Here is a 72,089-nt window from a genome sequence, read left to right on the forward strand (position 1 = left end):
TGGATTCTTTGTCTATAATGCTTTATAAATATACTTATAATACTGTATAATTATAAGAACCCATAAATACTAATGCTTAATAACAATAATCGTAACACATTATAAAGCCTTCAGACCACAAGGTCATGGGTTCGATCCCGGGCACCGCCAACTCAGCGCATGAGTAGCACGGCTTGGGTGCGGTAAGTCGTGCGGTAAGTACTGGGAGCTGAGGATAGGTGTGGCGCTCCACCTCAGCAATCCATCTCCCAGGGGTCTAGCTCATTGAAACAGGGACAGACTCCCGCGTGTTACTCGGCTGATACCGACAATAAGCCACCTCCCGACCTACTTATTTATAATTTATAAGGTCAAGTATCACACAGCTTCATAATTAAAGATCACTCACAGACTTTTAATTTAGGCCAAGATCTAGATTCATAATAATTGTCATAGTTGTAATACATTATAATAATTATACAATGCATTATCACTGCTCATTAATCCTAAATAATCAAGGCAAAAGCTATAAATAATGGTGATAGATCATACGTTTGTTTGGTGTCATTTATCAACTCAGATTGATCCTTTGAAAAAAACAATTGTTTCCGTTTAACTAACAGCTTCTCTGCGTATGAATCTATGTGCATTTGGACCAAAGCGTTTGTCACAAACTGCAGCTAAAGGTTTTTCCCCCCTGTATGAGTCCTCATGTGTGTTTTTAGATTACCGTTGTGACTAAAGCCTTTGTTACAAAGTGTACAAATGAATGGCTTTTCCCCTGTATGGATCATCATGTGTCTTTTTAGGTTAGCCTTTTGAATACAGCCGTGGCCACAAACTGTACAAGTGAATGTCTTTTCCCCTGTATGGCTCATCATGTGTCTTTTTAGATCACTGTTGAGACGAAAGCCTTTGTTACAAACATTACAAGTAAAGCGCTTTTCCCCTGTATGAGTACCGTACTCATGTGTCTTTTTAGATCACGGTTGTTACGAAAACCTTTGCTACAAACTTCACAAGCAAAGGGTATTTCCCCTGTATGAGTCCTCATGTGCGTCTTTAGATACTTATGATTAAACATTTTGCAACACACTGTACAACTAAATCTTTTCTTCCCTGTGTGACTCTGCATGGAGTGAGTTTCTTTCGATGATTTCAGGTCCTGGGACATCTTGTTGCTCAAAGATAATCTCTGTCCTTCCACATGTTGTGTCTTGTGTGACTTCAGTGTGTTTAAAGGTGACTGATCTACACTGGGCTGAGTGGGCTCCCACTCATCACTGTCTTCAGTGATGTCAGATTCAGAACAGTGTGAAGAGAGGAGCTGGTCATCACTAGTTGGATGTGATGTTCCACAGTCCTCTACATCAGCCTGTGTTTTCATGTGTTCAGTTGAGGTGCTGGCTACAGGCTCTGTGTCTCTGTCTTCACCATCATCACCTTCACTTTTCACTGCTAGTAATGTCAGCATTGGCCTATTAACCTCTTCTGGTCTTTGAAGTAGCTCCTCCTGCTCCTCTTTAATGTGTGGAGGCTGTGGCTGCTCCTGTACCAGACTGGGGATCCTCTCCTCATCAGGGGAAACCTCCTCTTTACACACAGGGAGGTGCAGGACGTCTGGAGAAAAGATACAATGAATATTTTTAACACATTTTTTCTTTTATTCTTTCATTAAGTGTTACCTCTTTTTCATAGGTATGATAGTTGTAACATAGTAGAGTAACTTCTACTGTAAATAAATGCTCCTAAATCATAGATCTATCCTCATTTATCTAAGATATTTGTACAATATATCGGCGGCAACCATTCCATTCCACCAATACACTTTGTGGTGGAAATTGAACAGTCTTGTACTGTAACCAAATGTTTGAATCTTTGTGTACACTACAGTTGTCTATCATAATAGATGATCAGTAGGATCTGGCCGATATAATCATGCGATTGACGGCCACCTATCCATATCTATCTTAGCAAAAATCACCATTTATTAATGTTTTTCTTGTTTTTGTCTGTTTGTGTGTTAAGTGATTCCCACCACAGTTCAGCTAAAAATTCTCCCAAGCTCACGTTTTGGTTCACTCAACACCCTGCTATGTACAAGGTTTAATAAATGCATGGCTTATTAAATAACTCCACAACAAGAACGGCACAGTCTGAGCTTGTACTTTGGCTATTTTCTGTGAACGTTCCCTGACAGTGGCTGAATGGTTTGCGAGCCGCTACGGGGAGCCAGTGTAGAGAACGGAGAACGATAGTTGTGTGGGAGAACTTGGGGCGGTTGAACACCAGACGAGCCGCAGCTTTCTGAACGGGTGCAATACGTTAGTCCGACAGCGCATTCCTCCGACAGCGCAGCGCTCCGACGTTTTCAATACTAACCCTATACCAAACCCGCACCCTAACCCTAACCGCACGCGGATGCCACATAGTCGGAGAAAAGGGATGTCGGATTATCGTATGCCTCCCTTCTGAACAAGCTCCAGTCTGCTGGCAGACGCCGGGGCACCATCAAGGAGGAGTTGCAGTAGTCCAGGCGGGAGATGACAAGAGCCTGGATGAGCACCTGCGCTGCCTTCTCAGTGAGGAAGGGGCGAATCCTCCTGATGTTGTATAGGAGGAATCTGCAGGACCGTGTCACCGATGCGATGTTTGCCGAGAACGACAGTTGATCGTCCAGGGTCACACCCAGATTCCTCGCAGTCTGAGTTGACGTCACCACAGCATTATCAATGGTGATGGCCAGGTGTCGGTGCGGCCCTTCCCCGGAAGGAACATCAGCTCGGTCTTGTGTCGAAGTGTCCCTAATCAAGACACTTAACCCCTAACTGCTCCCCTCTGCCCTCCTCTGTGGGCAGCACTCAGCTGGGTAAAGCTGAAACTGAATTCCCCCATGGGATGAAAAAGGTCTCAAAAAAAGAAAAAGAATATGGATGCTAGGGTTCTAGTGGTTAAACATGTGTTGTGTTTACACACATATTTAGATTTTGCCAGATGTATCAGTAGGCAGTAGGGCTGGGCCATATGACTTTTAATCAATATCATGCATTATTTCAAACTTAAATTACGATTAATAATTCCCCAAAAACATTTATAGTGAAAATTAGCAGATCTATAAACTGAGATTGTAGATCAGCTATTTTCACTATTAGGTATTACTACTGGGATTGTAGCTTTGTAGATTTTGTATCAGCTACAAACATCAGGTGTAGCTTTGTAACTTCATGACACTGGCTTCCATTGAAATGAATGGTGGACTGTAGCTTTGTATTTGACAGAGTGAACACAGCATAAATGTTGGTTTTGATATATTTTTGGTTAATTGTCCAGTCCTAGTAGGCAGAGATCTCTGATCATATGTGAGACCAGCCACCACCTGTCTGTCTGTCTGTCTGTCTGACTGAATGAACAGAGCGCCACCAGGTGGCTGAACTTGGCTCGGTAACATAAGAAAATATGAGCACAACTCAAGTGTCAACAAGCAGTTTCTTTAAATGCACGGTTCAGAAGAGTTCATACAGACATTCATTAAAATGTCCTTAAATTAGGTACCTGTTATTTAAGTAGGCACAGGCATACGTATGCGTCCAATAACCATCTTGAAATTTTAACTGAATCTACACCCATCCGATCTAGCAGCCTCTATGGGCTGATTTTAGGGCTCTTAGCCTTATTAGATTAGCACTTATAACGCTTATTTTTTTTATATACCTGAGAGAGTGTTGCACCTGGTCTTCCTATGTAGTAATGTCCATGTTGACACCTCTGGACCAGACTGGGGCTCCTCTTCTCCTCATGTTCAGATGAAACCTCTTTACACACAGACAGAAGGAAGACAGAAGAGGTAGAATCAGCACCACAACTCAATGTGGGTTACCTGGGTTCCATTTTAGAGGCAAATCTTTCCAGTGATAAAATGGCAACTAACAACTGGTCAGTAAGAATACATTGAGGACTCTTGAACAGGAGCACTCATCCAAAGTCACTTCGACTATGCATGCACCTCATGGTACCATAGCTCCACAAAGGCCTTTAAAACAAGGCTCCAGACATCCCAAAACAAACTAGTAAGGCTACTTCTTGGCCTCACATCTACAACTCATTTAACCCCTGCTCATTTTGCTATGATGGAATGGCTTAGGGTAGAGGACAGAGTACAGCAACTTGCAATGGTCCTGGTCTGTTTATATGATATATGAAGTTTTTCATAGTACTGTATATTTGTCTGCCATTTTATGCTTTGATTATTTGAGTACAAAAGACCCTAATGGAAACAAGCAATAGGCTTTCTTGGGTTTAAAATCCTCTTAGCAGACCTTGTATTGAACTGTACTTTCCTTTGCTTTTATTGTTGGTTTAAACTGCTAATAAAGTATTCAATCAATCAATCAATCAAGTGGTTGAGCTAGCAGCTTAGCTAAAGCTCGTGTCGAACGTATGTATTTAGAAAGACATGGTAAAAGAACATGGAAGTACAATGCACGATACAAGGTCCTCTAAACTGGATCGCTCATAAAAGCACTTGGCTTATTTAAAATGAGATCCCCACGCACTCAAATCATGATGACATTTAAGAAGACATACAAATATAAACTACTATGCAGAACGCCATACAATCAGCTTACAGGTTACTGGTATGAAAAACAAGAAATATGTACAATAGACAGTTTTAGGAGGAGGTGAGGGGGGGGGGGGGGTTAAGACTTTGACAGGGGCCAATTTGGAATTGCAGCCTCCTGAAAGTGAATCTTTAGGGCAGTTTTGAAAGTGAGTAGGGTTTTACACTCCTTTGGGTAGGGCATTCCACATTTTTGTTGAATAGCATGAGAAAGAGTTCATTCCCTTGTTTTTGGCAAATCTGGGTTGAACATGTTAACATGTGTTTGACATGAATCATGAACCAACCTGCTCTGTGTAGTTTGATGTGTGGCTGTAGCATCACGTCCAGCAGTTTGTTTTGTGTCTCCAGCAGAGTTTCTAGTGTCTCTATCTCTCTCTGGAAGAGGTTGCACATGAACTCTGCAGCCACACTGAGGCGCTCGTTGACAACACCCGATATCTCCTCTCCCACCGACGTCATGTGTTCCTTTATCTTCAGCCGTACAGACTCCATTTGACTCATTTTACCTCCTTTATCTTTATGAGACATTTTATCCACGCTCTTCTTCCTACTGTAATATACGTATATAATGTGCAAAGCTCTCTGTTCCTACGACGAGGATCCTATTTTGGTTTGTAGAAGTGATTCTACAAACGGGAAGTTCAATAATTTCGCCATTACGCTGAAAATAAACAACACGCATTTACTTCCGGGTTTCAACCATGCGCCTCAAATAATCCATGCACTGTTGTCTTTCGCCTCCTGGTGGAGGAGATGTGTAACTGAATAAAGGATGGATAGATAGAAACTTTCTTTTGAATCAGAACAACACATGAATGTTTACAACAATTAAATACATTTTGTCTCTGTAGAAACCTTGTATCCCCTACAAGCTCACAACGGATGGCATCACGACGCATTTTGAGATTGATATTATAAAATATTGATTGATTGAATACTTATTGATTAACAGTTTGCAAAAAAACAAACAAAAAAAACATAAAGTACAGTTTAATACAAATACAATGCTAAAAGGGTTGAACCCAAGAAAGCACTATGGCTGTTTCCATTGTGGTCATTTGTATTCAATTCATAGAAACATTTAGTGATGGCTTTGACTTTTTACAGGGGGCAGTTCACCTGTAAGTGATTCACACTTTGTTATGACTGGTTAAAGGGTATTCCACATTTTGGTGGCATAGCAGTAGAACAAATTTAACCCCTTATTAACAAGAGCTTGTGCTAAATAATAACTATAATATAATATATAGCTACATTGGAACACAGGTTTCCATTTTCTGAAAAGTAACAGTTTGGGACATACAAGGTTTACACCCAACAGTCATGAGATATTAAACAATACCTTTCATAAAGTATTTTTTTTTACATTATTCTGTCATTTAGTTTTTTTAAGCTTGAGTGCATTAGATAGACTTTGTGTGGGATGTGTTTCCAAACAGTTTCCTTCCTGGGCTGATTAGAATTGAAGAATTCCTGGACTCTGAGCTGACTCCTTGAAGATACCATGATCGTTTATAGAGTTGTTATTATTGTTATTATTAATAGTATTGTATAAATATTGGACTGTTATGGATACCAGAGTGAGTGATGTAGTTTCACCTTGAGACCACAAGAGGGCAGCTGAAGTCTGACTCAACCATGACTGTAGAATGGGAACAAGTGATGTGAAGAAACAGATGTTGATGTTTCCTGTTCACTTTTAGACAGTTTGACAAAAATATATAATAATAAGTGATATAAGTGTTAAATTGTGATATTATCAAACATAACTATAAAACATATCTACCCGTCTACATATTTGGCACCTTTAGTTGCTAGTTACTTTGCAGATTTATATTATTATTATTATTATTATCATTATTATTATTATTATTATCATTACAAAACATATATAGTTAAGCCCCATTTCATAAGTCAGCTATAAAAAAAATAGAGAAAAAAAACAGTAAAAAAATAAAACTATATTTTTGTATTGAAATGCTTTTTGCTATATTTCTTTTCAAATAAAGTATTTAAAAAGCAAGGAACCATAGAACCATCTAACGTGAGCTTTCTACAACATCACTTCCTTCAATGTAATGAAGCTGTTCTGTTTTCTCCATCCTTGGTCTCTCTGCTCACTAAAAGGCCCTGTTCAGACTGGCAGCCCAAATCACATTGTTGTCCTATCCAGATTGGAACTATATTTATTTGATCAGGTCTGAACAGCATAAAACCACATGGAAATTGATTCTTGTTTGAAAAGTGATTCAAATCTGATTTCTAAAGATGTGTCTCAGTCTGGACATTCTGACACTGAAGCAGGATTTATACTTTGTTGTACAACGGTGTCCCTTGCTGATAATAGCCGATCTACAAGTTCACAATGCGAAACATTGTGAACTTGTAGATCGGCTATTTTTTAATACACAAATCTGATCTGATTCACTTGCAAATAACAGTGTGAACAGTCAGTCCTAAAGATCAGATTTGAGAAACAAATCAACAAAGGCCTTACTTTGTCAGGCCTGCCTCCATTCCCCCTGAGCTGCCACAACAAATAGCATTTTTAACCCTTAACACACAGCCTGTTAAACACTTACTGATTTAACCACTTGAACCCCAGCATCCATATAAACATTAGCCAAAATAGCAGATCTACAAGTTAACAATGCCTCACGTTTGTGACACATTGTGAGCTTTTAGATCTGCTATTAGTGGCGAAGCGATTTGGAGTAGACGCTAACTCAATCGAGGTCTCTAATACTACAGGTGTTTAAGTGGTTAACAACAACAAACCTTTTATTGGCCCATCATCACCTTTGAGTGTAATTGATCATAGTATGTTGTATAGCCTACATGTAGGTAGTGATCATAGTATGTTGTATAGCCTACATGTAGGTAGTGATCATAGTATGTTGTATAGCCTACATGTAGGTAGTGATCATAGTATGTTGTATAGCCTACATGTAGGTAGCAATGTGGTGTTGTTTCTGAAAAGATGAAGTGCTTAGAGAATTTGTTATGAATGCAGAATGTTATTTAATTATCATAACTGAACATGTGCATTACAACATAGATGTTGGTGCTTCATAATAACGGTGCCAGACCAGTGAATGTCTGCGCTGACAGCGGCTGCACTCAGCTGAAATGTTAGGCATGGTTGTCCCCACACTGTATAATTATAAGAACCCATAAATACTAATGCTTAATAACAATAATCATAACACATTTTAAAGCCATTTATAATTGATAAGGTCAAGTATCACAGAGCTTCATAATTACAGGTCACTCACAGACTTTTTATTTTGTCCAGGATATTGTTTCATAATAATTATCATAGTTGTAATACATTACAATTACAATAATTATACAATGCATTATCACTGTTCATTAAACGTCCTGGATCATAGATCATACGTTTGTCTGATGTCATTTATCAACTCAGATTGATCCCTTGAAAAAAAAAACATTTGTTTCTGTTTAACTAACAGCTTCTCTTTGTATGAATCTATGTGTATTTGGACCAAAGCGTTTGTCACAAACTGCAGCTAAAGGTTTTTCCCCCCTGTATGAGTCCTCATGTGTCTTTTTAGATTACCGTTGACACAAAAGCCTTTGCTACAAACTGAACAAGTAAATGGCTTTTCTCCTGTATGAGTCCTCATGTGTATTTTTAGATTATCGTTGTTACGAAAGCCTTTGTTACAAACTGTACAAGTTTCTGGCTTTTCCCCTGTATGAGTTCTCATGTGTGTTTTTAGATTACTCAATCTTATAAATCCTTTGCTACAAACATTACAAGTGAATGGCTTTTCTCCTGTATGAGTCCTCATGTGTATGTTTAGATCACCCTTATGAATACAGCCTTGGCCACAAACTGTACAAGTAAATGGCATTTCTCCTGTATGAGTCCTCATGTGTCTTTTTAGATCACTGTTGAGACGAAAGCCTTTGTTACAAACTGTACAAGTGAATGGCTTTTCCCCTGTATGGGTCCTCGTGTGTGTTTGTAGATTACTCAATTGTACAAATCCTTTGCTACAAACATTACAAGTAAAGGGCTTTTCTCCTGTATGAGTCCTCATGTGTCTTTTTAGATCACTGTTGAGACGAAAGCCTTTGTTACAAATTGTACAAGTGAATGTCTTTTCCCCTGTATGGGTCCTCATGTGACTTTTTAGGTGAGCCTTTTGAATACAGCCGTGGCCACAAACTGTACACGTAAATGGCTTTTCCCCTGTATGAGTCCTCATGTGTGTCTTTAGAGTTCCCTTACGATTAAACATTTTGCAACACACTGTACAACTTTTCTTCCCTGTGTGACTCTGCATGGAGTGAGTTTCTTTCGATGATTTCAGGTCCTGGGACATCTTGTTGCTCAAAGACAATCTCTGTCCTTCCACATGTGTCTTGTGTGACTTCAGTGTGTTTAAAGGTGACTGATCTACACTGGGCTCCCACTCATCACTGTCTTCAGTGATGTCAGATTCAGAACAGTGTGAAGAGAGGAGCTGGTCATCACTAGTTGGATGTGATGTTCCACAGTCCTCTACATCAGCTTGTGTTTTCATGTGTTCAGTTGAGGTGCTGGCTACAGGCTCTGTGTCTCTGTTTTCACCATCATCACCTTCACTTTTCACTGCTAGTAATGTCAGCATTGGCCTATCAACCTCTTCTGGTCTTTGAAGAAGCTCCTCCTGCTCCTCTTTAATGTGTGGAGGCTCTGGTTCCTCCTGGACCAGACTGGGGCTCCTCTCCTCTTCATGGGAAACCTCCTCTTTACACATAGGGAGGTGCAGGACGTCTAGGAAATAGATACAAAGAGAGACCGGTAAAGGTTTGAACATTATTTTCATGCAGTACTTCCTCTGTTGAATGAAAAGCTAGTGCACACACATCCCCAGGTTGCAGTTCTCAACAAAGGAAAATAAAGTAAACACATCGGTCGAAAAAGCTCCGCTGTTTTTATTGCGCTCTCAATTTCCTGATGAAGATCTGACACGGATTGATGTAATCACATTGTTAACAGGGAACAGAAGTATGACCTATCCGATTCTACCTCCTTATACTGGCTCCCTGTTCATTACAGGATTCAGTGGAAGACTTTAATGGTTGTTTTTAAGTCTTTAAATGGGTTGGCACCATTGCACATATCGGCGCTTCTACCTCCCAATAACTCTACAAGGGCCTTGAGGTCTACTGACCAGTCACTTCTTAAGGTCCCACCAACAAAACTGAAGACCCGGGGATATAGAACATTTTCCGCCGTAGCGTCCAAACTGTGGAACGAGCTTCCACCCCATGTTAGAGCGCCTCAAACCCTGACTGTGTTTAAATCACATTTGAAAACTCACTTGTACTCCTTGGCGTTCGAAAATTCTGACAGAGTTGCTGTTTCCACTAGGCATTGTCTATTGTTTTGCTATTGTATATTTTAGTTTTTTTTTGTTACCGAGTGTACAGCACTTTGGTTCAACACTGTTGTAAAGGGCTTGAAACTTACTGAGATCTATGTGGTCTTCAGGTTCCTGTTTAAGGTGGTCTTCAGGTTCCTGTTTGATAGAAACAGTCCTGGCTGGAGAACTCATCTTCACCTGCAGACTGGACTCCACACACTGGTCTGGAATGAAGGAATAGAAGAAAGGACTTTGATGTGACATGAATAAGGACTTTATATGATGTGACATGACTAATGACTTAAATAATAAGGACTTTGATGTGACATGAATAAGGACTTTAAAAGGTAGGGTAAGTGATTTTCTTTGGTTAAAATAAATCTCAAGTTAAATAGCTCTATGACTAGGAATGTCAGCTGGACTTAACTGAGAGAAGCAGCTGCTGTATACTTCTCCATTCAACAGTGTTTTAACAATCGGATTGTGCTGTTTGTGTATTTCTTCTAAAGATTATGTAATATTTATTCGTCCTGAAAATCCTTTCAGCCGAAAACCGAATATGCATTTTGTTGCCTTATTCGGCCAAATATATTCTGTGGATTCCTGGTTTAAACCACAGTAAATAAAACACTGTCCTGTACAACTTTATTACAGGTTTAACCACAGTAAATAAAACACCACATACCTATCCTGTACAACTTTATTACAGGTTTAACCACAGTAAATAAAACACTACATACCTATCCTGTACAACTTCACTACAGGTTGCATCCTTGCATCAAACAGTCCACGTCCCTCGTCCATCTCTCGCTGTTCCTCTGACAACGTTGAATATCTTTTGGAGGCCATCTCTCTAGATACTGTAGACCTCTCCCTGTGGCCTGTGGAAATCACCAGTAGAAACAACTTAGCAACCTTACATACAGAAAACATCATTCCTGTTTTATTTGATTTTTACATACAGTAAAATTCTTCTGTTGTCTGCTTGATATTCTGCCTGTGTGTGTGTGTGTGTGTGTGTGTGTGTGTGTGTGTGTGTGTGTGTGTGTGTGTGTGTGTGTGTGTGTGTGTTCGTGTTTGTGCAGATGTGTCTGCGTTCGGAGCATACAATGTGCGTTCCACTCACAACTAATCAAACAGGTAAATTCAAGCTTTCTCACCAGGAGAGAGTCTTAAACGAGTGAGTGACTAGTGACTAAACCTAACTAGTGCATCCAGAAACCAAATCATGGAAAAGAAGCAGAGGTTAAAATGTAATTTAGATAGCATGTTATTTAGATAGATGGCAGCTTCATTTGTTGACCTGGAATCCTATAGGTTGTATAGTTTCAACATACAGATTATTTATTTTGTGATATTATACTGTTTAGACTGATGCTAGGTTCTTGGTTTACCTATGACCCTAGATTACTGAGGCACTACACTGTCTCTATACATTTGATGAATGTGTTTACCGTGATTACTTTAAGTTGCTCTGGATAAAGAGCGTCTGCTAAATGCCTAAATAGAAAATTGCAAAGAGCTTGAAACCTACTGAGATCCATGTGGTCTTCAGGTTCCTGTTTAAGGTGGTCTTCAGGTTCCTGTTTAAGGTGATCTTCAGGTTCCTGTTCAAGGTGGTCTTCAGGTTCCTGTTTAAGGTGGTCTTCAGGTTCCTGTTTAATAGAAACAGTCCTGGCTGGAGAACTCATTTTCACCTGCAGACTGGACTCCACACGCTGGTCTGGAATGAATAATAACTTAAATAAATATAGCTGCAATATATATATACGGGTAACGGATAACACGGGTAACGGATAATACGGGGCCAGGTAATGAAGAGAGAAAAAAAGAAAGAAGCAATGATAAGTAATATGCACAATAAGCCATTGAAACATAGAATACTGAACTTGAGAGAAAGAGGACCATGCAATTAACATGAGGATTTTAAACCCTCACTAACCCTAACCTCAGTAAAACAACGCCTAAGCCTATCCTCAAGACACACTATGTGTTATCCGAATAATACCAAATCATGATCACCTCAATACATTGTCGTGGACAGGGATCGAACCAGCAACCTACGGACTCCAAGACTGCCTTTCTTCTCATTGAGCTAGATATATGGCCTCCCTGATAGTGTCTTTTGTGTCTCCTCAGAACGAAAACTAGTGAAAGTAGCCGATCTACAAGTTCACAAAACGTTGCTATCTGAAAAGCTGTGAGGTTGTAGATCGGCTATTTTCAAAATGAAGTATATCATACATTAAAAGAGAGACACAACTATAAGTAATATGCACAATAAGCCATAGAAGACTGAGCTTAAGGTCATGTTTTTTGCAATGCCACCTCTCACCGAGAGAGAGAGAGAGAGAGAGAGAGGGGGAATAGATTGAAGAGAGATGGAAGTAGATTGGATTGATTGGACATCTCAACCTATTGCCATTAACAGGAATCGAATCCTCAACCTTCGGATTGACAGGCTGCAACACTACCTATAGTGCTATAGCTTTGTCCAGGCTGAGGTTGTCTGTTGAAGATAAAAGTGAACTAGTGAAAGCAGACGATCTACAAGCTCAGAAACACGTTGCTATCTGAAAAGTTTTGAGATTGTAGATCGGCTATTTTCAGAATTAAGTATGTCATACATTGCAAAAACATACCCTCTCAAATAAGCATTTCATGTTATCTTTATCAATTGCACATGTGTTCATTGATACAGTCTTGTTGTTTGCAATGCACTTTAAATGAAGTCTGCACCAAGTGAGGCTTGAACCGGCCACCTTGATGTTGTGAGACATTCACTTAAGCGGGAAGCCATTGGACCAACAGACCTGATCTAGTGAAAACGGAGGTCAGACAGATGATACCATTTGACGCAAATAGCTGAAAAATCCTGGGTTTAAGTGTTTTTCAAACTGCTCAAAATTGCGGACAATCTAAGAGCGGAGCTTACTGGTAAAAGTGATACATGTGTTCCTCATGAGTCAAGGCACATGTGTAAGCAGGTTTAATGGCTGTTGGCCAAACGAGGCATGACTTTTGCCTGTTTAAAGTTTGCATTTTCAAAAAATTGCTATAGCGCCCCCCTTTGACCAATTGGAGTAAGATTGGTTTCAGTGATATTTGGAATGACCCTGTACATTACTGCAAATTTTCAAAGAAATGTGAGTCTGCATGTATGTGTTAGGGGCAGATGAATAATTGTCATAAAACTGCAATATTCATTGGCTCATTAAAGCTTCATTTTTTCACTTAGAAAAAATCCGCTTGCACCGTTTGGTCGACATAGGTCCAAAGTTCATGTGTAAAACGTTTCGTGCAGATTGCTCAAAAATCCCAGGAGGAGATCGATTTTAACAGCTTTTCATGTAATTCAAAATGGTGGGAGATCTAAAGGTCAGAGGTCAAAAGTCAGAGTGTGAAAGTTGTTCATCATGAGGAGACGCATACTGTATGTGTATTGAAGTTTCATGGCTGTAAGTCAAACAGGGCATGAGTTGTACCTGTTCAAAGTTGGCATTTTCAACTGAGTGCTATAGCGCCACCTTTTGACGAAAATTGTGAGATTTATTTTTTGAAAGTTTTTCATGACCATCTATCATATGGCCGAGTTTCATAAAAAGCGTATGCACGGTTCAGCCAGAACTGGCAAAAACGGCAGAAGAAGAAATGGAATAATGCCAATAACAAAACGGGTCCATGCTGGAAGCCTGGCCCCGTAATAATGCCAATAACAAAACGGGTCCATGCTGGAAGCCTGGCTTCATTGCTATAGAGTGTTTGTTCAGTAACAGGAGTCTCCATGTCTCTCCAGCTCATTATTAAACAGCAGGTGCATATTCAGGTCGGGATACCAACTTTATCCAATCAGGATAGAGAAGTCAGTCACATGAAATTGCAAGTGATGACACAAATAAATGAGCAGACACAAAATCGTAACTGGAACAAACTATGAAAATGAAACTGATAAATGGGTACTCTCTCCTGATTGGATAGAAATGTGTTTTGTGTTTATTAAAGTCGCTTTGGATAAAAGTGTCTGCTAAGTGACTGTAATGTAATGTAACTAAAGAGCTGGAGAGACAGGGAGACCTAGCAACATCACTGATGAAGTGATTTTTCTTTTTGAGCAGTGCAACCGCTCCTATAAGAGGGTTTAGGACCCATCCGTGGTGAAAGCTTTTCTTTCCGTCGTGAAAATGTGTCTTTCGCTGTGACGTCATGCTGTGGAAAACACGCCCATAGGCTAAGCTTTGCAGGACGTGCTGTGATTGGCTAGCGAGACACATGATGAAATCAAACCTGGTCTGCCCATGTAGTAATCTCCATGTTGACACATCAGCCTCTTCCTGTTCCTGTTTAATCTGTGGAGGTTGTGGTTCCTCCTAGTGTTTAACACCGGGATTCCTGGGATGCGGGAATGCCGGGAATTCGTTTTTTTTACCATCCCGGGAATTCACTTCGGTTCCCGGGCTTCCCGTTTTTTTTTTTTTTTTTTTTAAATGAGTACTAATTAGTAGAAAGCCCTATCTACAGCGTGGAGGAATTATTACTATTATAATTAGGCAAGTTACTTGCCGCATTGCCGACCAGGGCAGGGTCCCATCGTCCCGTTGTGAACCAATATGGGACGCACTGAATGAATGTAACAGTAATGAACAAAATAAAACACAAGTGGCCGTGATGCCCCATGCCTGCCCTGCGCAGTACGCACGCTGATTTCACTGTTTCCTCTGCTGTCAATATGGTAGACACCAGTTGACTAGTTCAGATTCAACATCATCAAGTGAAACGCTGCATAAACAGTAGGTAGGTTTGATCGAGCCTATATTCCAGCTTAAAATGCGCACAAGCCAAGCAATGCTTTTGATAGAGAGAGAGAGAGACAGACCGGAGAGCTGGAGAGAGAGAGAGCAAGAGAGAGCGTGTGCGCGAGAGAGAGAGAGAGAGAGAGAGAGAGAGAGAGAGAGAGAGAGAGAGAGAGAGAGAGAGAGAGAGAGAGAGAGAGAGAGAGAGAGAGGGAGGGAGGGAGAGAGAGAGAGAGAGAGAGAGAGAGAGAGAGAGAGAGAGAGTATTAGACCGATGTGGTCCGATTTTTTAAATCATCATTAATGTAGCCTACCCTACCTACACTTGCATTTTAGAACGTTCAAACTACCATTTTACTAGAATTACCCATTAGAACAAGTGAACTGCACAACAGCTGTCTGTCTCATTGATTGTCAGTGCTGGCAGCGCATGCATGTGCACATCAAAATCACACTACAAAACCCCACATTTGATCAACAACAAAATATAGATTAATAGACAACATACAGCCAACATCCCAAAATGGAGTCTTATAATATCCAGCAAGTAGCCTAATATAAATGAATAACTGCAAACAAATGACAAGTTTAGGATATCAAATCAATATCCTACAAAAGTAGAGAAAAGCTGTGACCTCACCGGCGCTCTGATGGACAATAAATACATATTCCTTTTGCAAATTCTCTTGTCAATAATGATACAAATGGAACGTTTATTTCAGCAGCTAGAGTTTGACATTGTTTGAGTGCGTTTTGAGCGCAGCTCCTCGTTAAGTTAATTGTCTTCACCCGCTGCGCAACAGGGCAGATCTCCGCCAGGGCAGGGCACTATAGGCTATTATATTTATATATTATATTTATCTGATTTAAAAAAATCAAATTAAGTCATTATTAGTGCAAGTTCATAGGTGGACACAATAGGGACATTTGGGCACCTCGGTGTAAAATTGGCTATTTAAGTATCTACATATAAATGCATTTTAGTGGGCACTTTTTTTTTTTTTTACCCTTTAACGGGAATTCCCGGGAAGCCCGGGAAAAGGTCTGAAAATTCCCGGGAATTAAAATTAGCTATTTCCCGGAAAATGTTAAACGCTAGTTCCTCCTGGACCAGACTGGGGCTCCTCTTCTCCTCATGTTCAGATGAAACCTCTTTACACACAGACAGAAGGAGGACAGAAGAGTTAGCATCAGCACAGCAACTCGTCGGTCATGTGCACCAGTACAGGAGCACCGATATGTAATCAAACTTTTAATTAATGAATTAAAAGCCAACAACAACAATATAACAGCACAGTTTAACATACATTGTGAAAGTAGCCTTACAAACGCATGGTAGCCTACCACTGGGGCTTTATACGATAATCTGGGGCCAGGATTTAACATGTAGCGTCCTGGCTGTCTGTCCCTCATCCATTCAGTTGCAAATTGTACCCCCTCAGTTTATGTTCTATAAAGTTTATGAAAATAACAAAAATAATGGCTGAATATTATAACTATCATAGAGATTACAATAACAGTATTGAAACACAGAATTTCCCCCTATAGGGCCTCTATAATATAATTATCTGAAGCTTGCTCCAGTGAGTCTAATTTACAATCACCTGCCGACCCAACGCAGAACGCACCGAGCGCAGTAGCGCTGTTATTTCAGCACCATGGACAGAGCAGCTGTTTAGTGATTTGACCCTAAACTCTTCCTGTTCCCGCGAGGGAAGTGGAAAAGGGCACAAAACAAATCAAAACAAAACAAAGTTTGCTCCGTTCCTAGCGTTATCATGTGCCATAGCTTGTAGAATGGACATCAGAAAGTGGTTTGGTAGTGAAAATAAAGAACACACTGTGACTACCCGTGCGGAGGCACGTAGCCCCAGTAGCGATGACTATAACACAGACCCTGACTAAGAGACCGAAGATCTGCCGTCTCCGCGGAAGAGCCCTGGACCTCGGCCGCGGTGAGGCCACCACACCCATGTCCTGATGGGTCTCCGCCGGTTGATCTAGGGACAGAGTAAGCCAGCCCAGGTGCGGCTACAATCCCACCCAACTCGGATCATATACAAAAAAACACGCTCGTTTAGCAGAAGCTGGTTTAATGAACGTGAGTGGCTGGAATATTCAGTTGTTGCTGCATCAAAACTAATCAACAAACTATACTATAATAAATACGGGCAAAATTGTGAAATAATATAAGAAAGAAGCGATCTACAAGCAAGGTGTTGTGAGCTTGTAGATCGGATTTACAAAAAAAAAACTAAAAAACTTGTAGATCTGCTATTCTCACAATATGTATCTGTGAAACTGAGTCAAACTAAATTAAATGCTAAAATGAACTCCTAATTCCAAGTGCTTCCTCGGGGGGTCCCCAGTTCAAATATGATTATTTTGAGGGGTCGCTGCCTGGTTGAGAAGGTTGAGATCCACTGCATTAGGATATAATGTACACAGTCACACACACATAGACGATATGGAGATTGGAGATCAAAGAAAACGATAGAGGGGGGCGTGTAATTGGGGACCCATAAAATGTTTCTGGGACCCATTTGAATGACCACCTGTGGGTCCCGGGACCCATTACATTGAAAACCTAGCAACATCACTGGACATACCAGCAACCACTGAGGGGAACCTTAGACGCTTTGGAGTGAGGAAGGGGGGTGAAGTGGACTATTTTTGTCTATGATGGATTACACGATAAGGAAAGACACAGAACTAGCGAAGGTATTTACCACCATCACCCTAAATGACACCTACACTTCACACAAAATTCAGAACTAAATAATAGCTCTCATGAGTAACAATGTGGCCAGTGAAATAGTGGAAGAAATAGGGAATAGCTGGTACACGTCTATTGTTTTCTAAACGTGAATAATGAGGTGCATGAGAGGCTGTTGGTAATGGCCACCACAAAGCACCGTGATGCGTTAAAGACGCACTGAAGTGACATTTTCGGTCATTTTATTTTGAAGGTTCAGCCCGAAACGTTGGCTCAACGACTCTAAACCAATCAGAAGGTCCCATCCCTTCAGGCTATGGGACGTTGGATCTCAATCACTTCAGCCGTGCTGGCACACAGCTAGTGTTTGTTTACAAGTGAGAGAGAGACGGCCAGTGAAGCACGTTTGCTACTACCTGGCTTATTTCGAACCTATAATGTTTTCAGATACATATTTTAGTGTGCAGATGAAGTTTAAAATGAGTAATACACTCATCTTCAATGAGATTCAAAACGGAGTATCTCTGTAATTAAAATCAGCTGTGTTTGAAGAACGTGCAGCTATGGGAATCAAACAGGTGCATGTAATCAAGATTCATTTATATTCGTGAAGGCTGTATTATGTCATCACGCAGCACGTTTTCGTTTACAGGAAGTAATTAAGATTGGCTTTTTAGGGACTTTAGATGTAAAAATTCACAAAAAATGTTTTTTTTTTCATTTTTTTTGGCATCTATTGTTAGGTATGCCCATATGATGACCACGGATATGCTCTAAAAGTGTGAAAAACATATTTTTCATTTCACTACACCTTTAAGTGTGATAAACCTGGTCCTTTCGGAGCTGAATAAAGCAGGCCTGGGCACAGGTAAGATCCTCAGTCAATGCTATGAGGGTGCAAGCGTAATGTCTGGGAAAAGAGGGGACGTGCAGTCCCCTCCCCTGTGAGGCAATGTGTGCCCTTGACCCAGCCAGTGACCAGACTGACCACTTTTTGGATGTTATATACAGAAGGTAAAACCACTGTTGGAGCTCACCAACACAGCTTTGGTGGAGTCTAAATTTAATGTAGCTCGAGTTTTTAAAATCTAAAATGGCCTCCTCTGCCTCTACCAAAGACAAATTGACCCCCAGCGGTGTCATCCTACAGCGCTATTCTGAGCCTCTCGCCGCCATGCCAAGCGTGCTTACTGCACTGAAACATGGGAGTACGTTTGGAGCATCCTCAGCCACCGTGAGAACACGCTCTCAATGTTAACCAACGTCTTCAGTCAGCACAGAAGAAGCATGCTTCACCCAAGAGATGCCAACTTGATCGAATTGGCGTTTGAAGGGGATCTTACAAAACGATTTCGGAACGTCGATTGGAAGGATCGCTTACTCAGGAAGTTCAACAATGATACGAAGAGGCTGCAGCTCTACTGACTGGGTCAGTCGGAATTTAGCTGGCTTGTTTTTGTCTCCGCCGGGCCGAAAGGCATGGCCTAGACTATGTTTTGTTTCTGCTGGTTTTGTTGGGAGAGAGAGACAGACCTGCGTGACCCACAAGAGACTGAAGTATTTACTGTGTGGACACACCGTGGACGTGGAAGAGCGCTAGCCCTCAGATTTAATTTGGTAAATGGTAAATGGTGCATTTATATAGCGCTTCTATCCGAAGTGCTTTACATTGATTGTGCCATTAACCCATTCACACACACATTCATACACCGATGGCGGAGGAAACCATGCAAGGCACCAACCTGCTCATCGGGAGCAATTAGGGGTTCAGCGTCTTGCTCAAGGACACTTTGACACTAACTCTAGGGGAGCGCCCCAGCCCGGGATCAAACTGGGAACCTTGCGGTTTACCAGTTCACTCTACCCGGCCACTCTACCCCTGAGCCACTGCCACCCCCAATTTAATTTAAATTTTTATCCCACTATTTTGTAACCCTGTTTTTTACACACAGTGCCAATTGTCTATGTAATCCTGGGCGTTACCTTCCCTCTGCCAACCTAGGGAGGCCAGGGCCGAGCTCATGCCTCCTTCAATGCATGAGAGCCAACTGACCTTCTTATCACCTGACAGGGGAGAGTTTCCCTGGTTGGACGTAGCGCGTGGAAGGAAAACGTTATTCCAACCAGTTCCTTTCCCCTCCATCAGGCGCCCCGGCTGGCCAGGGAGAGGCGGTATAGTGACCAGGATTACTGCATGTTTTTGTGAGGGTATCTACCCTAGTAGTCCTTGGGCCAAACCCCAAAATCTCACATATCGCTACCACCTGGGATGGCAAATTCTAGTTGGGATTTTTTTATTCCTATACATCCCTAGATATTATTTTTGTATGATAGACCTTCCTGAGGCCCAGCTAAATTGGGGTTATCAGCTGCTAAAGTTACCACCCCCCATTGAAAAATGGCATTTTAGACACATGTGCATATCTTGGTATTGGCTCACGTTCAGGGCATATTACAATGTTTTATATTTTATGTTTGGTATCGTTTTTAAGGGGACACTTTGAGCTTTCATTCGAGCCCTTTGGTGACTATGTATGATAAGTACAGTGGTCACTGGAGCTCTTCAAACCTTTAATAACCTTTTTTTTCTCACAATTTCCGCCTAAACCATATATTTTCTTTTAGTTCTGTGGCATCAAGAAACATCAGAGACACAAAACACAACAACTGGAATACTGACATGACCCTAAGGATTCAGGAAATGTATAATTTACCCATAGTATTTCATTCTGGGGTGGTAATTTTCAGCCTTATCTTAAACAAGCACTTTTTATGAGAAATAGACCGGTCAATAGGCATATAAGAAAGAGTACCACTAAACCTCCCTAAACATTGATAGAAAAGGGTTTTCAATAGATTCTGGTACCTTTAGGCATGCTTGAGAACATCCCAAATATCCAGGAAAATATACTTAGCAGAAAGGCATAATTTTCAAGATGCCATCCAAGATGGTCATGCAGTTCTGGGAAAGAACCATGCAGTGTTTTGCATTCAGTACAAATAAGTAATTTCTGCCTATTGTAAAAAGGAGACCACTTCTAGGAGAGGAGACTGCATCTATAGCTGTATGAGACCACTGTACTGTATCTAGAAACCACTGTACTGTACTGAATATATTGGAAGTGGTCTGTAGACCACTCTACTGCATCTGTAGACCACTGTAGTGCATCTGTAGACCACTCTACTGCATCTGTAGACCACTCTGGTGCATCTGTAGACCACTGTAGTGCATCTGTAGACCACTCTACTGCATCTGTAGACCACTCTAGTGCATCTGTTAGACCACTGTAGTGCATCTGTAGACCCCTCTACTGCATCTGTAGACCACTCTACTGCATCTGTAGACCACTGTAGTGCATCTGTAGACCCCTCTACTGCATCTGTAGATCACTCTAGTGCAGACCACCACACTGTATCTATTGCTATCTGAGACCACTTTACTGTATCTAGAGACCACTGTATTGTGTGTATATATACCACTGTACTGCATCTATAGCTATATGAGACCACTGTATTGCATCTAGACCACTGTGCTGCATCTATATCCCACTGTACTGAATCTATAAACCACTGTACTGCATGTATAGACCATTGTACTGCATCTAAAGACCACTGTACTGCATCTATAGACTAGCTACTGTATCTATAGACTGCTGTACTGTATCGATAGACCACTGTAGTGCATCTGTGTAGACCATGTAGTGCATCTGTAGACCCCTGTGATCTGTAGACCCCTCTAGTGTGTCTGTAGACCCCTCTAGTATGTCTGTAGACTACTGTCTTGATCTGTAGACATCTCTGGACACTGATACTGCATCTGTAGACCCCTCTACTGCATCTGTAGACCACTCTAGTGCATCTGTAGACCACTCTAGTGCATCTGTAGACCACTCTACTGCATCTGTAGACCACTCTAGTGCATCTGTAGACCACTCTAGTGCATCTGTAGACCACTCTACTGCATCTGTAGACCACTATACTGCATCTGTAGACCCCTATACTGCATCTGTAGACCCCTCTACTGCATCTGTAGACCCCTATACTGCATCTGTAGACCCCTATACTGCATCTGTAGACCACTGTAGTGCATCTGTAGACCACTCTACTGCATCTGTAGACCCCTCTACTGCATCTGTAGACCACTCTACTGCATCTGTAGACCCCTCTACTGCATCTGTAGACCACTCTACTGCATCTGTAGACCACTGTAGTGCATCTGTAGACCACTCTACTGCATCTGTAGACCCCTCTACTGCATCTGTAGACCACTCTAGTGCATCTGTAGACCCCTCTACTGCATCTGTAGACCACTCTACTGCATCTGTAGACCACTGTAGTGCATCTGTAGACCCCTCTACTGCATCTGTAGACCACTCTACTGCATCTGTAGACCACTGTAGTGCATCTGTAGACCCCTCTACTGCATCTGTAGACCACTCTACTGCATCTGTAGACCCCTCTACTGCATCTGTAGACCACTCTACTGCATCTGTAGACCACTGTAGTGCATCTGTAGACCACTCTACTGCATCTGTAGACCCCTCTACTGCATCTGTAGACCACTGTAGTGCATCTGTAGACCACTGTAGTGCATCTGTAGACCTCTCTACTGCATCTGTAGACCACTCTAGTGCATCTGTAGACCACTCTAGTGCATCTGTAGACCCCTCTACTGCATCTGTAGACCACTCTACTGCATCTGTAGACCACTGTAGTGCATCTTTAGACCACTCTACTGCATCTGTAGATCACTCTAGTGCATCTGTAGATCACTGTACTGCATCTACCGAGCCTTTGTGGCGACATAGTCATGTTAAATGTGCTTTATATATACATGTTTAAAGCTGTGTTGAGTTGAGATGCAGTACAGTGGTCTATAGATACAGTACAGTGGTCAATGTATGTGGTCTATAAATGCAGTACAATGGTCTATACATGCAGTACAGTAGTTTATAGATTCAGTACAGTGGGATTGGATGCAGCACAGTGGTTTATAGATTCAGTACAGTGGGATATAGATGCAGCACAGTGGTCTAGATGCAATACAGTGGTCTCATATATGCAGTACAGTGGTCTCATGTAGAAATAGATGCAGTACAGTGGTATATATACAATACAGTGGTCTCTAGATACAGTAAAGTGGTCTCATATAGCAATAGATACGGTGCGGTGGTATATATACAATACAGTGGTCTCTAGATACATTAAAGTGGTCTCATATAGCAATAGATACAGTGGGGTGGTCTAGATACAGTACAGTGGTTTCTAGATACAGTACAGTGGTCTCATACAGCTATAGATGCAGTCTCCTCTCCTAGAAGTGGTCTCCTTTTTACAATAGGCAGAAATTACATATTTGTACTGCATGCAAAACACTGCATGGTTCTTGCCCAGAACTGCATGAGATAGGCATACATTTGGCATGTCTGTACAGGAGAGGCTTGTAGGTATCCATGTAACCCATTTTCATTCACATATATTGAGGTGACAGCTCAAGGGACCATTTGGAAAATGGTGATGGTCGTTTTTCCCTCGCCAAAATGTTGTCTTAACTTTGAATCATTAGGTATTTAGCCCCCTTCCCGACAAGGTAGCATGACAAGGTTGGTCCCATTGGAAACCTGAGGTTGTCTGGAATCAAATGGTATCTCTATCTTTGGGCTACGTCTAAATTTGAGTGTTCCACAGTCTCCGAAAGACAGTCTCGCCGGCGTTCCAGCCAGCCATCCCGCAGGTCTCATAGGGTTAATAAAACATTGAAAAAAACACACTTGGGACCACTTTTTTTCTTGGGATCATCAAAATCCCAATATTAGAGGTCCTATGGATGCCAAAAATCAAAACTAGAAAAAAAAATAAGCAGTCGCGCGTGGACCCCTCCTAGGGCCTCTACTACTTCAGCTTTGATTCCTGAAAAAACTGCTCCACCACCAAATAGGCCACACCCACTTCATCAACTACTTTAATTGGACACAGGTTTGTTTAATTTATAAAAAAAAGGAGCAGTGTGATGTCCAAAAAGTGTGTTATATAACTTTTAATATGTCGTTGGCTATGAATGAAAATCCGCCTATAGAGAAAAATAACAACATGTCAAAAAATATAAAAAGCTGCTCCTATGGAAAGTCTATCATATTTTTATTTACTTATATTGGCCCAAAAAACAATTTAGTATAGGTAAGGTTTTGCCAACTTTGTGGTAGCGATATCTCGTCTGGCCCAAGGACTATAGGAGACACGGGGAGAACATGCAAACTCCACACAGAGAGGCCGTTTCGCCAACCCCACCTAGGGTATGGGCACTGATGACACGCCCCCAGCGCCCACAGCGTCCCCTGCGGGAATCGAACCCAGGACCTTCTAGCTGTGAGGCGACAGCGCTACCGACTGCTCCACCGTGCTAGCTGAGGGCTAGCGCTCTCACTAAGCGCTAGCCCTTAGTGAGAGTGCAGAACATAGAGAGAGAATCCGAGGGTGATAAGGTTTCTCCTGAGTCTTTTATTTGTAGACCAGGAACATCAAAAATGGTAACGGCAAAGGGTCCAGGAAATAGCAGCACCCAGCATCTCACATAAGTACACACATGTACAGGGGAGACTCAAAAAGCACTCCAAGTTTAAAAGCTCCTCCTACTCCTAATTTCAACCAATCAAGAGCTGATCCATCGTGGCCCGAGTGTACAGCGTGTCCTGTTCCATTTAGAACACACATTTGCATGGGAATAACTCTGACAATAACATCTGCTTTCAGGACCAAACCATGTTTCACAACGAAGTTTCGATGTGAGATTATTACTTTGCTCATTATACACTGTTATCAATTATTGATTACATACATGATCTATAGGGATCAATATGTACCAATATGGACTAAAATATACATTAATGAGAATACGGGGTCAGTAAAGCTGACCCCTCACCCACTCTACCACTCGGCCCAATTACAAGTAATAGCACACCTGGAGCTATTTAAAGACTCATTGCATCATGCCATTGACCACTACAGTAATAAGAGAAAAAACTGACCACACGAGTTGAAGTGCATGACTTGTGACACAGCACAAAATAGAATTGGACATAGGACATCCCAGCAAAGCCTAGACAACAACTAAAGGCAACAAAACTACTTTTAGAAGAGAACTGGCAAGATGAGACAGGGTTTCCCTGCTTGACCATTGATTGTGACATAGACTTGGAGAGGTCAAAACTCTCAAATGGGTAACCCATTCTGCTAATAACGTTAATGAATGTACTTGGATTACACTGTGACGACATTCATCTCATGTATAAAGACACCCTGAATCCTGTAAAATCCTTAGCAGACCTGCTTGCGTTATTGGCTTATGCATGGCTGACTATTGGAATAAACTGACATAACACATCGTTGTTCTGTCGTAACTTGATTAATAAGTTAACAACACTTTAGAATGATACTAAAAATCATTCATCTGTAAACAATAGTTAATCCAATGAGGCTTTCAATGACACCGAAATCAGTTCAGAGTGAATACTTTTTCCTCACATGGCTTTTACTTTAGTTATCAAGACTTTGTTCATTTTAACGTTTTTACCAAAAGATAATACCATCTTTAAAAGTAACTTTGTGTTGTAACCCAATGATTTAAATAAGCTTGTATCTTGTGGGAAGTTTACACAACTACAGTCAAACCTGTTTTGCAGCTGTCTTAGAGAGGGGGTTGTGGAGTCAATGTCTGACACTCTGTTCCCCATGGGGCCAAGCTTCAAACAGACTGAATACAATAGGACAGGGGTCTTCAACGTTTTCAGGCCAAGGACCCCCTAGCTGAGAGAGATGAAGCAGGGACCCCCTCTATATTGTATAAAATTGTGTTTCAGATAAACTTTTGCTGCTCTTTTTTCCCTCTACACCTATAACTCTTTGCCAAAAATAGCAGATCTACAAGCTCACAACGTCTTTGTGAGAAAAGGGATACTAGGGTTCAAGTGGTTAATGTAAAAACAAATAATCATATCACACAAAGATTTGGCGGACCCCCTGTAATAACTATGAGGACCCCCTAGGGGTCCCGGACCCCTGTTGAAGACCCCTGCAATAGACTTCTTTGGTTAATCAAATCAAGGTGTTTTACCTGTGCTTTCCCATACCCCCACTATGTAGCTGTTGCCAACCTTCCAGACCAAAAGGCCCCGCTTTTCCTAGCAGGCCTGTATGGCCTATGTTTTATATCTTAGTTTTCATATATGACTGTCTGGGAGATACTTCAAGACAATAGTGATCTAAAAAATATTTTTGTTTTGCCTGGCTTCAGCCAAATGAACCCAGATACAGGATGTTATAATGTTGAATGATTTATGTTGGTTTAGAACATATTGTGTCCTGCAGTTCAGACACTCAGGTTTTTTGATTGAATGTTTACTTTAAAGGAGGAGTTCACCCAAAAATGACTTATTATCAATTGCACACCCTATGAAGCCTTGAATCCATGGATTCTTTTTTGTTTTGTGGCATTCCTAAGCTAATAATTTGATTCCCGTCTCCTACCGGCCAATGTATCCGGTAGGAGACACAAAGTAGATTATTTGTGTCTCCTACTGGAAATACACATGGTCATCAAATTATTGTCTTAGGAATGCCACAAAAACAAAAATAAATCCATGAAATCAAGGCTTCATGGGGTGTGTAATTGATAGAAAATAAGTCATTTTTTGGGTGAACTCCTCCTTTAAGTTTGCAGATTGTACACTTTAAGCTCCTATTTCATGGAATACCTTACAACTCAAGCTAAAAATTATTAACACCCCAATTTCCTACAGACAATTTAATAACTCACTCTTAAATCTACCTACCTCAATGTGTGATTGTTTTTAAATTACACATTTACTATTAGATCTTCTGTTGTTGTTTCTGTGTTTTTTATATGTTGTATTGTTGAATAGTAGAATGTACTGTTGATTTCTCTTGGGTGTGTGATCTTAATCTTGTTCTGTAATCTCGACAGCCTTGCATATGAGGGTGAACCTCAATGCTCATTTCGAGAATAAATAAAAGTTACAATTCAATCAAAAATAAATGCTGCGCAGAGTGGGTGCAGTTCAGACACTCAGGTTTATGATTTATTGATTGAATTATTCATTAAGAGATTGCATATTATACACTTAAATTAAATAAATGCTATTTAGCGGCAGTGTTATTTTATATCAGCTATTGCGAATTGTTGTTAAATCAATCAACATAATATGGCATAACAGGATAATAACCTACTGTTCACTTTTACTATATACATTTTTTTGCACCCTCGTAATTTTCAACGACACCGTTAGTCATTTCATCCTGGAGTCAACCTGACACACACACACACACACACACACACACACACACACACACACACACACACACACACACACACACACACACACACACACACACACACACACACACACAGCTCGTGTTGAATAGAATGTGTTTACCAACCTGCAGTGTAAGGATGGATGTCCATATCAAAGTCAACGTCCAGCAGTTTGTTTTGTGTCTCCAGCAGAGTTTCTAGTGTCTCTATCTCTCTCTGGAAGAGGTTGCACATGAACTCTGCAGCCGCACTGAGGCGCTCCAACACAAACACTCTGACATTAAGCTTCACACTACAAACATCAACACCACGCTGTTTTTCCAAAACACACAATATCTCCTCTCCCACCACTGACGTCATGTGTTCATTTATCTTCAGCCGTACAGACTCCATTTGACTCATTTTACCTCCTTTATCTTTATGAGACATTTTCACCAAGCTCTCTATAAGTCTATTCCTACGCTGAGGATCCCAAACAAATGAAACGATAACAATAGCCGGGCTCCTGAAAAATAAACAACACGCATTTACTTCCGGGTCAACGTTCAACAAGGATGAGCAGCAAAGGATCCAGGCACTCTTGCCTTTCGCCACCTGGTGGAGGAGGTGTGTAACTGAGTAAAGGACAGCTGGATGGATGGAAGGATGGATGGAGGGACTGCCTTCCACTTTCTTTTGAATAACATGAATGTTATACAAAAATGAAATTAATATATAATCTACATTAAACGCAAAGTGTGGTTATTATACTCTTAATCAAAATGTTGATATTATCAAAAACAAGTCTACATATTTGGACAGCTTCAGTTGCTAGTTATTATTGTGGAAATGTAACATTTCCTCTGTGAGAGAATATCCTCTGTGAGGGAAATATTACAATGAGAAAAGGAAAATAGAAAGGGAAAAGGAAAAGTGATGGAAGAAAATGGAAGAAGAAAAGGTGGACAGGGTCCTCCTGTTGCCTAGGAAGGCAACAGGAGTCTGACATCGATCTGGATGTTGGGGTTGGGGCAGCTTAAATACAGATTATACAAGGATACATACACATTGTTATGATATTTATGATAATCTGGATGTTGGGGCAGCTTAAATACAGATTCTACACATTGTTATATTTCTGAGGACTGACATTCCTCTGTCTGACTAAAAGATGTGTCCTCAGCACTTCTCTTCTGCCTGAATATTGACATAAATAGTTGTGTAATGTTACACCCTGTACAGGTGTCACCAATGATACTAATTAAATAAACATTCACAATACCAGCACCCACCCTGTTTACTTTGACTTGAATGAAACACAGCCTTAATTTGTTTAATTGAAAAGGTCTATTCCAGTCTAAGATTAAACTATTATTACATTATTATGTCCAGTAATCTATCTTGAGGAAAAGAGATGTTTTTTAAAAGTAAAAAAGAGAGAGGGGTCTTAGTTTTTGTTTAGTTGATGTTTAGTTTTCTATTTGTCCTTTTAGAATTTGTAAGTTTTATTTGGCCTTGTTTTATGTTTTTTATGTTATTATATTGTATTGTATTGTTGCTCCCTATGTCCCCTTTCCAAAAGGACCACAATTGAAACAGGCCTACGGGCTTTCTTCTGTTTTTTTTATCCTTTTGAATTTTAATATTCAATAAACTAATCAATCAATCAATCAATTTGATCAGGTCTGAACCGCATAAAACCACATGGAAACTGATTCTTGTTTGAAATGTGATTCGAATCTGATTTCTAAAGATGTGTCTCAGTCTGGACATTCTGACACTGAAGCAGGATTTATACTTTGTCATACAGCGGTGTCCCTTGCTGAAAATAGACAATATACAAGTTCACAATGCGACGTGTTGTGAACTTGTAGATCGGCTATTTTTGAATACACAAATCTGATCTGATTCACTTGCAAATAGCAGTGTGAACAGTGAGTCCTAAAGATCAGATTTGAGAAACAAATCAACAAAGGCCTTACTTTATTGTCAGGCCTGCCTCCATTCCCCCTGAGCTGCCACAACAAATAGCATCTTTAACCCTTAACACACAGCCTGTTAAACACTTACTGATTTAACCACTTGAACCCCAGCGTCCATATTCTAGGGGGAAACATTAGCCAAAATAGCAGATCTACAAGTTAACAATGCCTCACGTTTGCGAAACATTGTGATCTTGTAGATCTGCTATTTGTGGCGAAGAGATTTGGAGTAGATGCTTACTCTATCCAGTTCTCTAACACTACAGGTGTTTAAGTGGTTAAAATCAACAAACCTTGTATTGGCCCATCATCACCATTGAGTGTAATTGATCATAGTATGGTGTATAGCCTACATGTAGGTAGTGATCATAGCATGTTGTATAGCCTACATGTAGGTAGTGATCATAGTATGTTGTATAGCCTACATGTAGGTAGTATGTTGTATAGACGGTAACACTTGCTATGGATTCTTTGTCTATAATGCTTTATAAATATACTTATAATACTGTATAATTATAAGAACCCATAAATACTAATGCTTAAGAACAATAATCGTAACACATTATAAAGCCTTCAGACCACAAGGTCATGGGTTCGATCCCGGGCACCGGCAACTCAGTGCATGAGTAGCACGGCTTGGGTGCGGTAAGTCGTGCGGTAAGTACTGGGAGCTGAGGATAGGTCAGCAATCCATCTCCCAGGGCTAACGGGGACAGACTCCTGCGTGTTACTCGGCTGATACCGACAATAAGCCACCTCCCGACCTACTTATTTATAATGTATAAGGTCAAGTATCACACAGCTTCATAATTAAAGGTCACTCAGACTTTTTATTTAGGCCAGGATCTTGATTCATAATAATTCTCATAGTTGTAATACATTATAATAATTATACAATGCATTATCACTGCTCATTAATCATAAATAATCGAGGCAGAAGCTATACATAATGGTGATAGATCATATGTTTGTTTGATGTCATTTATCAACTCAGATTGATCCTTTGAAAAAAACAATTGTTTCCATTTAACTAACAGCTTCTCTGCGTATGAATCTATGTGCATTTGGACCAAAGCGTTTGTCACAAACTGCAGCTAAAGGTTTTCCCTCCTGTATGAGTCCTCATGTGTGTTTTTAGAGTACCGTTGTGACTAAAGCCTTTGTTACAAACTGTACAAGTAAATGGCTTTTCCCTTGTATGAGTCCTCCTGTGTATTTTTAGATTACCTTTGTCATGAAAGCCTTTGTTACAAACTGAACAAGTAAATGGCTTTTCCCCTGTATGAGTCCTCATGTGTATTTTTAGATTACCGTTGTCACGAAAGCCTTTGTTACAAACTGTACAAGTGACTGGCTTTTCCCTTGTATGAGTCCTCATGTGTTTTGTTAGACTACCGTTGTCATGAAAGCCTTTGTTACAAACTGAACAAGTAAATGGCTTTTCCCCTGTATGAGTCCTCATGTGTATTTTTAGATTACCGTTGTCACGAAAGCCTTTGTTACAAACTGTACATGTGACTGGCTTTTCCCCCGTATGAGTCCTCATGTGTAATTTTACATGACAGCTCTGACGAAAGCCCTTGTTACAAACATCAAAGTAAAGGGCTTATCCCCTGTATGAGTCCTCATGTGCGTCTTAAGATGTCCCTTTTGATTAAACATTTTGCAACACACTCTACAACTAACACTTTTCTTCCCTGTGTGACTCTGCATGGAGTGAGTTTCTTTCGATGATTTCAGGTCCTGGGACATCTTGTTGCTCAAAGACAATCTCTGTCCTTCTACATGTTGTGTCTTGTGTGACTTCAGTGTGTTTAAAGGTGACTGATCTACACTGGGCTCCCACTCATCACTGTCTTCAGTGATGTCAGATTCAGAACAGTGTGAAGAGAGGAGCTGGTCATCACTAGTTGGATGTGATGTTCCACAGTCCTCTACATCAGCTTGTGTTTTCATGTGTTCAGTTGAGGTGCTGGCTACAGGCTCTGTGTCTCTGTTTTCACCATCATCACCTTCACTTTTCACTGCTAGTGACATCAGCATTGGCCTATCAACCTCTTCTGGTCTTTGAAGAAGCTCCGCCTGCTCCTCTTTAATGTGTGGAGGCTCTGGTTCCTCCTGGACCAGACTGGGGCTCCTCTCCTCTTCAGGGGAAACCTCCTCTTTACACATAGGGAGGTGCAGGACGTCTAGGAAATAGATACAAAGAGAGACCGGTAAAGGCTTGAACATTTTCATGCAGTGCTTCCTCTGTTTAATGAAAAGCTAGTGCGCACACATCCCCAGGTTGCAGTTCTCAACAAAGGAAAATAAAGTAAACACATCGGTCGAAAAAGCTCTGCTGTTTTTATTGCGCTCTCAATTTCCTGATGAAGATCTGACACGGATTGATTTAATCACATTGTTAACAGGGAACAGAAGTATGATCTATCCGATTCTTACCTCCTTATACTGGCTCCCTGTTCATTACAGGATTCAGTGGAAGACTTTAATGGTTGTTTTTAAGTCTTTAAATGGGTTGGCACCATTGCACATATCGACGCTTCTACCTCCCAATAACTCTACAAGGGCCTTGAGGTCTACTGACCAGTCACTTCTTAAGGTCCCACCAACAAAACTGAAGACCCGGGGAGATAGAACATTTTCCGCCGTAGCGTCCAAACTGTGGAACGAGCTTCCACCCCATGTTAGAGCGTCTCAAACTCTGCCTGTGTTTAAATCACATTTGAAAACTCACTTGTACTCCTTGGCGTTCGAAAATTCTGACAGAGTTGCTGTTTCCACTAGGCATTGTCTATTGTTTTGCTCTTGTATATTTTAGTTTTTTTTTGTTACCAAGTGTACAGCACTTTGGTTCAACACTGTTGTAAAGGGCTTGAAACTTACTGAGATCTATGTGGTCTTCAGGTTCCTGTTTGATAGAAACAGTCCTGGCTGGAGAACTCATCTTCACCTGCAGACTGGACTCCACACACTGGCCTGGAATGAAGGAATAGAAGAAAGGACTTTGATGTGACATGAATAAGGACTTTAAATGATGTGACATGACTAATGACTTAAATAATAAGGACTTTGATGTGACATGAATAAGGACTTTAAAAGGTAGGGTAAGTGATTTTCTTTGGTTAAAATAAGTGTTAAATAGCTCTATGACTAGGAATGTCAGCTGGACTTAACTGAGAGAAGCAGCTGCTGTATACTTCTCCATTCAAAAGTGTTTTAACAATCGGATTGTGCTGTTTGTGTATTTCTTCTAAAGATTATGTAATATTTATTCGTCCTGAAAATCCTTTCAGCCGAAAACCGAATATGCATTTTGTTGCCTTATTTGGCCAAATATATTCTGTGGATTCCTGGTTTAAACCACAGTAAATAAAACACTGTCCTGTACAACTGTATTACAGGTTTAACCACAGTAAATAAAACACTACATACCTATCCTGTACAACTTCACTACAGGTTGCATCCTTGCATCAAACAGTCCACGTCCCTCGTCCATCTCTCGCTGTTCCTCTGACAACGTTGAATATGTTTTGGAGGCCATCTCTCTAGATACTGTAGACCTCTCCCTGTGGCCTGTGGAAATCACCAGTAGAAACAACTTAGCAACCTTACATACAGAAAACATCATTCCTGTTTTATTTGATTTTTACATACAGTACAATTCTTCTGTTGTCTGCTTGATATTCTGCCTGTGTGTGTGTGTGTGTGTGTGTGTGTGTGTGTGTGTGTGTGTGTGTGTGTGTGTGTGTGTGTGTGTGTGTGTGTGTGTGTGTGTGTGTGTGTGTGTGTGTGTGTGTGTGTGTGTGTGTGTTCGTGTTTGTGCAGATGTGTTTGCGTTCGGAGCATACAATGTGCGTTCGACTCACAAATAATCAAACAGGTAAATTCAAGCTTTCTCACCAGGAGAGAGTCTTAAACGAGTGAGTGACTAGTGACTAACCCTAACTAGTGCATCCAGAAACCAAATCATGGAAAAGAAGCAGAGGTTAAAATGTCATTTAGATAGCATGTTATTTAGATAGATGGCAGCTTCATTTGTTGACCTGGAATCCTATAGGTTGTATAGTTTCAACGTACAGATTATTTATTTTGTGATATTATACTGTTTAGACTGATGCTAGGTTCTTGGTTTACCTATGACCCTAGATTACTGAGGCACTACACTGTCTCTATACATTTGATGAATGTGTTTACCGTGATTACTTTAAGTTGCTCTGGATAAAGAGCGTCTGCTAAATGCCTAAATAGAAAATTGCAAAGAGCTTGAAACCTACTGAGATCCATGTGGTCTTCAGGTTCCTGTTTAAGGTGGTCTTCAGGTTCCTGTTTAAGGTGATCTTCAGGTTCCTGTTCAAGGTGGTCTTCAGGTTCCTGTTTAAGGTGGTCTTCAGGTTCCTGTTTAATAGAAACAGTCCTGGCTGGAGAACTCATTTTCACCTGCAGACTGGACTCCACACGCTGGTCTGGAATGAATAATAACTTAAATAAATATAGCTGCAATATATATATACATACGGGTAACGGATAACACGGGTAACGGATAATACGGGGCCAGGTAATGAAGAGAGAAAAAAAGAAAGAAGCAATGATAAGTAATATGCACAATAAGCCATTGAAACATAGAATACTGAACTTGAGAGAAAGAGGACCATGCAATTAAGATGAGGATTTTAAACCCTCACTAACCCTAACCTCAGTAAAACAACGCCTAAGCCTATCCTCAAGACACACTATGTGTTATCCGAATAATGCCAAATCATGATCACCTCAATACATTGTCGTGGACAGGGATCGAACCAGCAACCTACGGACTCCAAGACTGCCTTTCTTCTCATTGAGCTAGATATATAGACTCCCTGATAGTGTCTTTTGTGTCTCCTCAGAACGAAAACTAGTGAAAGTAGCCGATCTACAAGTTCACAAAACGTTGCTATCTGAAAAGCTGTGAGGTTGTAGATCGGCTATTTTCAAAATGAAGTATATCATACATTAAAAGAGAGACACAACTATAAGTAATATGCACAATAAGCCATAGCAGACTGAGCTTAAGGTCATGTTTTTTGCAATGCCACCTCTCACCGAGAGAGAGAGAGAGAGAGAGAGAGAGAGGGGGAATAGATTGAAGAGAGATGGAAGTAGATTGGATTGATTGGACATCTCAACCTATTGCCATTAACAGGAATCGAATCCTCAACCTTCGGATTGACAGGCTGCAACACTACCTATAGTGCTATATAGCTTTGTCCAGGCTGAGGTTGTCTGTTGAAGATAAAAGTGAACTAGTGAAAGCAGACGATCTACAAGCTCAGAAACACGTTGCTATCTGAAAAGTTTTGAGATTGTAGATCGGCTATTTTCAGAATTAAGTATGTCATACATTGCAAAAACATACCCTCTCAAATAAGCATTTCATGTTATCTTTATCAATTGCACATGTGTTCATTGATACAGTCTTGTTGTTTGCAATGCACTTTAAATGAAGTCTGCACCAAGTGAGGCTTGAACCGGCCACCTTGATGTTGTGAGACATTCACTTAAGCGGGAAGCCATTGGACCAACAGACCTGATCTAGTGAAAACGGAGGTCAGACAGATGATACCATTTGACGCAAATAGCTGAAAAATCCTGGGTTTAAGTGTTTTTCAAACTGCTCAAAATTGCGGACAATCTAAGGGCGGAGCTTACTGGTAAAAGTGATACATGTGTTCCTCATGAGTCAAGGCACATGTGTAAGCAGGTTTAATGGCTGTCGGCCAAACGAGGCATGACTTTTGCCTGTTTAAAGTTTGCATTTTCAAAAAATTGCTATAGCGCCCCCCTTTGACCAATTGGAGTAAGATTGGTTTCAGTGATATTTGGAATGACCCTGTACATTACTGCAAATTTTCAAAGAAATGTGTAGAGATGCTCCGATTAATCGGCAACCGATTACAATCGGCCGATAATGCCTCTATCGGCTTTTATCGGAGTTATAAAAAAACCCGAGAAAAACGGGCCGATTAGATGACGTTTCAATATAGTGAATTTTATAGAGTGCATGGCTGTCTCTCCATGTTATGAAACTTCATTGGCTCCCAAGTTTCCTAAGGGGTGTGTCAGTGGCGAAAGAGCGACTCTAGTCTCTTCACACTGCAGCGCATGTGGGTGAAAACAAAAACAACAATGGCGTCGCCGGTCTGGAAGTTTTACAAAGTGTTGGAGAAGTACGTAAAGTTTGCCGTTTGTAATGTGTGTGCGAAGGAGGTACTTCGTGGAGGATTGCTTCCAAAGTCTTTCAACACCACAAACCTCATTAGATATTTGAAAGATCACCACACCAAGGAATATGGCGAGTATAAAATATTAGCGAGCGCTAAGGCAGTGAAAGAGAAAGAGCGAGCAGCAACCCAAACGCCACTCACTCAGCTGAGCGTAACAGAGACATTGAATCAAAAGAATCCCTACAGCGACGACAGCAAGAAAAAAAAAGAATTAAATAAAAAAGTAATGGAATTCATATGCCTCGATCATCAGCCGCTGTCTGTTGTGGAAGATGTCGGGTTCAAACGCCTCGTTTCCAGCTTGGATCCACGATACAAGCTCCCAGGTCGTAAACATTTCACTGATGTTTGCCTGCCGGAATTATATATGACCATATACAGGCACATCGAAAGCCTTATGTAGGACGACAAGATCGCGTCAATCGGCTTCACGAGTGACATTTGGAGCTCGAGTGTCTCCCCTTTGTCCATGCTAAGCCTAACTGCGCAGTTTATTGATGAGAAGTTCGAGATGAACAGAGTTGTGCTTCACTCACAAGAGTTTTCTGGGTCATACACCGCGGAAACTATCGCTGAGGCTTTCAGAGCCATGTTCGCAGCATGGGGGATCCCAAAGAAAAAAGAGCACGTCATTTTACGGGATAATGCTAGGAATATGGAGAAGGCTATGAGGGATGCAGGTTTCCCAAGTCTCCCGTGCATGGCGCACACACTCCAGCTCGCTGTGAACGAGGGCGTTTTGGCACAGCGTGCCATCATTGATGTCATCGCAATTGGGCGACGCATCGTCGGTCATTTTAAACATTCCAATCTTGCCTACTCCAGACTGTTCAATATTCAGAAAGAAATTAACGGCACGGGATATCAACTCAAACGGCTACAGCAGGACGTCCCCACCCGGTGGAACAGTACTGTTGCTATGCTAAAAAGTTTACTGGAACAGAAACGTGCCCTATGTTCTTATGCAGCTGACTATGATTTGCCAGACGGGTTCACCACCAGCCAGTGGAAATTGGTAGAAAATATGATTTCACTGCTTGACCCCTTTGACGAGCTCACAAAAAAGATAAGCAAATCAACTGCATCAGCTGCAGATGTTATTCCATCCGTCAGAGCTTTAATTCGTCTTCTGGAGAAAACAGAAGAGAGTGACCATGGTGTGAAAACAACCAAAGCCACCCTCTTGGAAGCTGTGAAGAAGAGATTCAGTGGCCTTGAATCAGAGCGTCTGTACACCCTCGCTACAGCCCTAGATCCAAGGTGAGAACGTCACATTCCTCTGTGTGTGTGTGTGTGTGTGTGTGTGTGTGTGTGTGTGTGTGTGTGTGTGTGTGTGTGTGTGTGTGTGTGTGTGTGAGAGAGAGAGAGAGAGAGAGAGAGAGTGGGAAGAGAGACATTTATTATGATTATCTAGTAGCTTTGGCCTAAATGATTGATAAGCTATGCTTAAAGATAACATTGAACAATAGTGTTGTGTTGTGCTATCCTGTAGTGGAGGATAGGATGGTTTGCATTTCAATCAAATTCACCTAAATTTGATTTACAAATGAGTACTTAATATAAACTATAGAATAAAAACACATTTGGACTATGCTATGAGGCCAGGCAAGCCCATGACTAATCAAAACATGAGTTAAGATTGACATTTGAAGTCCATCATGATGAATTAATAATGAATGTTTAATTTTGTTTTGTTCTGATAGGTATAAAGACAGATTTTTCCACGCCGCCCTCAAGCTACAGATACGCGGGCTGCTTTCTGACGTCCTGGACACTGCAGAGGAGCAACAGACTGGTGAGGAGAGTTCAGCAGCGAGTGGCTCAGACGCTGAGCCCCCACAGAAGGTACCACGAACTGGCTTGCATGCTATGTATGCTGAACTGTTGGCTGAAGATGGGCAACATGAAGCTGCTGACAACGCAACATCATCTGAGATAACTCTGTATCTATCAGAGCCAGTTATCCCAGACAACGAACAGCCACTTGCTTTTTGGGAGACCAATAAAGGACGCTTCCCTGCTCTCTCACAAGCAGCTCGATCCTATCTCTGTGCACCTTGCACAAGCGTAGATAGTGAGCGCCTTTTCAGTACAGCAGGACTTATTGTAGATGAAAAGAGGAACAGGTTAACTCCCAAAAATGCTGAGATGCTTATATTTACCAAGGTAAATCTGCCATTCATGCTGCTTAATCAGAAGAAGTAAGCTTTGTGTCTGAAATCCAAGCCCCCCCCCCCCCCCCCCCTTCTCCCTATCTTTCTAAAAGTCACAAGAAATGCCTCAGCTGAGATAATTACAGGAGATATAGCCATTATCCAGGCCTACAGATAGAGCTGCAATGATATTTTTTTTGTTTTGTATTTACTGTGCACCTTATTGCCCATGGCTCTCTCCCTACTCTCTACAGGCCACAGAAACTACCTCAGCTGAAATAAATAAATACTACTAGATAGGCCTACAGACAGAGATAAACTACCTCAGCTGAAATGGTTAGATAGATAATAGGCCTACACAGATATTAGATCAATGTTTTTTGTTTGTTTATTGCTGTGAACTTGTTTGTCCACTTATTATTCTGTCTGTTAGCTCCTGCTAACATGCAGAGACAACTATATTTTGTATTTTTGCTATAGCCTGTTTATGTTGCAGTTTGAGTTTACTTTTTGACAGGAAAGCTACAGTATAAGTTCTGTCTCCAAGAGAGTGTCTCTAGAGAGAATGTTGCACATGTGACAGTTAATTAGTTATTCTCATTTTTATTTTATGTATTTATTTTATTTTTCTCACATGTTGATCTCTATAAGAAAGAGCCTCTAGAGAGAGTGAGATGTTTATTGTTGGTGCACATGTGTGTTGTGCAGAATGTGCACATAATCTATTTTTTATTTTAAGATTGAATACATTTTTCCACAGGAAAGCTACAGTTTACACTACAGTCTGTAAGCTCCAAGTTGTGTCTCTAATAGAGTCTGTAGAGACTGAGTGAAATGTTTACAGTTGTCTGTTGGTGCACATGTTGTGTGTTGTACGCATATTTTAGGTTTTTATTTTACCAAAGGAAAGCTACAGTTTACTGTAAAGCTCCAAGTTGTGTCTCTAGTCTCTAGTGTGAACTGAAATATTGCACGTTGCCTCAGCCTGCAATAAAACGGTTGTCAATTCATGATACTTTCAAAAATAGCCGATCTACAAGCTCACTCGCGAAATGGATACTAGGGTTCAATTGGTTAATGTAAAAACAAATAATCATATCACACAAAGATTTGGCGGACCCCCTGTAATAACTCTGAGGACCCCCTAGGGGTCCCGGACCCCTGTTGAAGACCCCTGCAATAGACTTCTTTGGTTAATCAAATCAAGGTGTTTTATCTGTGCTTTCCCATACCCCCACTATGTAGCTGTTGCCAACCTTCCAGGCCAAAAGGCCCCGCTCTTCCTGTGGGCTCACATAAGGAGAGATAGCAGAGATTAGCAGGCCTGTAATGTTTTATATCTTAGTTTTCATATATGACTGTCTGGGAGATACTTCAAGACAAAAAGAAAAATCTTTTTGTTTTGCCTGGCTTCAGCCAAATGAACCCAGATACAGGATGTTATAATGTTGAATGATTTATGTTGGTTTAGAACATATTGTGTCCTGCAGTTCAGACACTCAGGTTTTTTGATTGAATGTTTACTTTAAAGGAGGAGTTCACCCAAAAATGACTTATTATCAATTGCACACCCTATGAAGCCTTGAATCCATGGATTATTTTTTTGTTTTGTGGCATTCCTAAGCCAATAATTTGATTCCCGTCTCCTACCGGCTAATGTATCCGGTAGGAGACACAAAGTAGATTATTTGTGTCTCCTACTGGAAATACACACGGTCATCAAATTATTGTCTTAGGAATGCCACAAAAACAAAAATAAATCCATGAAATCAAGGCTTCATGGGGTGTGTAATTGATAGAAAATAAGTATTTTTTTGGGTGAACTCCTCCTTTAAGTTTGCAGATTGTACACTTTAAGCTCCTATTTCATGGAATACCTTAAAACTCAAGCTAAAAAATATTAACACCCCAATTTCCTAAGGACAATTTAATAACTCACTCTTAAATCTACCTACGTAACGTGGGATTATTTTTAAATTACACATTTACTATTAAGTCTTATCTTGTTGTTTCTGTGTTTTTTATATGTTGTATTGTTGAATAGTAGAATGTACTGTTGATTTCTCTTGTGTGTGTGATCTTAATCTTGTTCTGTAATCTCGACAGCCTTGCATATGAGGGTGAACCTCAATGCTCATTTCGAGAATAAATAAAAGTTTCAATTCAATCAAAAATAAACGCTGCGCAGAGTGGGTGCAGTTCAGACACTCAGGTTTATGATTTATTGATTTAATTATTCATTAAGAGATTGCATATTGTACACTTAAGTTAAATAAATGCTATTTAGCGGCAGTATTATTTTATATCAGCTATTGCGAATTGTTGTTAAATCAATCAACATAATATGGCATAACAGGATAATAACCTACTGTTCACTTTTACTATATACATTTTTTTGCACCCTCGTAATTTTCAACGACACCCTTAGTCATTTCATCCTGGAGTCAACCTGACACACACACACACACACACACACACACACACACACACACACACACACACACACACACACACACACACAGCCCAGGATAAGCCCTGTCATTTTGAGTTTAAACAATTAGAAGTGAAAACAGTAGATGAATTAATAAAATTAACATGTAAAGACAAGCAACCAGGGATGGATAACATAGATGACAAACTAATTAGAATGGCAGCAGAATACATTGCACGCCCAGTTTGTTACATAATAAATACCAGTTTAAATATGTCAGTCTTTCCACAGGCATGGAAAGAAGCAAAAGTCATCCCACTGCCCAAAGACAGGAAAACATCTTTTAGTGGCCCTAATAGTCGCCCAATAAGCCTGTTACCAGCACTAAGTAAGGTTTTTGAAAAGGCAGTATTCAATCAAATACAGGAATACCTTGAAGTTAATAATATAATTACATACTTTCAACATGCTTATATAGAAAGGGATATTCTACATGTACCGCTCTAGAGCAAATGACAAATGACTGGTATAAAGATTTGGACAACAAAATGATTTGTGGGGCAGTTTTATTAGATTATTCAGCTGCATTTGATTTAATTGACCACAAGCTCCTTCTTGGAAAGCTGGAATCTTATGGATTTACACCATCTGCTATCACCTGGATGGAAAGCTATTTGAGACACAGAGCACAAAGCGTCTTCTTTAATGAAAGTTTCTCAGATAGCAGGTCTATGGAATGTGGAATTCCTCAAGGGAGTTGCCTCGGTCCACTTATGTATTCCATCTTTACAAACGACTTAGCTCTAGTTCTAAAAGATGCCAAATCAACGATGTATGCAGATGATACAACTATATATGCATCTGCAACGACATCTGAAGACTTAAATATCATCTTGAATAATGCGCTGGAAAAAACTGGAAATTGGATACTAGAAAATAAATTGATTCTTAATACACTCAAAACAAAAAGCATCGCATTTGGTTCAACCTATTCTTTAGGGAAAGAGCCAGAGCTCAAACTTTTCATAAATAACAAACCCATTCAGCAAGTAAAGGAAACTAAGCTCCTGGGAATCACCCTTGATAACAAATTGTCCTGGTCAAATCACATAGACGCTGTTGTGAAGAAAATGGGAAGGTCACTGGCAGTGGTAAGGAGATGCAAATCATACTTTACACCTGATCTAATTAAACTGGTAGTAAACACACTTGTTCTTTCGCAGCTCGATTACTGTCAAATAATATGGTCGAACGCCACAAAGAGAGATTTAAATAAACTCCAGTTAGTGCAGAATAAGGCAGCACGGCTAGCCCTCCAATGTCCTTTTAGAACTAGCATCAACACCATGCACTCTGATCTACAATGGCTAAAAGTTGAGTATAAAATCACTGCCACACTGATAATGTCAACATGGAAGGTTTTGCAATCCAAATCCCCAATATACCTGTACAGACAGCTAAAACATCATTTAGAGTCATATACATATGCCACCAGACAGGCAACACAAGGCCGATTCTCACTTCCCAAGGCAAACACAAACTACCTGAAAAGCACAGTAAAATACAGAGAAATGATTACATGGAACTCCTTGCCACTGCCAATAACCAAAATAATACAGAAATCAAGATTCAAAAAACGTATAAAAAAACACCTTGGAACATACTTGTGATGAAATGTAGGCTACTAGATATATATATACATATATATTTTTTTTTAAACTGTTTTTGATTAATCTTATGTGTTCCATAGCACAATGTGAATGGATCACATAGCCAAATACATATTTTTTCTTTTTATGTTTATGATTTGTTTCTGTTTGTTGCTTTTTGTTTTTGTTTTGTTTTTTCCTTTTTGCAATTTGTTTTTAAATGTATGACACATGTTTGTAATAATGGGGATCCTTATAAATAAACAAATAAACAAACAGCTCGTGTTGAATAGAATGTGTTTACCAACCTGCAGTGTAAGGATGGATGTCCATATCAAAGTCAACGTCCAGCAGTTTGTTTTGTGTCTCCAGCAGAGTTTCTAGTGTCTCTATCTCTCTCTGGAAGAGGTTGCACATGAACTCTGCAGCCGCACTGAGGCGCTCCAACACAAACACTCTGACATTAAGCTTCACACTACAAACATCAACACCACGCTGTTTTTCCAAAACACACGATATCTCCTCTCCCACCGACGTCATGTGTTCATTTATCTTCAGCCGTACAGACTCCATTTGACTCATTTTACCTCCTTTATCTTTATGAGACATTTCCACCAAGCTCTCTATAAGTCTATTCCTACGTTGAGGATCCCAAACAAATGAAACGATAACGCGCTCCTGAAAATAAACAACACGCATTTACTTCCGGGTCAACGTTTCACAAGCACGAGCAGCAAAGGATCCAGACACTGTTGCCTTTCGCCACCTGGTGGAGGAGGTGTGTAACTGAGTAAAGGACGGACGGATGGATGGAGGGACTGCCTTCCACTTTCTTTTGAATAACATGAATGTTATACAAAAATGATACTAATATATCATTTACATATAGACGCAAAGTGAGGTTATTATATTCTTAATTAAAATGTTGATATTATCAAAAACAAGTACCAAACATATGTACGTGTCTACATATTTTGACAGCTTCAGTTACTAGTTATTATTGTGGAAATGTAACATTTCCTCTGTGAGAGAATGAATGAGTTTATACTAATATGCATATTCCCGTCCGTGTCACCATTATGTGAGAAATGTGAGTCCGGGGAGGAGACTCTGGCACACAGCTATATGCTATGTCCCATAATTCTAACATATTGGACTAAGGTCTTCAATAACATCTCTACAATACTTACATTGCATATTACCCCAGACCCCGAAACTATCATTTTTAACAACTCTGTGATCTTGAGTGGCCTCCCCCCGGCCAATAGATGCTTTTTGAACTTTTGTCTTATGTCTGCAAAGAAATGCATCCTATTATGTTGGAAGGGTAAGGAAGGTCCCAGTGTTAAAATGTGGCTGGCCGACCTTGTAAATTCACTCGAGGTAGAGAGGATCCGGTATCTCAGAGTGGATCAGACAGATAGGTTTGACCTTATATGGCAACCTTTGGTCCAACACCTGGGGGAAAACGCCAATGTCAATAACTAATACAGAGCGTTCGAAGTCTCTCCCCCCCCCCGCCGCCGCCGCCCCCACCCCAGGAGCCCCGGGTTTGGTATGTTTTTTTGTTTTCTTTTGTATATTTCAGTTTTATCCTGTACCTTATTTTTCCGTTGTTTTTCTTGATTTCCATTTATTAATTCTATTTCATTTTCTGTATGTTTTTTGTCCTGTTTAATGTGTGGTGCCTTATTCGCTCCTACTGCTAATAATATGGTGGGAGAGCACATCGTGGCTCTGAGCATAAACAATTCTGCCAGTATGCTAAATTCACTACCGAATTGTGTAATGTGTAGTACTGTACACCCCCATGCTCCCTTCCAGTCCTTCTTCTTCTTCTTCACCATATGTCGTGTCAGGTGTTCACTCTCCATTCCGACATCTCACCACTCCGACTAGTGGCTTCCGCGTGCGGTTAGGGTTAGGGTTAGGGTTAGGTATAGGGTTCGTCAACGTCGGAAAGGCGACATGTCGGAAAGGAGAAATGCACCTGTCGTGTCATCTATGTATAAAAAAGAAAAAACCCCAAGGTGTATTACAAGAAATGTCACATAACATATTCAATGTAAATGAGATGTAAAGCTGTAAAGTATATCACCTTAATAAAAATACTAATATGCATTTTAGGAGATTGTTTCAATACAAAAGATGACAATAATATGACAATAATTATGTAATATAATAATGGGAAATATTATAATGAGAAAATGAGAGTAAAGAATAGAAAGGGAAAAGGAAAAGTGAAGGCAATAGAAGAAGAAAAGGTGGACAGGGTCCTGTTGTCTTGGAAGGCAACGGGAGTCTGACATCGATCTGGATGTTGGGGTTGGGTCAGCTTAAATACAGATTCTACAAGGATACATACACATTGTAATGATATTTATGATAATCTGGATGTTGGGGCAGCTTAAATACAGTTTCTACACATTGTTATATTTCTGAGGACTGACATTCCTCTGTCTGACTAAAAGATGTCTTCTCAGCACTTCTCTTCTGCCTGAATATTAACATAAATAGTTGTGTAATGTTACACCCTGTACAGGTGTCACCAATGATACTAATTAAATAAACATGCAAGATAGCAGCACCCACTCTGTTTACTTTGACTTGAATGAAACACAGCCTTAATTTGTTTAATTGAAAAGGTCTATTCCAGTCTAAAATTAAACTAGAATTATGACATTATGTCCAGTAATTTATCTTAAGGACAGCCAGACAAACAGCGCCCCCAACTGGAGCTAAGTGGGGTGGTAGAAGTGAAACGTTATCTTATTGCTGCAGCCAATTGGTACTTTGAACCAGGACTCACCTGTGGCAGCAAATCAATGAAGGAACCCTTAAAAGCCCCCAACTCCCCATTGGCAGTTCTCTTTGTTCAGAAGGACAACAGAGGCAACAACCTGTATGTGTTGTAGAGGCAAGGAACCATGGAACCATCTGGAAGATGAGCTTTCTACAACATCACTTCCTTCAACGTAATGAAGCCGTTCTGTTTTCTCCATCCTTGGTCTCTTTGCTCACTAAAAGGCCCTGTTCAGACTGGCAGCCCAAATCACATTGTTGTCCTATCCAGATTGGGACTTGATGTATTTGATCAGGTCTGAACAGCATAAAACCACATGGAAACTGATTCTTGTTTGAAATGTGATTCAAATGTGATTTCTAAAGATGTGTCTCAGTCTGGACATTCTGACAATGAAGCAGAGTATTTTCATACTTTGATGTACAACGAGCAAGTGTCCCTTGCCAAAAATAGACGATATACAAGTTCACAATGTGACACGTTGTGAACTTGTAGATTGGCTGTTTTTGAGTGCACAAATCTGATCTGATTCACTTGCAAATAACAATGTGAACAGTCAGTCCTAAAGATCAGATTTGAGAAACAAATCAACAAAGGCCTTACTTTATTGTCAGGCCTGCCTCCATTCCCCCTGAGCTGCCACAACAAATAGCATCTTTAACCCTTAACACAAAGCCTGACACTTACTGATTTAACCACTTGAACCCCAGCGTCCATATTCTAGGGGGAAACATTAGCCAAAATAGCAGATCTACAAGTTAACAATGCCTCACGTTTGTGACACATTGTGATCTTGTAGATCTGCTATTTGTGGCGAAGAGATTTGGAGTAGACGCTAACTCAATCCAGTTCTCTAAGACTACAGGTGTTTAAGTGGTTATAGCCTTGTTGTATAGCCTACATGTAGGTAGTGATCATAGTATGTTGTATAGCCTACATGTAGGTAGTGATCATAGTATGTTGTATAGCCTACATGTAGGTAGTATGTTGTATAGACGGTAACACTTGCTATGGATTCTTTGTCTATAATGCTTTATAAATATACTTATAATACTGTATAATTATAAGAACCCATAAATACTAATGCTTATTAACATTATAAAGCCTTCAGACCACAAGGTCATGGGTTCGATCCCGGGCACCGCCAACTCAGTGCATGAGTAGCACGGCTTGGGTGCGGTAAGTCGTGCGGTAAGTACTGGGAGCTGAGGATAGGTCAGCAATCCATCTCCCAGGGGTAACGGGGACAGACTCCTGCGTGTTACTCGGCTGATACCGACAATAAGCCACCTCCCGACCTACTTATTTATAATGTATAAGGTCAAGTATCACACAGCTTCATAATTAAAGGTCACTCACAGACTTTTTATTTAGGCCAGGATCTTGATTCATAATAATCCCATAGTTGTAATACATTATAATAATTATACAATGCATTATCACTGCTCATTAATCATAAATAATCGAGGCAGAAGCTATACATAATGGTGATAGATCATATGTTTGTTTGATGTCATTTATCAACTCAGATTGATCCTTTGAAAAAAACAATTGTTTCCATTTAACTAACAGCTTCTCTGCGTATGAATCTATGTGCATTTGGACCAAAGTGTTTGTCACAAACTGCAGCTAAAGGTTTTTCCCCCCTGTATGAGTCCTCATGTGTGTTTTTAGATTACTGTTGCGACTAAAGCCTTTGTTACAAACTGTACAAGTAAATGGCTTTTCCCCTGTATGAGTCCTCATGTGTGTTTTTAGATCACCGTTGCGACTAAGGCCTTTGTTACAAACTGTACAAGTGAATGTCTTTTCCCCTGTATGGATCATCATGTGTCTTTTTAGATCACCGCTGTCACAAAAGCCTTTGCTACAAACTGTACAAGTGAATGGCTTTTCCCCTGTATGAGTCCTCATGTGTCTTTTTAGATGACTGTTGTGAGGAAAGCCTTTATTACAAACAGTACAAGTGAATGGCTTTTCCCCTGTATGAGTCCTCATGTGTACTTTTAGATTAAAGTTGTCACTACAGCCTTTGTTACAAACTGAACAAGTAAATGGCTTTTCCCCTGTATGAGTCCTCATGTGTCTTTTTAGATGACCCTTATGAATACAGCCTTTGCCACAAACTATACAATTAAATGTATTTTCCCCTGTATGAGTAATCATGTGCGTCTTTAGATTTCCTTTACTATTATACATTTTGCAACACACTGTACAACTAAATCTTTTCTTCCCTGTGTGACTCTGTATGGAGTGAGTTTCTTTCGATGATTTCAGGTCCTGGGACATCTTGTTGCTCAAAGACAATCTCTGTCCTTCCACATGTTGTGTCTTGTGTGACTTCAGTGTGTTTAAAGGTGACTGATCTACACTGGGCTCCCACTCATCACTGTCTTCAGTGATGTCAGATTCAGAACAGTGTGAAGAGAGGAGCTGGTCATCACTAGTTGGATGTGATGTTCCACAGTCCTCTACATCAGCTTGTGTTTTCATGTGTTCAGTTGAGGTGCTGGCTACAGGCTCTGTGTCTCTGTTTTCACCATCATCACCTTCACTTTTCACTGCTAGTAATGTCAGCATTGGCCTATCAACCTCTTCTGGTCTTTGAAGTAGCTCCTCCTGCTCCTCTTTAATGTGTGGAGGCTCTGGTTCCTCCTGGACCAGACTGGGGCTCCTCTCCTCTTCAGGGGAACCCTCCTCTTTACACACAGGGAGGTGCAGGACATCTGGGGGAAAGATACAATGAAAGAAAACATGAAATATTTTTAAGCATTTTTTTTTCTTTTCTTTTTTCATTAAGTGTTACCTCTGTTTCATACTGTAGGTGTGATAGTTGGAGTAACTTCCGCTGTAAAAAAAAAATCACACCCTGTGTGAAGAGAGTGGTGCCTTTGATGAGCCCTGTATTGATGTTGTCATCAATGTTTGTTTATTGGACATACATACATACATACATACATACATACATACATACGGACAGACACACGGACAAAGTCAGATATAGGAGTGGTTGGCACCACTAAAAAATGCTCCTAAACCATAGATCTGGTTAGCGCTCCTAAACATGTGGGGGTACCACCCCCACATGTTGCTATAATTTTTGTAGCATTTTTTGTAGCAACAAACAAGTTTGCTATCGAGTTGCCAGACGGGCAGGTGCGCATTTTGAGTGGGATGCAACGAGATACAGTATCTGTGTTTAGACACTAGAACCTGGCCAGAGCGCTCCCCCTCCTTCTCTCCTAAGTCGCCCCCCCCCAACACACACACACACACACACACACACACACACAAAGGGTTGCAAAATCACTTTTGGAATCTAGCGTGAAGCGATAAGTTTGTGAGAACGTGGAGTAGACAGTTTTGAGCAACCAGGTCTAGGAAAACACATGAGCACTTTAAATCTATCTACAAGCTCACAACGCGTCGCGATGAGATACGTTGTGAGCTTGTAGATCGGCTATCCGCAACCACCAATTTTTACAAGCAACTTTACAGAAAAGGAAGCCGCTTATAATAAGCTGACATGGCAACACTAGGAGTGGACGATATCTATGGAGAACGACTTCTTTAGCCATGAGTTTTCTCAAGTCCCCCAAAACAGGCCAGCAGCTTGGGAAAAAGGTGAAAAACACGAAGGACACAGATGGAACAAGTGACGGTAGAAAGAGTAAATATGAATCCGAACGGCGCCAGCGTAAGTTTGTTGAGGAGTGGAACGTGGAGTTTCCATGGCTGCTGCAGCACAGCACAGAAGAACATGGTGACGTCCTACTTTGCAAAGTGTGCCGTGACTTCCCTACCATTGCTGGCCGGTGAGTTCAGTTCAGTCTATCGGTAAACACGGCATGATAATGGCGATTAAACTGCTGAATAGTATTGGTAATTATTGTGTTTTCAGAACGTCGTCGTTGTTTAATGGGTGCCAGTCATTCAGGCATTCAACTCTCAAGTCTCACGCTGAAGCTGTGTGAACGTGCTCAACAGCAGGCACGCCAGGGGAGTGAAGCACCGATACCTCCGGTAATGAGGGGTGTCCTCCGGATGGAAGAGAAACTACGCCAAAATATGGTCAACTCAATGCATGTTGCATAGTATGTCGCAAAGAGAGAGCAGCCGTTCACAGAATTCCCCCACCCCGTGCCCTGGTTGCCAGAACAGGGGGCAAGGTGTCTCAATGCTATAATAGCAATAATCCTTGTTAAAAGTAAATTGATTGAACAATGCTTACCACAATGCTTGTTTCAACTGTTTTGTGGTATAAATACATATTTAACAGCATATTGAAAATTAAAATGTACCATAGATTAGTTAAAATCATGTTTTATTTGTTAAAATAATAGCTCAGATATGTAGCTTTAACTGAATCAGAATCATCTTTATTGTCACATCACACGTTTACAGGTGTAAAACAGTGCAAGCTCCATCGTTTTGATTGTTTCTGCTTAATCACCTCTGCTGCAAATATTGTCACTGTGCCCTGATAGCTTCAGTAAAAAAATATTAAGATGTAGCTGTCACTTTTGTAATAGTAAATGTACATTGAAACTGAACTTTAATTCATTCAGATTCCTTGGAGGAATTTATGAGCTGGAACAGGAGAAGCTGATGAAGACCATCCACAAGGCAAACTATCTGTCAATTATGATTGATGGTGCCACAGATACAGCCAAGATTGAAAATGAAGTGGTCTATGTCAGGTACTTGGCTAGAATGCTTTCTTGGGGATCCAAGGAGTAAAACATGCTCATGCAGAGGGTGTCTTGGAGGCTGTGGAAACCTGTGAGTATTTGATTTGCTTTTGTAAAGCAGTGTTATGTGAATGTTATCGTTTATGTTAAATTAAGTCATAAGGACTAAATACAAATTATGTGCTTCTTGTATCATAGGCATGGAAGGGGCTGGATTAAAAGGAAAGCCAGACTGGTGGGGTTTGGCAGTGATGGGGCTGCAGTGAACCTGGGGTCCAAGTCGGGAGTGGCAGCCCGTCTCAGACAGGAAGTGGAACATTGGGTCTCCATCCATTGCATAGCCCATAGGCTGGAGCTGGGTGTGGTGGGGGCTATTCGTAACAACCCAAAGATGGCCAACCAGCAGGAGATGCTGGTTCCTTTGTATGATCAATACCACTATTAATTCCCCTAAAGCAATAAGAGAGCTCTACAATATTGCTGAGGCACTGGAGGAAAATGTCCTAAGGCCCACTACTCTCCGTGGCGCTTGCTGGTTGCCATAGATGCACCGCGCGACAAAGGTATTAACTGATATGCTTATAAGTATGTCTAAAAGTTATTTGTAAGCAAGGTGCTTACAGTTACAGTATTTAGAACAGACTGAAGGCTTCAGTCTGTTCAAATACTGTAACTTTAAGCACCTTCAGTCTGAACAACTACTGTCTGTAAAAGTAAGCACCTTAAAGGTCATTTCAGACGGGAAGCGGCCGACTTGCCTATGTAATTCATTTTCAATGAGAGGCGGGTGATTATTTGGGACACGCTGTTGAGGGGCGGTGAGGTGAGCGTGCACGCGCAACGTGCATGCAGGCGGCAAGAGCTGGATTCTTGTGGTGAGCTTTTATTTTCCCCGCACCGCACAGGAGGACAAAACAACAATGATCGCCGCGCAATTCCGGCTGATCCGAGCGGTAACGCCCGCGTCCACCGCTCCCCGTCTGTTTAAGACCTTTAGACTGTTTAACTAATTAATTATTTTAAGGCTGCTCATGTTTTAACATAAAAATGACTGCTCAGACATTCATCCAAAGTCATGTAAAATGTACTGTTTTAGTTTACTGGGATTGAACCCACTAACTCAGTATTCAGCATGTTCTCAATGATGCACTATCCAGGGCTACCTCTTTTTTTTATTTAAGTGGTTAAAATAAAATGCTAGTATTTAAATCTGTGTGTCATGACTTGATTGTTTACTGTATTGTATTCCTGTGACTTCAATAAAAACTTTAATATTTTTTAACTGGGAAAGGAAACGTTTCAAAGCATGCAAGAAGAAAGTAAAAAATGTTAAAATGAACGGTGGGCAAGTAGAACATGTTTAATCATACAATGTCTCACAACTCGCATGTGAACGTGTAGATCTGCTACTTTCACTTTTTTAAATATATATTCTACCTATAATGGACATCCTCAGAATCAGGATACCAGGGTTTAAGTGCCATCATGCACCTTTCTTGGTGCCCACAGCCCATATGGGCTTAAAGGACATTGATCAAACAAAATAAATACTGTATGTACAGTACTAGGCACATTTACACATCCTACCAGGGTCGCGTCCCCCCCCCCCCCATCAAATATGAGTGACTGAATATCATAAACGATACAGAGCCTCCTCCCTGACAATATCGCCGAGACAGTTTGTTTATTTTTGGACCCCAATTCTTATTTGAGACGATTCTATGATGACCCAATGTTATTCTCCATAGAGAAATTACTTTACGACCCAGTGGATGAACGAGTGACGTCAGGACATCTGCACTCTATTGTTTCAATCAAATTGTAATGTTTATTTTCCTTTCAGTTTCAGCATTATCACAGGTTATACAGTTATTAAAACACTGAATTATTTTGCTGTTACAATAATACAGCATAAGCATCCGTCCCAACCCAAACACCATTCAGCTGTTCTTTAACTCTCACTCTCGACAAAAGGCAAAGAACCCAGTGGTGCAGAGAGCTTTCTCCTGCCAAGATGGTACCAATAGAAAGTGGCTAACATATGATGAAGAAAGTGATACAGCCTTTTGCTTCGTTTGTTTGGCCTTTGCAAAGCCCACTGACCCCAGCATTTGTATTAGTGGTATGACAGATTGGAGGCGTCCACACCAGCGTGCAATGGAGCATGAGCAGAGCCATGCACGTAGGAGTTGTGCAGAAGCATATTTCTTGCAGGCTTCCAAAGCCAACATAAAGAGTTTGTTGAGTGGGAACCAGTTGTCTGCTCACAGAGACCAGGTCAGATAGTAACGACAGGTTATGGAGTGTATAGTGGATGTAGTGAAGGTTATAGGTAAGAGGGGGCTTAGCTACAGGGGGGCAGAGAATGAGGCAGCATATGCCCTAAAACAGGGGTTTTCAACCGGTGGTCCGTGGACCACTGGTGGTCCGCGGAGGTATTCCAGGTGGTCCCTGGCCATGCCTTCAGAATTTAAAAAATAATATTGCTTTGCTTTTAATAAGTTTCAGGAGTTCTGACTGTATGGTGTGTGTGATATGAAATGTGAGCTTAACCTAATCACATTAATCATATTCCATCACATTCAAGGGCTTTTGCTGAGAAAAGAGACAGACCCCAGTCACTTTCAAATTAGAGCACTGCAGAGGGCAGGTGTGTGTGTCTGTGTGCAGCTGACAATCATTGACGCTCGTTAATGTTATAGGCATAAAAGCAATTATGCTTCTGCACTGTCAAATATAGGCGAACATTTAATCTAAAATTAGTGGGACTTCATTGAAAACAAACACAATCACTGTATTTATTTTATATATTATGTTGATATTATAGCTATTTTATTTGATTAGATATGTGATGTTCCTGACAATTGGTTGACTGCATATATCGGTTGATATCGGTATCGGAAATTAGGAATTAGACAATATCGGAATATCGGGAAAAACGTGGGGTGGGTCTATGATGGACCCACCACGCACAATAGTGGTGGTCCCCAGGTTGCTCTTAGTCAGGATGGTGGTCCCTGGGTCAAAATCAGTTGAAATCCCCTGCCCTAGAAGACATTACTAAAGACCATGGCACTTTTTTTTTAGAGCTCATTCTTCTCCTGGGAAAGTATGATGTGATCCTGAAAGACCATCTCACTAATTGAATTGAGCATCAGTCAGTCTGGGGCAAAAGTCAGAGGTTCCCTTGTCACATTTATTTAAAAAAAAAACAGTTAATTCTGTCATAGATACAGTTAAGCAACTGATTCAAGAATCAATTTCCAGTGAAAAAGAGATGGACATCCTCTTGGCCCATAGAATGGTTCTGACAACAAAGGACAAGTTGAAAGAGATGGCAAGAGACTACAAGACAGTCAAGGCAGCTGGAGACACATTTGTGGGATGGGCAAATAAGACATTGCAGGAGCAGGATAATAAACCTGAATTTGAAGTGGAGGCTGCACTGCCGGAGAAAAGGCAAAGAAAGAAAAAAGTCTTAGCTGGAGAGACGGCTCATGATGAGACACCGTCTGATGCAGACTGAGCATATGAAGTCAATGTGCATAATATAATCAAGTGATGGACACAGCACTTGAGACCATCCACAGAAGGTTTCTGTCTCATGGTACCCTGTATGCTGACTTGGCAATTCTGGACACTAGCAAATTATCTAAGCTCAAGACCAGTGCTCTTCCTCAGTCTGCCCTCGAAGAGAAGAAGAGTTCAACGATGACAAAAATGCTCATCTGATTGGTTAAGACAACTTTTGTGGCAGTAGTAGTAATGATACATGATTATTATTAGTAGTAGTAGTAGTAGTAGTAGTAGTAGTCTTCTTATCGTGTCCAAAAGACAGTCATTTACAAGCTTCTGTCGTTTTGTAGCTTTGTATCTGCAGTTGAAGCTCAGCTCAGCTTGGATTGTAGCTTTGTAGATTTTGTAGCAGCTACAAACATCAGGTGTAGCTTTGTAACTTCATGACACTGGATTCCATTGAAATGAATGATGGACTGTAGCTTTGTATTTGACAGTGAACACAGCATAAATGTTGGGTTTCGACATATTTTGGTTAATTGTCCAGTCCTAGTAGGCAGAGATCCCTGACCATATGTGAGACCAGCCACCACCTGTCTGTCTGACTGAATGAATAGAGCGCCACCAGATGGCTGAACTTGGCTCGGCAACATAAGAAAATATGAGCACAACTCAAGTGTCAACAAGCAGTTTCTTTAAATGCACGTTTCAGAGGAGTTCATACAGACATTAAAATGTCCATAAATTAGGTACCTGTTATTTAAGGAGGCACAGGCATACGTTTGTGTCTAATAACCATCTTGAAACTTTACTTTGCTTCTAAACCTACACCCATCTGATCTAGCAGCCTCTATGGGCTGATCGTAGGGCTTTTAGCCTTATTAGTTTAGCACTTATAACGTTTTTTTTATATATACCTGAGAGAGTGTTGCACCTGGTCTTCCTATGTAGTAATGTCCATGTTAACACATCAGCCTCTTCCTGTTCCTGTTTAATCTGTGGAGGTTGTGGTTCCTCCTGGACCAGACTGGGGCTCCTCTTCTCCTCATGTTCAGATGAAACCTCTTTACACACAGACAGAAGGAAGAATCAGCACCACAACTCAAAGTGGGTTAACAACTAGTCAGTAACATTGAGGACTCTAACAGGAGCACTCATCCAAAGTCACTTCGACTATGCATGCACCTCATGGTGCATAAGAGCACTTACAGGAGGCTGCAATTAGAAACTGACCCCTGTAAAAAGTCGAAGCCTAACCCCCCGAACTGATTGCTGTATATAGTTTTATTTCTAGCTGTTTATATGATGTTTTACATAGTATTGTATATTGTATATTTTGTCTGTTATTAAATGTTTTGATGAATTGAGTACAAAGGACCCCAATGGAAACAAGCCATAAGCTTTCTTGGGTTTAAAATGATCTTAGCAGACCTTGTATAGAACTGTACTTTCCTGTGCTTTTATTTGCAAACTGCTAATAAAGTATTCAATCAATAAATCAAGTGTAGTTAAACTAGCAGCTTAGCTCATCGGAGAGATCATTGAGGGAGACCCTCATTTACAATGATGCAGAGATTACAAAAAAATAAATAACATGAGAACAACAAGAAAAACGATAATGTTGACAAACAGCTGTGGGTTGACAGCAGTTAAAAGAGGTGCATACAGGTAATGCACGGTTATTATATAAATTCCTAAAATGGCCAATAGATAAAAGGGTATTCAGTTTAAGCTCTTGTTGCAAGAGGTTCCAACAATCAGTTGCACCAAAGCTGAAAGCAGTCTTTCCCAGTTCCGAACAAAAGGAACCAGAAGGATTAGACAATAACTAGAGCGAGTTAGAGTGTGACGAGGTTTCTGACGTAGCATGGATGAGATATAAGGTGGTAATGTTCCTACCAGGGCTCTATAAATAAAGAGGTGCCAATGATTATTGCGCCTCTCAGTCAGAGAAAACCAGCCCACCTTATCATACAAGGCACAGTGATGAGTGTTGTAGCTGTCACCAGTAATAAACCTCAGAGCTGAGTAAACTGAGTCCAGAGGCTTGAGTGTGGAGGCGGTTTCATGACAATAGATTATCATCGACATTTCTACTTGTTGTTAAACTTGTGTTGAACGTATGTAAACATGTGTTTGACATGAATCATGAACCAACCTGCTCTGTGTAGTTTGATGTGTGGCTGTAGCATCACGTCCAGCAGTTTGTTTTGTGTCTCCAGCAGAGTTTCTAGTGTCTCTATCTCTCTCTGGAAGAGGTTGCACATGAACTCTGCAGCCGCACTGAGGCGCTCCAACACAAACACTCCGACATTAAGCTTCACACTACAAACATCAACACCACGCTGTTTTTCCAAAACACACAATATCTCCTCTCCCACCACTGACGTCATGTGTTCATTTATCTTCAGCCGTACATACTCCATTTGACGCATTTTACCTCCTTTATCTTTATGAGACATTTCCACCAAGCTCTCTGTTTCTACTGTAATATACTTATATAATGTGTAAAAGGCACAAAGATCAACAATTCCACCATTACGCTTAACGGCTACTGAAAATAAACAACATGCCTTCACTTCCGGGTCAACGTGTTTCAAGCGTGCGCAGCAAAGGGTCCAGGCAATGTTGGCTTTCGCCACCTGGTGGAGGAGGTATGCAACTGTTATTGAATAAAGGATGGATAACAGTCATGCTTTATTAATCCAGTGCCTTTCCTAAAGGAGAAAGAAGTGATTATTGACAAAAAAAAGGAGGAGAAACAATACGACAAGTTCAGAAAGTGAAGGCAGGGGAGAGGAAACATTTGTGGTTGGAATGAAATCTGAGGGTTTAAAAAATGGGGTCTTCAGAGATCCACACGGGATAGGGAAGTATATAGAAGGAAAAGTTGGAAAGATAAGTGAGATAAGGGTAACAAGGAGCGGACTGGTCATAATTACGTGTAGAACAGAACAACAATTGGAAGAAATCTTGGGGATCACAGAGTTCGAGGACATTAATGTAAGGTGTTTTAGACTAGGAGCAAAACCAAGGAAGAGGGGAGTGATTAGTGGGGTGCCACTGGCATTAGATAGTGAGGCTTTTCTTCACATAGACGGTGTGTGTGAAGCCAGGAGGATGACAAGGAGGAGAGAGGGGATAAAGGAAGACAGCAAATTAGTTTGTTTGACATTTGAAGAGGAGCTACCGGAGAGAGTGTATGTGGGGTACATAAGCTACAGAGTAAGGCCGTTTGAAGAAGCACCATTACGGTGCTTTTGCTGTCAAGAGTATGGGCATGTGGCAGCAGTATGCAGAGGAAAAAGTAGGTGTAAGACATGTGGAAAGGAAAACTGTGGGGAGGAATGTGTCGAAGAGCAGGGGCAGCCAAAGTGTGTGAACTGTGGAGGGAGCCATCACACGGGAGCAACGCAATGCCCTAAAAGGGCTAAGGAAGTGGAGGTGAAAAGGATGAGGAACAAGGAAAATGGAATGACATATGCCGACGCTGTCAAGAGACTGGAGCTGGAGGGGAAGGAACGCGGGGCAGAGCAAAAAGAACCGGAGAGGGGAAGTAATGGAGAGGAGATGAGCATGTACTTTGACAAAAAGCGATTTTTGGCTTTTATTGCTATGGTGATAAATTGTGCAGTCGAAATGAAGGGGAAATCAGAACGAATAGCGATGATATTGGAAGCAGCTAGGAGATACCTGAGGATAGAAGAAATAAGTGGAGAGGATCTTGACAAGCTTTTGAGGGAAGGAGGTGCACAAACTCAGGCCGCTGGGCCTGGGTCATAGAATGGAGTAGGATATTGGGAACGGTTCGGGATCACTGGGTGGGGAAAAAAAAAAAAAGAAAAAAAAGGCAAATAGAATTTGCTCCAAATGTGATATATTAGCCAATCACCTGTGGAGGGCAGCATTACACAATATCGTGTACAGCCTGCCGGAAACTCAAAAGAAGAAGAAGAAGAATCCAGTGCCTTGTCCAGTGCGAATTGTCTGCTCGTCAGGATCCAAGATGGCGGCACGAATGTTACATGCTCTGCTAGGTTTTATGTTTCTATGTTTTTAAGTCCTCTATGCCTCGCGAATTTTATTGTTGCTTCCTTTTAGTGACATTTTAAACATAGTTGGTGTTATCGTGATATCCTGGGATTTATTTTAGCTGAAGTTTAGGAAATAGTGGATAGTCTACCTCTGAGAAGCCTGTTCCACAATCCGCCTGGTGTCTGCCGGCTTGACCCGGTGTACGACGCTATTACACCTCAACCGAGGGGCTGTGTCTGTGAGGCCAGGGTGTCCCCTGGACTGTCTGCTCCGTTCCTGTCTGGTTGGCCTTGAGTGCTGGGATCACCCTGGGTGGCAACTCTAGCTCATCGTAGCTTGTGCTGCTCACTAGACATAGTGTTTATACCACCGCTGGCTGTGGCAAAAACGCTAGTACAATTACAGCGTTTCTCCTCGCGGCTACTCGGCGGCCGTGATCTCGCTATCAACGGTGATTCTGCGCCGGATCTGCTCTGCTGCTGCTGCTCGGAGGGCTCGCCTGCCCTGCTGATCCGTGGCTCTGCGTCCTGCCTCTTCTCGGGCTTTGTGAGGAGGGACTGCGGTGGATGTGTGGATATAAACGGCGCCTCCAGGTTGGCTTGTGCGGCGGTCTCGTCTCTCATCTATCTCGCTTCTGCGACGGCGAGCACTGTTGTTGTTGCCGGCGTCCTCGTGTTGGCATGCTAGTTCAGATGGCACGCTAATCTCGTTGCTCTACTGTGCTACATAGCCTGTCGAATTGCGAGGCCTCCAGCCTCTGCCCTGCTTCTCTTCCACGGATTGAACAGTTTCTGTACCTCGGATTCGGCCCGTTCTCCGTTTCCCCTCGTCGCCTCCTCGGCTGTTGCTGTTGGATTACAGTTCTCCTCCTCCTGCTCCAGTACGGCGCATGGTTGGTTGCACAAAACACAACTCAAAACATTCTGTGGTTGTTTTGTTTTCATTTCATTGTTTATGCTACATGCTTCATTGAACGTTGTGCATAATATTCTGTGGCTGTTTTTGTTTTCGTTTTCATTGTATTGTGTATGCCCTGTGGTGAAATGTTTAACATGTTGCCTTGCAATATGTTGGCTGTGTTGATTGTCTCGTTGGGCATGGGTCTCATGTCACTGGACACTCTCCATCTGGGTAACACCACTTCTTTGCCACACTCGAACCTAAACACTGCTGGTAAAACACGCGTTACATCCGGATTTCTGGAAAATGTACTTTGGCCACAAAGACCATGTAAACGTGTTTCTCTGAATTGCTTCTCTCAGCCTGCTTTGGATATGGTGATTCTTGGATTATGGCGCGATCCCTGTTGTACTGCTCACTCTTGCATGTCTTCCTCCAGAGCCCCTGGTGGTGTTGTTTCAGTGTTTAGGAGAACATCAACAAGGTTGTTGATTTTACTAATGCTGTTTATCTCAGGTAATGTACACATTAATCCTGGACCGGACCCCCTCTTTGAGGCCCTACCAATGTTGTCTACCCCTCATGATTTTAGCTGTAGACATGGCCTAGGCTTCCTCCATTTTAATGCTAGAAGCCTGGTCCCTAAATTGCCCACTTTTCGTTGTTGGTTTGAAATAGCCAAGCCTGATGTGGTCGCGGTTTCAGAAACCTGGTTAAAACCTGGCACTACTGATAATGTGGTTCGTGTGCCTGGCTATAATATCTATAGAACCGATCGTAAAGGTAGATGTGGGGGAGTTGCTCTGTACATCTCTGATAGATTTCAAGGGTCCGTTCTTCATTCTGTAACTATACCTAGGCAGTTTGAATTTTTAGCCGTCCAGATAGTTGTGGCTAACTCTCCTTTGACTATTATCTGCTGTTATAGGCCTCCTTCTGCATCTAGTGAAGCTATGGGAAACCTAGTAGACTTAATTTCTAAGTGTACTAGTTCCGAGATTGCCCTTCTCGCTGATCTGAATTGGGATTGGTTGACTGATAAATCTGCTAGTTTTAAACAGCAATGTGATTCCCTAAATTTAACACAGATCATCCATAGCCCCACTAGATTAAACCCTGCCAGACCGGATGGTGACACTTTGATTGATATTATTCTAACAAATGCACCGCACAAATATGCCTCAATTGGTGTGTTTGCAAATGACTTGAGTGACCACTGTGCTATTGCATGTGTCAGAAACACTAAGCTGCCCAAAACCAAAGGCCTGACTGTCATCAGGCGCTGCTTTAAACACTTCTCTGAACAAGCCTTTCTTCATGATTTGGCTGCAGTTGATTGGTTTCGCATGTCCTTAATTCCATCAATGGATGAGGCCTTTCGGTTCTTTCACGAACAGTTTCTCTACCTGATGAATAAACATGCACCTCTCAAAAAAATCAGAATTAAGAACCGTGCAAATCCCTGGTTCTCTAGGGACCTGGCTGATCTGATTCATGAAAGAAATAGACAATGGTCACTTGCAAGAAAGTCTAATTCAAGTCATGATAGGCTTCTGTTTCGTGTCTTGAGAAATAAATGTACGGTCCTCACCAGGAAGTTAAGATCGGAACATTATTTATCTCTCACTACTGATACCTCTAGCAATCATTGTACCTTCTGGAGAGTAGTCAAATCCCTGCAACAGAAAGGAGCAGCAGGCCCCCCGCCTAAGATTCGGGTGGGCGAGTCCTTTATTTCTGATAAAAAAATCATGTCAAATGCTTTCAATTCGCATTTTAAAAGGGCGGGACACATTTTTGATGAGCAAATTGCCAATGCTCCTCATCAAGACGCCCATGATGATAACGTTGACTCATCTGTTGTTTCTGTTTCTGTTTTTGACTTTTCTCCCATCCTGGTATCGGATGTTCTACACGCCCTGTCTACCTTAGACCCTAAAAAATCTGCAGGCCCAGACGGCCTTGACCCTTTTTTCCTAAAATTATCATCGGCTTTCATTGCTCAACCTGTCACTGATATGTTCAATATCTCCTTAGCCACTCAAAGTCTACCTGAAGAGTGGAAACAAGCAAATGTTTCCCCTCTTCTCAAGGCTGGCGATCCTTGTGATGTAAACAATTACAGGCCCATTTCTAACCTTTCCACCTTGGCAAAGATCTTAGAGGGCCAAGTATCAAATCAGGTAAAGGTTTTTCTTGATTCATACTCTATTTTGAACCCCATGCAGTCAGGTTTTAGAGCAAAACATAGCACTGTAACGGCATGCCTTAATGTTATCGACGACATCAGGGCAGCCCTGGGTAAGAAATCTTTTTGTGCGGCCTTATTCATTGATTTGAGTAAGGCCTTCGATACCGTGGATCCTCACGTACTGCTCAAGGTCCTTTCTAAAGCTGGTTTTTGCCAAAATGTGCTTGGTTGGTTTAAAAACTATTTAGTTGGCCGCACACAGTGTGTCAAATTTGGTGATACCATTTCTGATTCCATCACCCTTGAGAAAGGAGTCCCCCAAGGTTCCATTCTTGGTCCATTGCTTTTTCTCTTGTATGTCAATCATATTTGTAGTCAATCTAAGCATTGTAAGTATCATATGTATGCCGATGACACAATTCTGTACTCTTGTGCTCCTTCTGTTGATGTAGCAGTGTCAAACTTGGCCTCAGATTTTGTCTCATTGCAGCATGAATTGGTAAATAGCAAATTGCTATTAAACGGCCAAAAAACCAAGGCCATGCTATTTACTCCAAATAGAGCTGACATTATCCCCCCAAATATCACCACCTTGGAAGGAGTAAACATCGAATGGGTGGTGCTTTACAAATATCTGGGAATTTGGTTGGATAACAAGTTAAACTTCAATCATCACATTGAAGCGTTGATTAAGAAGTTAACATTCACAGTAAGCTTCTTTTATAGAATGAAGTCCTGTTTTTCTTTTGCTTCAAGGAAAAGGCTGGTCACTGGCCTGTTTATGTCGCAACTCGACTATGGCGACATTGTGTATCGATTCGCCTGTCCCTCAATATTGGGTAGACTTGATCCCCTTTATCATGCTGCGTTGAGGTTCATTACCAGCTCCACCTATAGGACACATCATTGTATTCTGTATTCCCTAGTAGGGTGGTCCTCCTTAGCATCTCGCAGGTTGCTACATTGGTACACTTTTATATATAAAGCCATTCTTGGAAATTCCCCCTCGTACATTTGTTCAAAATTTAATATTGTCCAAAATTCGCTTAACCTCAGATCGAATGCCTGGATGCGCTATGTCGTACCCACTACTAAATCTGAGGCAGGGAAAAAAAACCTTGCGTTTTTTGGGCCTTGGTCGTGGAACGATCTACAGACCAGATTAAAATTGGCTTCATTGATCCCTCTAGTGTCTTTTAAGAGGATTGCCATGGGCACATTCTCCAACCATTGCTCCTGCTTTGACAAGTAGCAATTGCTGTGATCTTAGTCTTATATTAGTTTATTAGTTTTATGATGTATTGTTGTTATTAGTATTTTAAATAGTCTGTATTGGTGCTATTGGTAGTAGGTCTTTGGTATTACGGATGTCATGTTTGTTTTTGTTTTGTTATGTCCTGTATTGTCGTTACTGGCAGAGCTGTGTAACATTTTATTTGCCTCTTCTCTTGGCCAGGGCACACTTGTAAAAGAGACACTAGACTCAATGTGATTTCTCTGGTGAAATAAAGGTTAAAAAAAAAAAAAAAAAATTGTTCTTCAAGTTTTGTGAAATAGCTGTTGTCCAATGACTCCAAACGTAAACCAATGACTTTTCCCACAGTTAATTCAACACCTATGTTCGTATATGGACTCATTTTAATGACCCTGCATTCAAATAAAATGAAATAAATACAACTACAATAAGATATAATCAATTTAATTATATTACTGAAATAGTGTGACCATGAATCATAATTGTATCAGAATGTGATGTCATTGTCACTCTGTTAACACTATAGTTCATATTGTTGTTAGATGTTTGATAATATATTACAGATTTTTTTTTAGATGATAAAAAAATGGCTGGTATGTAAATTATTAGTTACAAGCTTAAAAGAGCCTCTTCCACTGTACAATGTAGGTCAATGAGAAGCATATTTTAAATTATCAATTTCTAGTCAATGGAGAAATTATTTTTGGTTTCTTGTCCACCTTTGGAGTTACATCATGGCAATAACTACACAACCCAAACCTCTACCAAAGTGGTCTTGCCCTTTAAGCAGTAAATCACAAACCAATGAATTAAATTCTTGTGCGAAAATCAAATATCTACAAGCCTGAAAAAACGTGCCTTTTGGCGGCCGGGGGTCCACGGGGGTCCCCGTGGCGGCCCCGTATGCACGGGGACCCCCGTGGACGGCACTGCAGATATATAGATAGATGGATTGCATGAGCATGTAATATAGCAGTGTAGATTAGTAGGTGATAATTCCAATTTTCACTTAAACTCCTCATGTTTAAGCCTAACTGAATTATATATTTATGGACTTGTATATATATTTGGACGACTTGTGCATTAAATTTGTCGTCAATACTTTGCCATGTTTTCTCCCTGGATCTATTTATTGCGGTCGTGTTTCCTTTCTTGCTCATTATACATATTACTTCCTCGTATGATTCCATGAGCTACTGCAGTGCTGCTGTTCAGCCACAGAGAAGAACGACGCTCTGGTTTTGGGCTCCATGATTGGTTAAGTTCAAAGATTCTGCTATCGACTTTCATGGTCTTTTATGGGAATACGTAAAAGCGCATTCAGCCTGGCTTGACACAGTCTGGTTTGACAAAGTCTAGCTCGACAAAGTCGCTCCTACTCAGCCTGGCTTGGCGTTCGTGGAACAGAATAAACCAGGCTGTACGGAGCAGACTTAATCAAACCTGGATTTGGCTTAAATCCAAACAGGCCCTGGTATCAGGCTGCATAGAACAGAAGGCATGATGCCAAACACACGCTCACGTCATACGAACATTGAACTACGAACTACCAAAGGACCGAACACACAGGGGAGTATAAACAGTGGTGGGGAAGCTACTTTGAAAACGTAGCTTGTAAAGCTACAAGTGGTTCACCATGGCAGTAGCTTGATCAAGCTACATTTCTACCCCTGGAGAAATGTAGTATAGTAAATGCTGTAAAGCTACAGCTACATGGACACCGATCACATGACATAACACAATCATATACAAGGAGAAACATAAATACATAAAATAAAGAGAAAGGAATACAATGGAAATATAGTGTCATTATGTTTATGCACCAAGAAAACTTCCAAAGTAAAACATAGAATGATACAAATATGTGGGGAAAAATAGACCACAACTATCAAAGATAACATGACACTTTTTCCCAATGGGCGGAGTCCCTGGTCAGCCCCACAGCCCCTTCCCCATTTATAGGGCGGAGTGATAAAAAAACGAGCCCCTCCCCCATATATAGGTGGGAGGTCATAAGAAAGCAGGGGCAGAGGCATGACGTGCTGATGCTAGCCCCCCGCGGCACCGGCAGCAGAGAAAAAAGTTATAAATAAAGGTGATATTGATATGAAGTCATAAGCTTCATGAACATGAATTGTAATTAAAGAGTTTTCCCCCCTGTATGTGTCCTCATGTGTTTTTTTAGATGACCCTTTTGAATAAAGCCTTTGTTACAAACTTTACAAGCAAATGGCCTTTCCCCCGTATGAGTCATCATGTGTCTTTTTAGATCACCGCTATCACAAAAGCCTTTGCTACAAACTTTACAAGCAAATGGGTTTTCCCCTGTATGTGTCCTCATGTGTCTTTTTAGATGACTGTTGTGAGGAAAGCCTTTGTTACAAACAGTACAAGTGAATGGCTTTTCCCCTGTATGAGTCCTCATGTGTGTTTTTAGATTACTCAATTGTATAAATCCTTTGCTACAAACATTACAAGTAAAGGGCTTTTCTCCTGTATGAGTCCTCATGTGTATTTTTAGATGACCACTTTGGCTAAAGCCTTTGCTACAAACTTCACAAGTAAAGGGCATTTCCTCTGTATGAGTCCTCATGTGCGTCTTAAGATGTCCCTTATACTTATACATTTTTCTACACACTGTACAACTAAATCTTTTCTTCCCTGTGTGACTCTGCATGGTGTGATTTTCTTTCGATGATTTCAGGTCCTGGGACATCTTGTTGCTCAAAGACAATCTCTGTCCTTCCACATGTTGTGTCTTGTGTGACTTCAGTGTGTTTAAAGGTGACTGATCTACACTGGGCTCCCACTCATCACTGTCTTCAGTGATGTCAGATTCAGAACAGTGTGAAGAGAGGAGCTGGTCATCACTAGTTGGATGTGATGTTCCACAGTCCTCTACATCAGCTTGTGTTTTCATGTGTTCAGTTGAGGTGCTGGCTACAGGCTCCGTGTCTATGTTTTCACCATCATCACCTTCACTTTTCACTGCTAGTAATGTCAGCATTGGCCTATCAACCTCTTCTGGTCTTTGAAGTATCTCCTCCTGCTCCTCTTTAATGTGTGGAGGCTCTGGTTCCTCCTGGACCAGACTGGGGCTCCTCTGCAGGGCGTCTGGGGAAAGGATACAATGAAAGCAAAGATGAAATATTTGTCCTATTTCTCCTATTTGTAACACATTTTTTCTTTTCTTTTTTCATTAGTGTTACCTCTGTTCATAGGTGTGATAGTTGGAGTAACTTCCGCTGTAAATAAATGCTCCTAAACCATAGATCTATAAATGTGTATAAATGAAAACCGCCTATTTTAGCGTCCAAAGTTCGTTTTTTCCCCACTAATCCTCATTATGCAATGTATGTACTGACATTCAAACATGCACTAAATGTCCCTTATGAGCTGCCGTTCATATAGAACGACATGGAGCCTGTTGCTTGTTTCTCTCACAGAATCTGGCAACACTGAGGACAAGCTATGTTTGTTGGTGAGTGATTAGCGACACATCAAAGCAGCGACACATCTAAAATGACTAGAATTCTCCTTTAAGTGATTCCCACCACAGTTCAGCTAAACATTCTCCCAAGCTCACGTTTTGGTTCACTCAACACCCTGCTATGTAAAAGGTATGTACAAGGTTTAATAAATGCATGGCTTTTTAAATAACTTCACAACAAGGCCGGCACAGTCTGAGCTTGTACTTTGGCTATTTTCTGTGAACGTTCCCTGACCGTGGCTGAATGGTTAGAGGTCCTAAGTTCGATTCCAGCCCTCAGCCATGTGTCGAAGTGTCCCTGAGCAAGACACTTAACCCCTAACTGCTCCCCCCTCTGCCCTCCTCTGTGGGCAGCACTCAGCTGGGTAAAGCTGAAACTGAATTCCCCCATGGGATGAAAAAGGTCTCAAAAAAAGAAAAAGAATAAGGTTGCTAGGATTCAAGAGGTTAAACATGTGTTGTGTTTACACATGAATTTAGATTTCAGCAGATGTATCAGTAGGCAGTAGGGCTGGGCCATATGACTTCTAATCAATATCATGATTATTTCATGAATATTTAAATATCATGAATATTTAAAACATTTCGCTCAACTACTTTTAATAATTCCCAAAAACATTTATAGTGAAAATTAGCAGATGTACTGTATAAGCTGAACTTGTAGATCAGCTATTTAACTATTTTTGCACGCCACCATTGTACATCTTGTGAGTGAAGGTGAGTGGAAATGATTACACAACATTTATGTAGCTTATGTCGTTTTGTAGCTTTGTATCTGCAGTTGAAGCTCAGCTCAACTTGGATTGTAGCTTTGTAGATTTTGTAGCAGCTACAAACGTCAGGTGTAGCTTTGTATCTTCATGTCACTGGCTTCCAGTGAAATGAATGGTGGAATGTAGCTTTGTATTTGACAGAGTGAACACAGCATAAATGAAACGTTGGTTTCCATATATTTTTAGTTAATTGTCCAGTCCTAGTAGGCAGAGATCTCTGATCATATGAGATTAGGCACCACCTGTCTGTCTGATTGAATGAACAGAGCGCCACCAGGTGGCTGAACTTGGCTCGGCAACATAAGAAGATATGAGCACAACTCAAGTGTCAACAAGTAGTTTCTTTAAATGCACGGTTCAGAAGAGTTCATACAGACATTCATTAAAATGTCCTTAAATTAGGTACCTGATATTTAAGTAGGCACGGGCATACGTATGCGTCCAATAAAACCATCTTGAAATTTAAATTCTGATCTAGCAGCCTCTATGGGCTGATTGTAGGGATTTTAGCCATATTAGATTAGCACTTATAAAGTTTGTTTTATTATATACCTGAGAGAGTGTTGCACCTGGTCTTCCTATGTAGTAATGTCCATGTTGACACATCAGCCTCTTCCTGTTCCTGTTTAATCTGTGGAGGTTGTGGTTCCTCCTGGACCAGACTGGGGCTCCTCTTCTCCTCATGCTCAGATGAAACCTCTTTACACACAGACAGAAGGAAGACGGAAGAGGTAGAATCAGCACCACAACTCAAAAGTGGATTACCTGGGTTTAATTTTAGAGGCAAATCTTTCCAGTGATAAAATGGCAACTAACAACTGGTCAATAAGAATACATGGAGGACTCTAACAGGAGCACTCATCCAAAGTCACTTCGACTATGCATGCACCTCATAGTACCATAGCACCACAAAGGCCTTAAAAACAAGGCTCCAGACATCCCAAAACAAACTGTTAAGGCTACTTCTTGGCCTCACATCTACAACTCATTTAACCCCTGCTCATTTTGCTATGATGGGATGGCTCAGGGTAGAGGACAGAGTACAGCAACTTGCAATGGTCCTGGTCTACAAGATACACTACACCACAAAGACACCCATGTACTTTACATTACATTACATTACTTGTCAAACTACTTCACAAAGGTCAATGACGTCCACTATCAAACACCAGAGGGAGCTCCACTAATCACATTCAACCCAGATTTGGCTAAAACAAGGGATTACATTTGTTCTCCTGCTATGCCACAAAAATGTGGAACACCCTACCAACAGTCATAAAGGAGTTTAAATCCCTGTGTTCCTTCAATACCGCTCTAAGAGAGCATTTAGAGGTGGCTGCAATTCAAAACTGGCCAGTGTAAACAGTCAAAGCCTACCCCCCCCCCCCCCTGAACGGTTTACTGTACATATTTTGCTTTTTGATGTATAACAGTTTATATGATATATGATGTTTTTCATAGTAAAGTATATTTGTCTGCCATTTTATGCTTCGATGAATTGAGTACAAAGGACCCTAATGGAAACAAGCAATAGGCTTTCTTGGGTTTAAAATCCTCTTAGCAGACCTTGTATTGAAATGTACGTTCCTTTGCTTTTATTGTTGGTTTAAACTGCTAATAAAGTATTCAATCAATCAATCAAGTGGTTAAGCTAGCAGCTATTAAGTAGCTAGTAGCTATTAAGCTCATGTCGAACGTATGTATTGAATATTGATTGAATACTTTATTTAGAAAGACATGGTTTTTGATTGATTGAAATTTTTAGTAGGCAAAAAGAATGTAAAACAACACAGTTACATTTATAATACTTTTGTCTAAAAGGTCCGGCCAAAAAAGTCCTTGCGGGCTTGTTTCCATTGGGGTCCTTGAATTAATTTCATAGACATATATAGTAGCAACCAAACAGTTCAATAATCAACATAAGAATACAGAGGGGGAAAACCTAACCTACCCCATGTCCTAACCTAACCTACCCCATGTCCTAACCTAACCTACCCCCCCCCCCCCTCTCTTTCTTTTTGTACATATTTTTCACCCTTCATACTTCATACCAGTAACCTGTAAACTGATTGTATGACATTCTGTATAGTAGTGTGTATATCTGTCTGTCTCTTATATGTCAACATGATTTGTGTGCATGGGGATCTCATCTTAAACAAGCTACGTGCTTAACTGAGCTATCCAGTTTAGTAGACCTTGTATTGCGAATTTGTACTTCCATGTACTGTTATGTACTGCCTTGTACTGTTCTCATGTCTTACTAAATAAAGTACATCAATCAATCAAAAAAAATACCATTATGTACAAAAAAAAAAAAAAAAAAAATATATATATATATATATATAAAAAAATAAAATAAAATAAAAAAAAACATTAGAAAATAAAATAAAAGAACATGGAAGTACAATGCACGATACAAGGTCCTCTAAACTGGATCGCTCATAAAAGCACTTGGCTTATTTAAAATGAGATCCCTGTGCACTGAAATCATGACATTTAAGAAGACATACAAATATAAACTACTATGCAGAACGTCATACAATCAGCTAGTGGCACCTAGTGGCAGCGGTGGCCTAGGGGTTAGAGGGGCGGCCTTGATACCGGAAGGTCCCTAGTTCGATTCCCCAATTCATCACATCAATCATGAATCACCGCTGAATAGCCCTTGAGCAAGGCTTCCATGCAGGGTCCGGCTGGAAACAAGTTTCGTACTTAGTCCGACACCCTGGGTAAACAACAAACTTTGCTTTGCTTTGCTTTGCTTTGCTTTAGCTTACAGGTTACTGGAATGAAAAACAAGAAATATGTACAATAGACAGTTTTAGGAAGAGGTGAGGGGGGGGGGGGGGGGGGGGGTTAAGACTTTGACAGGGGCAGCCTCCTGAAAGTGAATCTTTAGGGCAGTTTTGGGTTTACACTCCTTTGGGTAGGGCATTCCACATTTTTGTTGAATAGCATGAGAAAGAGTTCATTCCCTTGTTTTTGGCAAATCTGGGTTGAACATGTTAACATGTGTTTGACATGAAGCATGAACCAACCTGCTCTGTGTAGTTTGATGTGTGGCTGTAGCATCACGTCCAGCAGTTTGTTTTGTGTCTCCAGCTGAGTTTCTAGTCTCTTTCTAGTCTCTATCTCTCTCTGGAAGAGGTTGCACATGAACTCTGCAGCCGCACTGAGGCGCTCGTTGACAACACCCGATATCTCCTCTCCCACCGACGTCATGTGTTCCTTTATCTTCAGCCGTACAGACTCCATTTGACTCATTTTACCTCCTTTATCTTTATGAGACATTTTATCCACGCTCTTCTTCCTACTGTAATATACGTATATAATGTGTAAAGCTCTCTGTTCCTACGACGAGGATCCTATTTTGATTTGTAGAAGTGATTCTACAAACGGGAAGTTCAATAATTCCGCCATTACGCTGAAAATAAACAACACGCATTTACTTCCGGGTTTCAACCATGCGCCTCAAATAATCCATGCACCGTTGTCTTTCGCCTCCTGGTGGAGGAGATGTGTAACTGAATAAAGGATGGATAGATAGAAACTTTCTTTTGAATCAGAACAACACATGAATGTTTACAACAATTAAATACATTTTGTCTCTGTAGAAACCTTGTATCCCCTACAAGCTCACAACGGATGGCATCACGACGCATTTTGAGATTGATATTATAAAATATTGATTGATTGATTGAATACTTATTGATTAACAGTTTGCAAAAAAAACATGAAGTACAGTTTAATACAAATACAATGATAAAAGGGTTGAACACAAGAAAGCACTATGGCTGTTTCCATTGTGGTCCTTTGTATTCAATTCATAGAAACATTTAGTGATGGCTTTGACTTTTTACAGGGGGCAGTTCACCTGTAAGTGATTCACACTTTGTTATGACTGGTTAAAGGGTATTCCACATTTTGGTGGCATAGCAGTAGAACAAATTTAACCCCTTATTAACAAGAGCTTGTGCTAAATAATAACTATAATAACTATAATATAATATAGCTACATTGGAACACAGGTTTCCATTTTCTGAAAAGTAACAGTTTGGGACATACAAGGTTTCCACCCAACAGTGATGAGATATTAAACAATACCTTTCATAAAGTATTCTTTTTTACATGATTCTGTCATTTCGTTTTTTTAAGCTTCAGCGCATTAGATAGACTTTGTGTGGGATGTGTTTCCAAACAGTTTCCTTCCTGGGCTGATTAGAATTGAAGAATTCCTGGACTCTGAGCTGACTCCTTAAAGATACCATGATCGTTTATAGAGTTGTTATTATTGTTATTATTAATATTATTGTATACATTTTGGACTGTTATGGATACCAGAGTGAGTGATGTAGTTTCACCTTGAGACCACAAGAGGGCAGCTGAAGTCTGACTCAACCATGACCCAACGCTGTATAATGGGAAAAAATGATGTAAAGAAACAGATGTTGATGTTTCCTGTTCACTTTTAGACAGTTTGACAAAAATATATAATAAGTGATATAAGTGTTAAATTGTGATATTATCAAACATAACTATAAAACATATCTACCCGTCTACATATTTGTCACCTTAGTTACTTTGCAGATTTATATTATTATTATTATTATTATCATTACAAAACATATATAGTTAAGCCCTATTTCATAAGTCAGCTATAAAAAAAATAGAGGAAAAAAACAGTAAAAAAATAAAACTATATTTTTGTATTGAAATGCTTTTTGGTATATTTCTTTTCAAATAAAGTATTTAAAAAGCAAGGAACCATAGAACCATCTAACGTGAGCTTTCTACAACATAAATTCCTTCAATGTAATGAAGCTGTTCTGTTTTCTCCATCCTTGGTCTCTCTGCTCACTAAAAGGCCCTGTTCAGACTGGCAGCCCAAATCACATTGTTGTCCTATTCAGATTGGAACTATATTTATTTGATCAGATCTGAACAGCATAAAACCACATGGAAATTGATTCTTGTTTGAAAAGTGATTCAAATCTGATTTCTAAAGATGTGTCTGAGTCTGGACATTCTGACACTGAAGCAGGATTTATACTTTGTTGTACAACGGTGTCCCTTGCTGATAATAGCCGATCTACAAGTTCACAATGCAAAACATTGTGAACTTGTAGATCGGCTATTTTTTAATACACAAATCTGATCTGATTCACTTGCAAATAACAGTGTGAACAGTCAGTCCTAAAGATCAGATTTGAGAAACAAATCAACAAAGGCCTTACTTTGTCAGGCCTGCCTCCATTCCCCCTGAGCTGCCACAACAAATAGCATCTTTAACCCTTAACACACAGCCTGTTAAACACTTACTGATTTAACCACTTGAACCCCAGCGTCCATATTCTAGGGGCAAACATTAGCCAAAATAGCAGATCTGCAAGTTAACAATGCCTCACGTTTGTGACACGTTGTGAGCTTTTAGATCTGCTACTGTATAGCCTACATGTAGGTAGTGATCATAGTATGTTGTATAGCCTACATGTAGGTAGTGATCATAGTATGGTGTATATTCTACATGTAGGTAGCAATGTGGTGTTGTTTCTGAAAAGATGAAGTGCTTAGAGAATTTGTTATGAATGCAGAATGTTATTTAATTATCATAACTGAACATGTGAATTACAACAGAGATGTTGGTGCTTCATAATAACGGTGCCAGACCAGTGAATGTCTGCGCTGACAGCGGCTGCACTCAGCTGAAATGTTAGGCATGGTTGTCCCCACACTGTATAATTATAAGAACCCATAAATACTAATGCTTAATAACAATAATCATAACACATTTTAAAGCCATTTATAATTGATAAGGTCAAGTATCACAGAGCTTCATAATTACAGGTCACTCACAGACTTTTTATTTTGTCCAGGATATTGTTTCATAATAATTATCATAGTTGTAATACATTACAATTACAATAATTATACAATGCATTATCACTGTTCATTAAACGTCCTAGATCATAGATCATACGTTTGTCTGATGTCATTTATCAACTCAGATTGATCCCTTGAAAAAAAACATTTGTTTCTGTTTAACTAACAGCTTCTCTGTGTATGAATCTATGTGTATTTGGACCAAAGCGTTTGTCACAAACTGCAGCTAAAGGTTTTTCCCCCCTGTATGAGTCCTCATGTGTGTTTTTAGATTACCGTTGACACAAAAGCCTTTGCTACAAACTGAACAAGTAAATGGCTTTTCTCCTGTATGAGTCCTCATGTGTATTTTTAGATTATCGTTGTTACGAAAGCCTTTGTTACAAACTGTACAAGTGAATGTCTTTTCCCCTGTATGAGTCCTCATGTGTGTTTTTAGATTACTCAATCTTATAAATCCTTTGCTACAAACATTACAAGTGAATGGCTTTTCTCCTGTATGAGTTCTCATGTGTATGTTTAGATCACCCTTATGAATACAGCCTTGGCCACAAACTGTACAAGTGAATGGCTTTTCCCCTGTATGGGTCCTCATGTGTGTTTTTAGATTACTCAATTGTACAAATCCTTTGCTACAAACATTACAAGTAAAGGGCTTTTCCCCTGTATGAGTCCTCATGTGTATTTTTAGAGTTCCCTTACGATTAAACATTTTGCAACACACTGTACAACTAACACTTTTCTTCCCTGTGTGACTCTGCATGGAGTGAGTTTCTTTCGATGATTTCAGGTCCTGGGACATCTTGTTTCTCAAAGACAATCTCTGTCCTTCCACATGTTGTGTCTTGTGTGACTTCAGTGTGTTTAAAGGTGACTGATCTACACTGGGCTCCCACTCATCACTGTCTTCAGTGATGTCAGATTCAGAACAGTGTGAAGAGAGGAGCTGGTCATCACTAGTTGGATGTGATGTTCCACAGTCCTCTACATCAGCTTGTGTTTTCATGTGTTCAGTTGAGGTGCTGGCTACAGGCTCTGTGTCTCTGTTTTCACCATCATCACCTTCACTTTTCACTACTAGTAATGTCAGCATCGGCATATCAACCTCTTCTGGTCTTTGAAGTAGCTCCTCCTGCTCCTCTTTAATGTGTGGAGGCTCTGGTTCCTCCTGGACCAGACTGGGGGTCCTCTCCTCATCAGGGGGAACCTCCTCTTTACACACAGGGAGGTGCAGGTTGTCTGGGGAAAAGATACAATGAAAGCAAGCATATTTTTAACACATCTTC

General features: G+C 40.7%; 1 protein-coding gene across 1 annotated transcript; it reads right to left on the minus strand.

Moving 5' to 3' along the window:
- Positions 1–1,230: 1,230 nt before the first annotated feature.
- Positions 1,231–35,627, minus strand: LOC311054298 (uncharacterized protein; the record flags this gene model as incomplete). The annotated part of the gene is made up of 8 exons (XM_084070172.1): positions 1,231–1,266; positions 1,535–1,599; positions 10,086–10,202; positions 10,719–10,859; positions 11,513–11,701; positions 26,938–27,062; positions 35,178–35,181; positions 35,573–35,627. The coding sequence occupies 8 exons, from the start codon at positions 35,625–35,627 to the stop codon at positions 1,231–1,233; spliced, it is 732 nt and encodes a 243-aa protein (XP_083926298.1).
- Between the last annotated feature and the right edge of the window lie 36,462 nt (positions 35,628–72,089).

Source organism: Gymnoscopelus microlampas (assembly GCF_963454915.1).
Source record: "Gymnoscopelus microlampas genome assembly, chromosome: 10".
Taxonomy (NCBI): Eukaryota; Metazoa; Chordata; class Actinopteri; order Myctophiformes; family Myctophidae; genus Gymnoscopelus; species Gymnoscopelus microlampas.